General features: G+C 35.5%; 1 pseudogene; it reads left to right on the top strand.

Moving 5' to 3' along the window:
* Positions 1-20,966: 20,966 nt before the first annotated feature.
* LOC107868776 lies at positions 20,967-55,138 on the top strand (annotated as a pseudogene).
* The last annotated feature ends 16,951 nt before the right edge of the window (positions 55,139-72,089 follow it).

Here is a 72,089-nt window from a genome sequence, read left to right as displayed (position 1 = left end):
TTCTGGAATAAAGAAAGCTCACCAACTGGGCAACTGCAACTCTGTCTGATAAAATCTATTGCTTTTTTGGACCACTAGACTGAGCCTCAGAACCTGGAGGGAGGGGGGTCAATACAGATGTACTGGTACACAAATTAATCCAAAATAAAACTTTTATATAAGTGAAATAGTGGAGAGAAACTTGTTAAAACATCATGCATAAACAGTTGTCAAAACACATAGGCACTTTCTGAAAATCATAAGTCATTCTTTTCAATGCACTATCTATTCTTTGTATTACTTCTGAGTTAGATGGTATGCCCCTACAATTCTAAAATCCCATGGTCTGTATGGAATACGCCATTGACTCGGCGGGGAAGCCCCAAAATCGAGTGTGCCGCAAGGGTTGGAGTTTCTATTTCTGATACGCCACAGACACTAGGCCAGCATAATATAATATACCCGGATCGGCAATCACAATTTCAGACAATGAATTATCTGAACTCATGCCTCTTTCGTAGAACCACCTGACGTCTCATTATGCCCATTTTTAACCACTTCTAAACATACATCATTCTAAATCTTAAAATTTGAAAGTTTTATTTCAAGCATGCACTCTATTCTGTTCTGAATTATCATGGCATAATCTGAATTGGTGTCATCACACCAAGACTTGCAAGTCCTATTTCTGAGCCATAGTATAATAAGCATGGTCTTTCATTGAAACATAGTTCAGACCACCCAAACATGCAAATAGTACAAGAGTTTTCATGTTCTGAAGCATAAATCAAAACTATTCAAAAATCCTTTAAACATATGGTGGTCATGTGCTTTTGGTAAAATCATTCACTCTTTCCTTTTATGAATATTTTCAACATTTATCAACACAACTACCCTCTCTTTTGAAATCCAAATCTTAATCCAATCATAACACAATTCAAGACATTTTAAACCATGCTTTTTCAAGGATGCATTCAAAATATCTATTGCATATGATAAGTAAAGGAAAATCAAAACAAGAGAGGGATTTTATATAAGTCATGCTCTCAATTAAATCATCAACCCTAAAACACAAGCATACATATATATACAATTTTGAATCAATGTGGGGGAAGGTCAAAAGACCAAAACAATACCGTCAAGATTTCTAAAACATGAATGTATTTATAAATCTGAAAATCCCTTTCTTAAAATCATGATTTCTATGCCCATGAGATTTTACAAAAACCCCGCGTACCTCTATTTCAAAGAATAATGAATGATTCTTGAAGCTTATGGATTGAGGATTTCAAATCTCTAATTATCTTCAAAACTCACGATTGAATCTTAAGTTACGAGGATTTTTAGTTTGAAACCCAAATAGAGTTTCTTGAGAGATTTTGATGAAAAAATATTACTTTGGTGTTCTTGGGATTAAATCCCGTGTTAGAGATGATAAGGGGTTGGAGGAGTACCATTTTACCCTTAATGATATGGAGTAAAAATATAACTGGTGCCCGATTTTATGGGCCACTGCAACGCACCACTATCACGGTGGCTCACTGGAAATTGACGAATGTGAAATTAGGATCCTCCGTGATGCGCCACTATCGCGAGGTTCCACTGGAATTGGACAATTAATAATTAAACCATCTCTGTGACACACTAAACACCAAAATTACGATGTTTTACGACTAGCATATAAAATAGCCATAACTTTTTCAGCGAGTGTCCGTTTTGGACGAATCTTATATCGACGGAATGCTTATTCAGTCATCTACGTAGCAAAAATTTGAAATCTATAGAATTACATAGGAAAATAAATGTAAATTATTCTATCAGACAAAACTTGTGTAACGCCTCAGAAAATGGGTCCCGGAGCGTCACATGGTGCTTGAGGCTACGAGTAGCCCCAAGCTAACACTTTGAGCCATTTTCATTCTGTTCAACACAAATCAACGGGGTATTCATAAATAACCCTCAAATATCAACAGAGTAATAATCATCCAAGAATAAAAGAATTTCAGAAAGATAACAAAATACAACTTATTAGTCAACTTCCAACTTCTATACTAGTCTGACAACCCTCTAAGAAAATCAATAAAACCAGCGAGCCATTGAGACATGCCCCAACTGAATCATACTCAGTTATCAAATGTAAAAAATTTCGTGAAACCAATATCAGACATCACGTCCTTGGAACATGAGGACTCACCACAACAGAGGATGTAGAACAACGTGCCCGAAGAATCACTGTCGAACCTGGAACTGAGCACCTTAACCTATATTTTGAGAAAATGCAGCCCACATCCGAAGATGTGGGTCAGTACCATGGAAAGGAAATGAGTATATAGGGGTGTATGCAGTTGTATAAACATCATCATCATAAATATTTATAAGAAATATGCAGGATGTATGAAAGACTTACATAGCCCGAAGAAAATCATCATAATCATAAGAGGATGAAATAAGTACAATAACACCTGTGAGTCATCATATAATTTGTCAATCACTTTAAGTTCATCAAGAATATCAATTCTCATAATGTAAATATTATTTAAATTTTTTGAAAGAATAACTTTCATAATTTCACTTTCAAATCACTTTACCATTCACCATAAACACAAGGAAACTCACACACACTGGAAGATCCTATAACCGACATAAACCATGTGAGCTACATGGAGTCCAATGTACAACCCACGTTAGGGAGAGCCGTCCTATCCTTGCAATCGGAGTAGGACTATCGATATCAAATCCACAAAAACTAGTGATCACTTTATAAATCAGCCTCAGGCTCACTCCTACGGGGGCAAGTAGTTCTAGGAAAGTAAGGTCACTTTATACCTCCCACTCGGTGCTAAAGATTTCTCCCGAACTTAGCTCAGATCATTTCAAAGATAATCCACAACAAAACAATTTCAGAAATATATAAATATACATCAGGAGCCATTATGCTTCCCATCTATCAAAATCAACCACGTTGTGGATTTCTTCACACTCGAGTTCAAAACAACTCCATTAAGACCAAAATGTCAAATCATTCAAAATATCTCAAATATTCAACATCAACGTACTTATAATACACACTTTATCAAATAAATATAAATGTCAATGGGGATTCACAACCCAAATATCAAAATCATGATAAATATCATTCAAGATTTATGCTTTATATCTCCAAATATGTAAATTCATCTTTCAAAATCATAAACATCAAGATTTCATATTAATCATCATAAGATGGGTTCATGCTTCAAATTCATAAAAATCAATTAAAAGTCATGCCTTTGTAAAAAAAATTACTTTTGGGCACAAGAACGAAAGAGAGTTCTTGTTGAAAACCCCCATATACCTTGAATGATGAAATTTAGATCGATACTCATTTTTGAGATGTTAATCGTGCCTTTGAATGATAGTTCTTGGAGTTCTTGAATTAGGAACTTGGAATCTTGAATAAATTTGCAGAATTAATGGTGAACTTTGGAGGTTCTTGAAGTTGGATGTAGGAGCTTAGGGTTTTCTTTTTGAGGTAATTTGATGAAATATAACATATAATGCTTCTAATAGGCTTTTATATAGGGTTTGGACGGATTTTGGGTGAGGGGGAATGACCAAAACGCCCCTAAAAATCAAATAATTCTCGAATCTTTCCTTTGGTGGACTGTTTTAATAGTCTGAATTAGATCAACCATAATGTTTTACTCCGATATCCAAATTGGATGAAACCAATTTCATTAGAAAGAGGACTCTCATATATTTCCATTGATATATAGTATCTCACCCAGATCATTGTGTACGAGGAGTTATGATCGTTTGAAGTTGACCTAAAAATTCTCTTTTGATAGGCTAAAGTAGATCGACCATAACTTTTTACTCCGATAGAAAAATTGGATGAAACCAATTTCATTGAAAAGAGGACTCGCAAAGCTTTCCGTTGATATATAGTATATCACCTAGATCATTATGTACAAGGATTTATGATCATTTAAAGTTGAAGAAAAAATACGTCAGGCCTCAGTACTTTTTTCTGCACGTTTTACTGTTCACTACTATTCACAGTTCGATCGGAATGTTCATAACTCATCGCTCGAGTGTCCATTTTGGATGATCCACATATCATTTGAAATGTTATTCGATACTCTATGCAATGGTGGTTCATAATCCAAGACATTCCACACGAAAAATTTATAATTCATTCTAAAATATAGAACCCAACACGTTTATGCATAAAATTTCAACGAAAAATTTTTCGGGGTATTACGTCATCCCCCTTGGAAACATTCATCCTCGAATGACACTAGACATGCCAACATTAGATAGGGAATAGAGCATACAGCTGAAACCATTCGTTAGACTCATCACCACATCATTTCTCACTCCGAATGCAACATAGAATGCATAGATTCGCAAAAAATAGGTGTAGGTACTTGGATAGCATATCCGCCTCAGCTTCCCAAGTTGCACCGTCAACAGATTGGTTTTGCCACAACACCTTGACCAAGGGAAATTGTTTGTTCCTTAGTATTCGGAGACTGAAATCAAGAATATCAACAGGAATCTCATCAAAAGAAAGATTTTCTTGAATGTCAGCACTTACAGAGGAATCCACTACCACAACATCGCTAATATGCTTTCTAAGCATGGAGACATGGAATATTGGATGAACAGAGGACAACTCGGAAGGCAACTCGACCTCATAAGCTACCTTACCAACACGGCTAAGAATTTTGTAAGGACCAACATAACGGGGACTAAGCTTCCCCTTCTTTCCGAATCTCTTCACCCCCTTCATAGGTGAAATTTTCAGATACACTAGGTCACTAACTTCAAACTCAAGGCCTCTCCTTGTAACATCAGCATATGACTTCTGACGACTCTGGACAGTTTTCAACCTTTTTCTAATCAACTTAACTTTTTCCATAGCCTCAAATACCGAATCAGGACCACTCATAGCCGCTTCACCCACCTCGAACAAACCTATGGGTGATCTACACTTTCTACCATATCAGGCTTTAAATGGATCCATGCCAATACTAGAGTGGAAACTGTTATTGTAAGCAAACTCTATCAACGGTAATTGATCATCCCAACATTCCTTAAAGTCAAGTGTACAAGCTCTTAACATATCCTCTAAGGTCTGGATGGTCCGCTCAGCCTAACCATCGGTCTGCGGATAAAAAGCAGAACTCAAAAGCACTTGGGTATGAAGACCCTTCTGAAAAGCTTTCCAAAATTGCGAAGTGAACTGAGTACCCCTATCCGAAATGATAGACAAAGGAACTCCATGCAATCTCACTAGCTCTCGGATATACAATTTAGCATAATCCTCAGCAGTATATGAAGTATGAACAGGCAAGAAATGAGCAGACTTAGTCAACCAATCAACCACAACCCAAATGGAATCATGACGGCGTCGGGAAGGAGGTAAACCAATCGCGAAGTCCATATTTATCTCTTCCCACTTCCAGGTGGGAATACTAAACTCTTGTATCATACCACCAGGTCTTTCGTGTTAAACCTTAACCTGTTGGCATGTTGCACACTTAGCTACAAACGCTGCTATATCTTTCTTCATGCTACTCCACCAATAGATTTCCTGTAAGTCTCGGTACATCTTGGTGGCACCAGGATGAATAGAATATCGCGCCCCATGCGCTTTAGCCATAATTCTCTGTCTCAGATCATCAACTTTCAGGACACACAATCTACCCTAGAATCTCAACACACCATCTACCCCTTGGGAGAAAACCTCTACTTTTTGGTCCTTGATTGACTCCTTCAGCCTGATCAAACTAGTATCTAAGTATTGTTTTTCCTTCACTTCCGAAACCAAGGAGGATTCGGAACTACTCTGAACCCCTATACTACCTTTAATAGAGTCAAACATCCTAACCCCCAATCTAGCCAAATGATGTACATCACGAGCCAACTCTTTCTTACCTTCTACCATATGCAAAACACTACCCATGGACACTCTACTTAGGGCATCTGCCACAACATTGGCCTTGCTCGGATGGTACAACACATTCATATCATAGTCTTTTAACAATTCTAACCATTGTCTCTGCCTAAGATTCACTTCTCTCTGGGTAAACACATACTGCAGACTCTTATGATCAGTGAAAACATCAACATGGACACCATACAAATAGTGTCTATAGATTTTCAAAGCAAACACAACAACATCCAACTCAAGGTCATGGGTGGGGTAATTTTTCTCATGGGGTTTCAATTGTCTAAAAGCATAAGCTATCACCTTACCCTTTTACATCAATACGCAATGCAACCCAACTCTTGAAGCATCACAGTACGCCACAAAAACATCAACACCATCAGGAAAAGTCAAAACAGGGGCTGAAGTGAGTCGAGTCTTCAACTCCTGAAAACTCTTCTCAAAAGATTCAGACCACAAGAACTTCACTTTTTTTTGGGTCAACCGACCCATAGGAGACGCTATAGAGGAGAAACCCTTAACAAAAAGGCGGTAATAGCCAGCTAAACCCAAGAAACTTCGGATATCAGTCGGAGAAATAGGCCTAGGCTAATTTCTAATAGCTTCGGACTTTTTGTGGATCAACTCTAATACCCTCAAAAGAAATAACATGACCCAAAAAAGCAACTGACCTTAGCCAAAACTCACACTTACTAAACTTGGCAAACAACTTATGATCTCTAAGGGTTTGCAAGAAAGTTCGGAGATGATCAGAATGTTCATCCTCACTACGGGAGTACACCAGTATATCATCGATGAACACTATGATAAACATATCCAGATATGGTCTAAACACGCAATTCATGAGGTCCATGAAAGCTGCTGGGGAATTAGTTAACCCGAAAGACATAACAAGAAACTCAAAATGGCCATAACGAGTTCGAAAAGCGGTTTTTGGGATGTCACACTCCCTAACTTTGACTTGATGATTGCCGAAATGAAGGTCTATCTTTGAGAAATAACTTGCACCTTACAATTGGTCAAATAAATCATCTATTCTCGAAAAGGGGTACTTATTTTTTACTGTGACTTTATTCAGTTAGCGGTAATCAATGCACATATACAAAGAGCCATCTTTCTTTCTCACAAATGACACAGGAGCACCCCAAGGAGAAACAATAGACCTTATGAAACCCTTATATAGTAGATCTTTGAGTTGCTCTTTCAACTCCTTATGTTTTGCAGGGGCCATACGGTAAGGAGGAATAGAAATGGGCTGAGTATCAGGAAGAAGATCAATACCAAACTCTATCTCTTTATCAGGAGGTATCCCTGGGAGATCATCCGAAAAGACATCAGAAAACTCATTGATGATGTTAACTGACTGGAGAGTTGGAGTGTCAGACTTAGTGTCTTTGACTCTAACCAAATGGTAAATACATCCCTTAGAAATAAGCTTTCTAGCTTTGAGTTAAGAGATGAAATGACTCTTGGATGACACAGAATTCCTAGACCAATCAAACACGGATGCACCCAAAAATTGAAACTTGACCACTCGGGTCCGACAATCAATAGAGACAAAAGAAGAATACAGCCAGTCCATATCCAGAATCACATCAAAATCTACCATGTCTAACTCAATCAGATCAGCCAACAAGATTCTATGAAGAACAGTAACAGGACACTTTTTATACACTTTCTGGACAATAATCCAATCACCAACTGGGGTAGAAACTAGGATAGGCTCAGGAATAATCTCAGGACTCATTTCAAAATTCACAGCAATCAAAGGTGTAACATATGAGAAACTAGATCCAGGATCCAACAAAGCATACACATCAAACTAAAATATACGAAGCATACAAGTAACAACATCGGGAGAGTCCTCCTATTCCTAGCGGGACGGTAAAGAATAGAATCTATTCTAGCGCTACCTGCCAGCATTACTAGAAGAGGCGCCCTGAGTTGGGGCTGGGCGAGTCGCTTGAAATGGAGCACTAACAGTCTGAGTCTGGGTCTGAGGGCGATAGTCACGACGCCCTTGTCCATTCTGTGGACAATCTCTAACTCTATGACCCATGTTACCACACCGAAAACAACCCCTCTTCTCACCCCAACACTCACCCGAATGAGCCCTACTACACTTAGGACACAGGGGATAATTTGGCTTACTGCCAGCACTGTACTAGGACCTGGATGCATATGACCTGCTACCTTGCTCCTGCCTACCTCTAGGCACGGGAGCACTAGTAGATGACGGTGCTGGCATAGAAGAACGATCCTGATACTGAAGACGACTCCCTCCCTGCGATCTAGTATGACCCTGTCCGTGCTGCTCGGACCTAGCTCTCTTATTCCCTCTCATTCTATCTCTCTCCTTCATCTTATCTGCCTCAATTTGTTGGGCATGAGTCATCAGCCTAGAAAGATTCATCTCACTATTTAGCATAGCAGACCTACACTCCTTAACCACATAACTAGATACTCTAGTCCCAAACTTACTCATACTAGCCCGATTATCAGCCACTAAGTCAGGTGCATACTTTGCCAACTGATTGAACTTTAGACAGTACTCTCTAAAAGTCATAGAGCCCTGTCGCAGGTTTATAAACTCTTCCACCTTCACCTTCCTTCTCTCCAAATGGAAAAACTTATCCAGGAATGCATTCTGGAACTCTTACTAAATTATAGGGACATCTTCCTTACCTCTACCTTTCCTCCAAGAAACAACCCAGTCATAAGCAAGGTTTTTCAACCTATACACAGCCAACTCCATACTATGTTCCTCAGATACATGCATCACCTGAGTAATCTTCCTCACCTCCTCTAAAAACAATGATGAATTTTTATCAGACTTGGACCCATAGAATTTCGATGGATTCATTCGCATGAAGTCACGGATCCTGGAAACAGCTGAATCACCTCTCTGCTGCTATGGAGCCGGGGTCGAGTTGGCCTAAATATTTGCAGTAACAGCTTGGGCCAGTGCCTGAAAGGCTTCCCAAAATTCAGTATGAGACACGTTTTCATTCAATGGGTCAGCGGGTTGAGGTTGCTGACCATCATTATTTATTCTCTCTCGACATAGAGGCATATTTCTAAAAGAGGAGAGCAAGAATAAATAGCAGAGAGAGACACTTTAAGCACGATAGACTTCTGAAAGAAGGAATCACACTTTTTCCTAAAACATCTTATAGCCTCTTGCTCATAGATGTGGTGCGCTATACACTGCTGATCAAGACTCTACTTAACGCAGCTTGTCAGACTCCCTACGATATCTTAAAACCTTAAGCTCTGATACCAAGTTTGTAACGCCCCAGAAAATAGGTTTAAGAGCGTTACACGGTGCTTGAGGCTATGAGTAGCCCTAAGCTAACCCTTTGAGCCATTTTCATTCAGTTCAACATAAATCAATGGGGTTTCTATAAATAACCTTCAAATATCAACCGGGTAATCATCATTCAAGAATAAAAGAATTTCAAAAAAATAACAAAATACGACTTATTAGTCAACTCCCAACATCTATACTAGTCTGACAAGCCTCTAAGAAAATCAATAAAACTAGCGAGTCATTGTGACATGCCCCAACTGACTCATACTCAGTTATCAAATGTAAACAATTTCGTGAAACCAACATCAGACATCACATCCTCGGAACATGAGGATTCACCACAACATAGGATGTAGAACAGCGTGCCTGAAGAATCACTGTCAAACCTGGAACTGAGCACTTTAACCTACATTCTGAGAAAATATAGCTCACATCTGAAGATGTGGGTCAGTACCATGGAAAGGAACCGAGTATATGGGGGTGTATGCAGTTGTATAAACATCATCATCATAAATATTTATAAGAAATATGCAGGATGTATGAAAGACTCACATAGCCCGAAGAAAATCATAATTATCATGAGAGGATAAAATAAGTACAATAACACATCTGAGTCATCATATAATTTGTCAATCACTTTCAGTTCATCAAGAATATCAATTCTCATAATGTAAATATCATTTAAATATTTTGAAAGAATAACTTTCACAATTCCTCTTTCAAATCACTTCACCATTCACCATAGACACAAGGAAACACACACACTGGGAGATCCTATAACCGAAATAAACCATGTGAGGTACATGGAGTCCAACGTACAACCAATATTGGGGAGAGCCGTCCTATCCTTTCCATTGGTGTAGGACTATCGATATCAAATCCACACAAACTAGTGATCACTATATAAATCAGCATCAGGCTCACTCTTACAGGGGAACGTAGTTCTAGGGAAGTAAGGTCGCATTATACCTCCCACTCGGTGCTAAAGATTTCTCCCAAACTTAGCTTAGATCATTTCAAAGACAATCCACAACAAAACAGTTTTAGTAATATATAAATATACATCGGGAGCCATTATGCTTCCCATCTATCAAAATCAACCACGTTGTGATTTCTTTCACATTGGAGTTCAAAACAAATCCATTAAGACCAAAAGGTCAAATCATTCAAAATATTTCAAATATTCAACATCAACATGCTTATAACACACACTTTCTAAAAAAAAAACACAATTTCCAAAGGGAATTCACGACCCAAATATCAAAATTATGATAAATATTGTTCAAGATTCATACTTTATATCTCCACACATGTAAATTAATCTTTAAAAATCATAAACATCAATACTTCATAATAATCATCATAAGATATGGGTTCATGCTTCAAATTCGCAAAAATCAATTAAAAATCATGCCTTTGTAAAAAAAATTACTTTTGGGCACAAGAACGAAAGAGAGTTCTTGTTGAAAAACCCCATATACCTTGAATGATGAACTTTAGATCGATACTCATTTTTGAGATGTTAATCGTGCCTTTGAATGATAGTTCTTGGAGTTCTTGAACTAGGAACTTGGAATCTTGAATAAATTTGCAGAATTAATGGTGAACATTGGAGGTTCTTGAAGTTGGATGTAGGAGCTTAGCGTTTTCTTTTTGAGGAAATTTGATGAAATATAACATATAATGCTTCTAATAGGCTTTAATATAGGGTTTGGATGGATTTTGGGTGAGGGGAAATGACCAAAACGCCCCTATAAATCAAATAATTCTCGAATCTTTCCTTTCGTGGATTGTTTTAATAGTCTGAATTAGATCAACCATAACGTTTTACTCCGATATCCAAATTGGATGAAACCAATTTCATTAGAAAGAGGACTCTCATATATTTCCATTGATATATAGTATCTCACCCAGATTATTGTGTACGAGGAATTATGATCATTTGAAGTTGATCCAAAAATTTGCTTTTGATAGGCTGAAGTAGATCGACCATAACTTTTTGCTCCGATAGACAAATTGGATGAAACTAATTTCATTGGAAAGAGGACTCGCAAAGCTTTCCGTTGATATATAGTAGATTACCCAGGTCATTATGTACAAGGATTTATGATCATTTAAAGTTGGAGTAAAAATACGCCAGGCCTCAGTACTTTTTCCTACATGTTTTACTGTTTACTACTATTCACAGTTCGATCGGAATGTTCATAACTCGTTGCTCGGGTGTCTGTTTTCGATGATCCACATATTGTTGAAAAGATTATTCGATACTATACGTAATGGTGGGTCATAATCTAAGACATTCCGCATGAAAAATTTATAATTCATTCTAAAAGATAGAACCCAACACGTTTACGCACAAAATTTCAACAAAAACTTTCTTGGGGTATTACAGCTTGACACTTTAGGGACAAAATTTAGCTAGGAAAAGTTTGGGGGTATTACATTATCCCCCTTGGGAACATTTTTTCCCGAATATTGACGCGGGACACAGACAAGCCCAATTTCAAGCATATTAAGGCATAGAAAGAATAAGGCAAGTATTGTACCTTCCATTTCGTCATCCATTGGATCAAACAGGTTTGGGTATCTAGCTCTCATGTCAACTTCTGATTCCCAAGTTGCTTCTTCAATTTTCTTATTTCCCCACAACACTTTAACTAAGGCTATCTCTTTGTTTCTTAATCTTCTAACTTGGCAATCCAAAATTCCTACAGGCTCTTCTTCATAGGATAAGGAGTTTGTCACTTTGATTTCTTCGGTAGGCAATACTAAAGAATGGTCTCCAATACACTGCTTTAACAAAGATATATGAAATACCGGATGAACAAAATCAAAACTAGCTGGCAATTCTAACTCATATGCAACTCTACATATCCTTCTCACAATCTGATATGGTCCTATATAGTGAGGACTCAGCTTACCTTTCTTCCCAAATCACATGACTTCCTTCATAGGAGAAACCTTGAGAAACACCCAATCTCTAACCTCAAACTCTAGATCTCTTCTCCTAATATCGACATATGATTTTTGACGACTTTGAGCTTTCTTAAGTCATTCTCTAATGACTTTCACGTCCTCCATTGCCTAATGAACAAGATCAGGCCCAGATATCCGCATCTCAACTACTTCATACCATCCTATTAGAGACCTATATATTCTCCCATACAATGCCTCAAATGGTGCCATCTTAATTCTGAAATGGAAATTGTTATTGTATGCGAACTCTATTAATGGAAAGTACTCTACCCAACTATCTTTAAAATCAATCACGTAGGCCCTCAACATATCCTCAAGGGTTTAGATGGTGCGCTCAGCTTGCCTATCTGTATGAGGGTGGAAAGCAGTGCTCAAATTCACTTGGGTACCTAAACCCTTATGAAATGATCTCAAAAAATGTAAAGAAAACTGTGTACCTCAGTCAGATATGATAGATACACTATTTCTGCAATGAAAAGCTTGGCATAATCCTCTCCTGAATAATTAGTCCTTACAGGTAGAAAGTGAGCTAACTTGGTTAGCCTATCTACAATCACCCAAATGGAATCATACTAGTTTCGGGACCTCAAAAGTTCTGTAATGAATCCATATTAATCATCTCCCGCTTCCACAAAGGTAAGACTATCTCTTAGGAAGAACCACCTGGCCTCATATGTTCCACTTTAACTTGCTAACAATTCAAACACTTAGCAACATAGTTAGCCTCATCACGCTTTATATTATTCCACCAATACATAAATTTTATATCATGGTGCATCTTAGTAGAGCCTGGGTAAACAACATACCTCAAAGTGTGAGCTTCATCAAGGATTCTCTTCTGTAAACCATCAATATCTGGCATACATAACCTACCCTGGTATCTCGAAATACCATCATGACCAATTTCAAAGGACATCACCTTCTGTTGATCCACATCTTTCTTGATCTACATCAAGATGAGATCTTCAACCAGCTTCTCCTTAACTTCTGTACAAAGGGAAGATTTAGCTATCTTATGAACAACCATCCCCCCATCTTTGAAATCCAAAAGTCGCACTCCTAGATTTGCAAGTCGGTGAATATCCTTCACTATCTCCCTATTTTCTTTCCCCGCATGAGAAAGGCTACCATTGATAACCTGCTAAAGGCATCGGCTAATACATTTGCCTTGCCCGGATGATAATGCAGGATCATGTCATTGTCTTTTAGTAATTCTATCCAGCGCCTATGCCTGAGATTCAATTCTTTCTACTAGAAAACATACTGTAAACTCTTATGGTCGGTGAAAATATCAACTTGTACCCCATACAAAGAGTACCGCCAGATCTTAAGTGCAAAAACCACAACCGCTAACTCTAAGTCATGAGTAGGGTAGTTTTGCTCATGCACCTTCAAATGCTTAGATGCATAAGCCACTACCTTACTGTGTTATATAAGAACACACCCAAGTCCCACTCGGGACGCATCATAGTTTACAACAAAACCTTTTGTACCCTCCGAAAGAGTCAAATAGGAGCAGTAGTCAACTTGTCTTTTAACTTATTAAAACTATTCACACAAGATTCAAACCATAAAAACTTTACCTTTTTCTGAGTCAACTTAGTAACTGGTGCCTCTATGGAAGAAAAAATCTCTACGAACCTTCTATAATAACCCACCAAATACAAGAATCTCTGAATGTCGATTGGAGTCGTGGTTGTGGGCTATTTTCTCACTGCCTCAACCTTTTGGGGATCAACTTTTATCCCCTCATTAGACACAATATGCCCCAAGAAAGCAATAGCATTTAACCAGAATTCACACTTGGAGAACTTTGCATACAACCTACAATTTTGGAGAGTCTAGAGGATAATTCAGAGGTGATTGGAATGGTCCTCCTTACTTTTGGAATAAATCAAGATATCATCAATGAAAACTATGACAAACAAGTCTAAAAACTGATGAAAGACCCTATTCATTAGGTCCATGAAAGCTACAGGAGCATTAGTCGACCCGAAGGACAAGAATAAGAATTTATAATGACCATATCTTATTCGGAAAACTATTTTAGGAATGTATGACTCCCTCACTTTCAACTGATGATATCCTAACAAAGGTCTATTTTAGAAAAACACTTAGCACCCTGAAGTTGATCAAAGAGGTCATCAATCCTAGAAAGAGGACATTTATTCTTAACAGTGACTTTATTCAACTGACGGTAATCTATGCACATACGCAGGGAACCATCTTTCTTTTGCATGAAGAGTACAGGTACACCCAGGGCGAAATACTAGGTTTAATAAAACCTTTATCTAGGAGATCTACTAACTGTTCTTTCAACTTTTTTAGCTCTGCAGGAGCCATTCTATATGGCAGAATAGAAATAGATGGGTATCTGCCAATACATCAATGCCAAAATCTATCTCCCTATCAGGAAATATTCCTGGGAGATCATCTGGAAAGACTTTTAAGAATCTATTTACTATAGGGATATACTGAAGAGGAAGACTTTCGGCATTAGAATCTTTAACCCAAATAAGATGATACAAAAAACCTTTAAAAATAAGTTTACGGGCTCTGAGGTAAGATATAAAGTGCCCTCTAGGTGTTAAAGAGTACCCTTCCCACTCTATTGCTAGATTATTAAAAAAAAAAGTAACATTTTGGGTTCTACAATCTAGTGTGGCATAACACCAATGGAGCTATTCCATCCCTAGGATAGCATAAAAAACAACCATATCAAGTTCTATGAGGTCTGCAATAGTATCCCTACTAAGAATAGACACAACATAATTTTTATACACCCTCCTAGCCACAAATAAATCACCCACCAGAGTGGAAATAGAGAATGGTTCATCAATCACATCGGGCTTAAACCCAAAACCAACAGCCACATATGGGTCACATAAGATAAGTTAGACCTGGGATCAAACAATACATATACATTATGGGAAAAGATTCATAACATACCAATGACAATATCTGGTGAGGCTTCTGCCTCCTGGCAGTTGGTCAAAACCTATAACTGGTTGCGACCGCTCTCGGCGGCTGATGTGGCGCCCTTCTGAGGCGATGGTGGTGCGGAGGAATTTTCTTGAGATTTTGTCCCACCAACATTATTCCTAGAAGATGGACAATCCCTCTGAAAGTGACCCATCTAACCACAAGAATAACACACAAATGCGCCTAGCTGACACTTTCCTGGATAATGCCTACCACAAGTCTCTCACCGCGAATAAAGGCAGTACTGCTGAGCCACACTACCCTATAACTGGGTATCCAAAGCCCTGGGTCACTGACTAGTTTGAAAACTCTAAGATCGTCTATCAATAAAGGGTCTGGGCGCTGGGGCGCTGGCTACAGACTGTGCATTACTCTAAAACTTTTTCTTTTGCTATTTGCTGCCCTAGTTACCACTCTGTGGCTGACTGTGGTTCTGATCCATTGTTCTATCTCTCTTTGCCTGCCTGTCCTTCTCTCTAGATTTGGCAATTTTATTTTTCTTCTCTTCTACCTACTGTATATGGACTAACAGCCTAACAAAGTCCATATCCCTATTTAGCATCGCCCCCTGGCATTTAAGAGCTAGATCATCAAAAGGATAAATGCAAAATTCCTCATCTGGGCTCTCATATTACTTGTCATTTTTGGTGCATAACGATCCAGTTAGTTAAACTTTAGAGTGTACTCCTAGACACTCATTTTCCCATGCTTAAGATTCATAAATTCCTCTGCCTTGGCTTCACTCAACTCTAGAGGAAAGAACCGGTCAAGAAAAGCTTTCACAAATTTTCCCCAAACTATGGGCTCAACACTCTTACCTTTTGCCTCATCCCACTCATTATACCATTGGTTCGCTGCATCTTTAAGTTGGTACATTGCTAACTCAACCCCTTCTACCTAATGCACATGCATTACTCTAAAAATCTTCTCCATTTCATCCATGAACTCTTATGGGTCCTCTTCTACCTTAGTGCCCGAAAATTTAGGTGGGCTCATCCTCATAAACTGGCCTACCCTATTATCCTTTGAAGTAACAAATGCAGACCTAGTATCCTTCGACCTCTGAGTCTATATGGCTACCAGCTGTACAAGCATGTGATTGGATTTCATGAATTTTGCATTCAATATGTCCCACTGAGAAGAATGAGGATGGTTAACATTTATCCTTGGAGCTCGAGTAGGACTAGTCGGGACTGAAGGAACTCTCAGAGTAGAAATAGGTTTTGAGGTGTTTGCTCTATTTCGGGTCCGCATCCCATGGGTGGGGCGAACTTCATCATCCTGAGTATCCTAGTTAATAGAACGATGAGGAGGTATAACTGTTTTCTGAAATATGATAGATCACTGATTAGGGGACAATTCTATCTCAGGCTCTAAAGCACGAACTAAATCACACAGGAAGCATTCCTAAATGCCTAGTAGCCTCTTGCTTATAAGTGTGGCATGCTACACACCTATAAATAATAATCTACCCAAAGCAATTTCGCAGACACCCTGGGACCATGAACCGTGCTCTGATACCAAATTTGTCACAACCTAAGCTAGGGCCTGGCCATGACAGACATCCCAAACCATGAAGGCTCGAAATGCCCTTCTCCATCTAGTAATCATGTACAACATTCATATAATAAAAATAGATGTGGAAATATAATCTGTTATGGAAACATGGTCAATTTTGAATTCATCATAATTATGGAAACTGTAAATCAACTATATCTAAATAACATCTGACTCAATTTGGGAAATCTCTACTACATGAAAATCTAATAACTGTCGGAAATTGGGACAAGGCCCCCAGTTGACCAAAACCATATCTAATAATAGTTTTTTGAAAGTAAACAGGCCTTCTGAAATAAATGAGGCTCACTAACTGGGCACTGCAACTCTGTCTGATAAAATCTATTGCTTTTTTGGACCCCTAGACTAAGCCTCAGAACCTGGAGGGAGGAGGGGGGTTAATACAGATTTACTGATATACAAAGTAATCCAAAATGAAACTTTTATATAAGTGAAATAATGGAGAGTAATTTGTTAAACATCATGCAAAAACAGTTCTCAAAACACATGGGCACTTTTAAAAAATCATAAGTCATTCTTGTCAATGCACTGTCTGTTCTTTGTATTACTTTTGAGTTAGGTGGTACGCCCCTACAATTCTAAAATCCCACGGGTTGTATGAAATCCGCCATTGACTCGGCGGGGAAGCCCCAAACCCGAGTGTGCTGCAAGGGTTGGAGTTTTTATTTCTGATACACCATACGGCACTAGGCCAGCGTAATATAATATATCTAAATCGGCAAATCACGGTTTTGGGTAATGAGTTATCTAAACTCATGCCTCCTTCAGGGAACCACGTAATGCCTCTTTATGCCCAGTTTTAACCTCTTCTAAACATACATCATTCTAAATCTTAAAATCTGAAAGTTTGATTTCAAGCATGCATTATATTCTGTTCTGAATTATCATGGCATAATCTGAATTGGTGTCGTCACACCAAGACTTTCAACTCCTATTTCTGAGCCATAGTATAATAAGCATGGTCTTTCATTAAAACATAATTCAGAACACCCAAACATGGAAATAGTATAAGATTTTTCATGTTCTAAAGCATAAATCAAAACTATGCAAAAATCCTTTAAACATATGGTAGTCATGTACTTTTTATAAAATCATGCACTCTTTCCTTTTATGAATATTTTCAACATTTATCAACACAACTACCCTCTCTTTTGAAATCCAAATCTTAATCCAATCATAACAAATTCAAGACATTTTAAACCATGCTTTTCAAGGATACGTTCAAAATATCTATAGCATATGATAAGTAAAGGAAAATCAAAACAAGAGAGGGATTTTACATAAGTCATGCTCTCAATTATATCATCAACCTTAAAACACAAGCATACAAATATATACAATTTTGAATCAATGTGGGGGAAGGTCAAAAGACCAAAATAATACCGTCCAGATTTCTAAAACATGAATGTATTCATAAATCCCCTTTCTTAAAATCATGATTTCTATACCCATGAGATTTTAAGAAAACGCCGCGTACCTTTATTTCGAAGAATACTGAATGATTCTTGAAGGTTATGGATTGGGGATTCCAAATCTCTAATTATCTTCAAAAACTCACGGTTGAATCTTGAGTTACAAGGATTTATAGTTTGAAACCCTAATGGAGTTTCTTGAGAGATTTTGATGAAAAAATCTTACTTTGGTATTCCTGGGATTAAATCCCATGTTAGAGATGATAAGGGGTTGGAGAAGTACTATTTTACCCCTAATGAGACTGAGTAAAAAATAACTAGTGCCCGATTTTATGGGCCACCGCAACGTGCCACTATTGCGGTGGCTCACTAGAAATTGATGAATGCAAACTTGGGATCCTCCACCATACGCCACTATCGTGAGGTTTCACTAAAATTTTACAATTTCTAATTAAACCATCTCCGCGATGCGCTAAACACCAAAATGATGATGTTTTATTACTAGCACATAAAATAGCCATAACTTCTTCACCGACTATCCGTTTTTGACGAATATTATCTCGACAGAAAGTTTATTCAGTCATATACATAATGAAAAGTTGAAATACACATAATTCCATAGGGAAATAAGTGTAAATCATTCTACTTGACACTTTAGGGACAAAATTTAGCTAAGAAAAGTTTGGGGGCATTACAATTTGCATACCAGTATAATTATATTGACCCCCTACCTTCCAGAGTCTGAGGCTCAATCAAGAGGTCCGGCTAAGCAGTAGAATTTTCCAAGAGAAGGGAACTATACAGTGGTGAGCCTTCCTTATTCCAGAAGGCCTATTTATTCAGACTATGTTATTTATTTTGTTTTGGGTCCACTAGGGACCCGACCCAAATTTAGACAGTTGTTATTTTAACATGTAATAGAGATTTTATAGACTGGTTCAGAGGTTGTTGAGTTGCTATTGAATTTTATTCTTCATCATAGAAATGAATTCAGAGTATGACCATGATCCTGTATTAATATATTTCCACATCTTCTTTTATTGTATGAATATTGTGCATGACTACCAGATAGAGAAGGGCATCCAGGCCTTCATGGTTTGGAATGCTCTTTATGACCAGGGCCTCGGTTCAGGTCATGACAAACTTGGTATCAGAGCACGGTTCATGGTCTCAGGGTGTCTGCAAAATCGTGTCTAGTAGAGTCTTGCTTATGGGTGTGTGGTGCACCATACTTGTAATCAAAAGGCTACATGGCATTTAAGAGTTGTTTCTTATTCTTTCATACTCCAATTAGTGTTGTAGAGTTGTCTATAAGAAAGTTATCTAAATTCATTCCTTGTTCTAATTTCATGAGTCATGCCTCACTGTCGAGGCGATACAAGTCTAAGAGTATAGCTTCCCTAACAATGTGGTTCTCTTGGATTGAGTCATCCATAAAGTTATGAGACAACATGAGGACTTGAGAGGAGTTCATTAGTGCTTCAAGTTGTATTGATTTGAGTGTATGCCTTTATTTTGATGAAATCGTGCTTTTCAGCCTGAGGTACAGAGTCTATTCAGTCCCCTTTCAAAATACAGATGTCATGTATAAGAGTTGATGTGTAGCAGAATGTTGGAACTGTATTTCCGTCTGAGTAGTAGTATTTGTTAAAGTGTCATGACCTATTGGTAGTGAGATTGGCCAAGAAGTTGGTGATATGAAGTCACAAGGTAAGAAGACCTTTGTGTAAATAAACAGTTTTAGTTGTTTAACCGTTGATTTAGGGATGGTTCGCCGTTTTATAGTGATAGACTAATGTGGTAGCAACAAGTGTAGATTGTATGGTGGTTTGCGAAGGAAGTGACTAGATATGATTATTATTTGTTCAAAATAGAGAAGGAGCTCAAAGTGGATAGTTATGGTGGGCGTAGAAATCATTTATAAGTTGTGAATGGAAAGAGGTAGACTAGTCAGTAAGCTATGGGTAGAGACTCATTGGTGTTTCTGGAATTTGGTGATAGTGAGAATGTATACATGGGTAAGTAAGTATGATGTATGTCATTACCACAGGTGATGGAAGAACTGACTACTGAATTGTTTCTACATTACTCCCTTTCATTTTCTTATGGTGGAGACTTAATCAGACAATTAGCTCGTTGCTAGCTACCAATATATGTCTCAAAATAATTTGCTCAATCGGGAATATTCATGATGCTATGATGGTTCTAAAATGGTGGTTAGATGCGCGATTTATTCTGGTTGCATCTGCAACCCTTATCATTCCATCTGATCTTGCATTAAAATTGCTTTGCCATTAGGGGCACATGTTAAAGCTACATCTTATAGGAACTCATGATAACTTAGGAACCTCACTATTAAGCAATCCTTAGGGACACGTGGTTTTGAGTCGATTTATAGGATCGCTTGGCAAAGTCTCGGGTCTCATTTTGCAATAGTATGTTGAAACTATATGCAGCAGGAACAGTTGCTGTACTAATTAAAAACATTGGAGGAAAAAGCATCCGAGAGGTGATTTGAGTTTTCCATAAACAATTGAGTCTAAAGAAGTTGGCAAACAGTTACTCTAACATTCATGTATTTTAGACTTTTCAATTCAGAAACATAGTTCAAATGTCATCAGAAAGGGGGATCTCTGAAGAGTAATCTTGAAATCTGACTTGCTATGTTAGCATTTGGTCATTTGTCTCTCAGCTGGTGTGAAACTACTAAGGACCAAGTAGGCATGTCCAGTGAATCTATATTGATATATTTTCTGGTTAGTTGTCTTTGCTACTCAAGTGGACCAAATAATTAATGGAAATGGTTTGGGAGCTTACTGCAAACAACATTATCATGGTTTCCGCTATTGGAAATGATGGACCACTTTATGGTACTCTAGAAAAAAAAAAAAACAGCAGAGCAGATCAAAGTGATGCTATTGGTGTTGGTTCTATTGATTATAGCTATCATGTAGCCTTATTTTCTTCACGTGGAATGAGTACCTGGGAGATTCCTCACGGTTATGGTCGTGTGAAGCCAGACCTTGTTGCTTATGGACGTGACATTATGGGATCCAAAATCAGCACTGGTTGTAAAAGATTATCTGGCACTAGTGTGACCAGTCCTGTGGTTGCTGGCATTGTATGCCTCCTTGTTAGCATCGTACCTAAGAACAAGCGAATGGGCATTCTAAATCCAGCCAGCATCAAACAAGCGCTGGTTGAGGGAGCGACAAAGCTTTCCGGTCCCAACTTATATGAGCAGGGTGCTGGCAGGGTTAACTTGTTGGAGTCATATGAAATTTTGAAGAGCTATAAACCTCGAGCGAGCATCTTTCCCAGTGTTCTTGATTACACTGATTGCCCTTACTCTTGGCCATTTTGCCATCAACCACTTTATGCAGGTGCAATGCTAGTTATATTTAATGCTACTATTTTAGATGGAATGGGTGTAATTGGTTATGTTGAGAGCCCACCTACATGGCATCCTTCCAATCAGGAAGGTAACCTTCTTAGCATCCGTTTTACTTACTCAGACGTGATTTGGCCTTGTAGTGGTTATCTAGCATTCCGCATGCAAATCAACGAAGAAGGATCTCAGTTTTCAGGAGAAATTGAATGCAACATAACTGTCAAAATCTACAGCCCACCAGCTGTAGGCAAAAAGAGTCGGCAAAGTAATACCTGTGTCCTGCACCTGAAACTGCAAGTGATTCCTACACCACCAAGATCTTTACGGAAATTATGTGATCAGTTTCACAATATCAAGTATCCACCAGGTTATATTCCGATAGATTCCTTTGATGTTAGGAATAATTTACTTGACTGCATTCAAATTTTCACTCACTATTTGAACATGCTAAGAGATGCTGGCTACTATATTGAACCTCTTGGCTCCCCTCTCACATGCTTTGATGCTAATCAGTATGGGATGCTTCTCCTTGTCGATCTCGAGGATGAGTACTTTCCTGAAGAGATAAAGAAGCTAAGGGATGATGTCACTAATTTAGGTCTTGGTGTGGCTGTGTTTAATACTGACAAGTATAATGTGGATGCACCAGTTACGGGAGGTGCCAATATTCCTGCTTTGAATGATCTTTTGGCAACCTTTGGAATTGCATTTGGCGATAAAATTCTAAAGTGGTGATTTTGTCCTCTCCAGTAAACAGAATCTGTAGGCATCTGGGACTGACATTTTGAAGTTCCCGAGGGGTGGATACTTGCACAGCTTTCCATTCCTAGATAGATCGCAGAGAACAGCCTCTCAAAATGTCGTATTACTGGGCATGTCCAAGATCGGTTCACCTATTCTTGGACTTTTGGAGGTTGGTGGGGATCGAATTGCAGTATATGAGGACTCTTAACTGTTTGGATAGTAGCCAAATGGTTGCCAATTGTTATTGCCTTTTGAAGAAAATATTAGATTGTACTAGCAGAAATGAAAAAGATCCTGTACTTTTCTCACATTCAGTTAGACAAAATACACCATAATATGTTGACAATAACAAGCTGCCATCCCGCAGAACAGATGGGAATTTTTTCTATGTATTCTAGTGTTGTTGGAAAGGAGTTGATCTGCGAGCGTGACTCAAGATTTGAAGTATGGGGAACAAAGGGTTATAATTTACCGGCCAGGGAAAAGAACCGCAGATTACCCGCCTATCTTGTCAATGACTTAGGTAGGTTAATATTTATTTCAGCACAGAAGAATGGTGATCTTTTGAGAACAAATACTGGAGTTCATTTTACAATGATGATATTGACATGCCTCTTGCTAGTCACTGGTTTGCGCCGGATGAAGAAAGTGATTCTACATTTCTAAGTGAGCTCAGTTGGGAAGTGGTTCTGATAGGATATGGTTGTGGATTGATTATTGGATTTTCCATAGCATACGCCATGCTTTCTTCTCGAAAACCAAATTGGCTCTAGGATAGCTGAAGATTTAGAATATAGAATTAGTATGAGAAGTCGAAAGAAGCTGCGAGAATCTCATCTCATGTCTTGTACCAATCTTAATTAGGCCGAGGATTCTTATAAAAATTCATGTCTTATAGTGTTTTGATCATGTTCTATAAAACACATGCCAAGATCATGTCGACATCAAGTTTTGTTATCTCATGTTTCGTGCTTACACTATCCCTAGGGCTTATCATGAATCTTTTTGACTGCCTTTGCATATCTTATTGAGGAAAAATATTCAACGCGATGTTACGTTCTTTATTCTACACTTTTAGAGCTTCAAAAGTCCCTACCCATCATTCGGGGATGAATGATCCCAAGGGGAGGATAATGTAACACCCCGTACTTTCGAACTAGAATTTAGACCATCGTTCCTACACTTATAGACCCGAACTAAATTATTCCTTGTTAATGTATGTCTGGTGATCACTCCTATAGTATGGGGAAACCTTTGAATATGAATTGAGGTCACAAGAATCCCCTAACTCTAAGACGAGTTGAAAATAATTCTATCGATTAAGTTTTAGTGGACACTTCAACTTGGGTAAACTTTCGCCGACTATAACTTTTGTTAAATAACGAACTGGGTGGCCTGCTATATATCAAATGAAAGGTCTTTGAATCTTCTTTTCAACACAACTGATTTCTTCAATATCAAACATTGGAGTAAAAAGTTATGCCCAATTTACTTCAGCATGTTAGTCTGTCAACTGGGAGACTACTGTGCCTTTTTTTGTTTCCTTAAGGGCATTTTAATCATTTTTCCTCAGCCTAATCTGTCTATAACATGCTTTTTCCACCCCTAGAAGCAAAAATTGCTCCTTTACTCAATTACTCAATTTTTCTCTCAAGAACAAGATCAATCTAAGTTCTCTCAAGATCAAGAATTCCAAGAAACGAATGAAGATCTAGGTTCCATCTTTCAAAACTAAATAATCTAAGGTATGTGGGGTTTATCCTAAAACTACATGGGCTTGTTGACACACTCAAATATGATTTAAATTTTATCAAGCTTGAATTTATAAAGGGGTTTTGAAGTTCATGATTTTTATTATGCATCTGGAATGTTTAGTTATATTGTTGTTTTGGCCTTTAGGACTTTTTCCCCTTAAATTGATTTATACGTATATGTATGAAAAATTGAGATTGAAGATTGCTTGAGAGCACAAATTATGAAATCTCTCTCGTGTGATGAATTAAAGTTTATGATCTTGTTGGAAAAGAGTCGAAATTCATGTTTTATGATTTGAAAGTAGTTTTCTCAATATCATAGTATTTGAACATGATTTAGTGATGATGAGAGGATCTCTTTTCGATGTAATTATATTCTTGCTTTACAGAGAAAGAATTGCATGTGATTGAGAACTTTGATATGACCACCTTGTAATATTGAAATGTTGACAAAGAGAGTTTCTTGCATGTATTTACATGAGTTTTAAGAAAGAGTTTCTTTGAATTGATTTATTGATATGGTGGTTCCAAACCTTATGTTTTGAAAACAGAGATCTTAATATGTTATTAATGGCTCAGAGATGCGACTTGCAAGTCAATGGTATGACGATACCATATAAATGTATGCCATAACAAAGCTAGAGTTTCTGAGAGTTTGATTTCAGAGATTGAAAGGTTTTAAAGAGTCAAAAATAGGCTTAAAGAGGGTTAGGTGGTTAACCAAAGAAGGCTTGAGTTCAAGTGACTCTTAGCCTAAAATCATATTTTGCCGATACGGTATATTATTATTGTACGCTGGCGACAGCCTTGTGGCGTAGTAGAGATAGAGACTCCGACCCTTGCGGCAAACTTGGATTGGGGGCTTGGCTGCCGAGTTAATGACAGATTCCCATATAGCCCATGGAATTTCAAAGTTTTAGGGTATACCACCTAGCGTAGAAGTAAAAACAAAGAGTATGTCACAGAGTTCAAATGATTTTGCAGAGTCTTTTAAATATGCCCATGTGATTCTTACCATATGATATATTTATGACCTGTTTTAAATTGCTCTCTTTTATGTTGAATAAAAAATTATTATTTTGGATTTGCTTTACGTACCAGTACAACTGTATTGACCTTTACCTTCCAGGGTCTGAGGATCAATTTAGAGGTCCGGCTAAGTAGTAGAGTTTTTCGAGAGAAACGAACTGTGCAGTGGTGAGCCTTCCTTATTCCAGAGGGCCTGTTTATTCAGAATATGTTATTTATTTTGTTTTGGGTCCACTGGGGGCCTCGTCCTAGATTCAGACAGTTGTCATTTTAACATGTAATAGAGATTTCGTATACTGGTTCAGAGGTTGTCTAGTTGCTGTTGAATTTTATTCTTCATCGTTGAAATGAATTCAGAGTATGACCATGATCCCGTATTAAATTATATTTTCACATCTTCTTTTATTGTATGAATATTGTGCATGACTACCAGATAGAGAAGGGTGTCCAGGCCTTTATGGTTCGAAATGCTCGTTACGGCTAGGCCTCGGTTCGGGTCGTGACAATGATGGAGTCCAAGCCTAAAAGCTGCTGGAACATTTGCGCATATATTAATCACCAAAACTGTTGAGTGTAGCAGCTTCTTCCAGGACAGCTCCTTGTCTTCATTTTCTATCAAGTGAGTCAACTTATGAAACTCCGCATCTGCTCCAGATCTCCTTATCCTTCTTAGGACTAATTTTTCCTCCTCCATGCAATGGTGCTTAATGAGATAGCGTGGTGTCTCATTAAGCAAAAATGACAATAGAAACACTGGAGACGCAAACATGGCACATGCAACCAGACTCCACCGCCATCCATTTATGAAATTTTGGGATGCAGCTAGATTTATTTCTTTAGCCACAAAGGCACCGCATATGAGCATGAAGAAGAAGACAAACTACATACAGTCTTGGGCATATCCTATACTCATCTAATGGCATATGGTGGGAATTACCTGCACTGATATTTATTGAGTTGGTAGATTGAATAAACATACTTTAGTATATTAAATGAAAGTGTACGTACGAACCAACCTGATGCAGGAACCCACACCAAATCCACTGATTATTAACCCGATGAATTCGAGAATGACATCAGGAAACCACGCAGTCAGCAGGCTCCCAAAAATCACAAGGGCCGATCCATAAGTAAGGACCTGCCTGCGGCCCAAAGAGTCGTCCAATCTATATGAATGCCCTATTGATACAAGATCCGCGAGCGGGACTACAATTGTGAAGGCAAGAAGTGTGAAGTTGATGTAGGTATCGAACATGTCAAAAGGTTCTTTTTCGTCTCTTTCATGAAGTCTTTCTGAGAATTTTGCGAGCAATCTTTCTATGCCTATAAATCCACCGATACAATGATCATAGAGAATTTTTTAAAAGATTTTTTAGGCATTATTTTTGTGTATACCATAGATGCATGGTGGAATTAGATGTTTCATTGTATTGGAGTACTTAAACATTATATGAAGGATTTCTGTTACTAAGATAACACTGCTATGATAATTACAAATAACTATAATAAAGAATCTTCCCCATACTTATTAAGGAATGTCTGTTCACTGAGTCATGAATAGTACCTTCTAAAATCATAACAAAAAAGGAATAGAGCACACTCTTTTTCTTTAAGCACTGAATTACATGTAAGTATTTAGTATTATGATGATTGTTTAGTGCTACATTACCTTGCACTTAAATTTATTGAATTAGCTCTTTCATTCTTGTTACTTTAAACATGAATATTGATCTTTATTACCTTTTGACAGGACCTGATTACTGATCTTGTGACGAGTTTGATAATATAGAAGATTCTAAACAACTTAAGGCAATTTTCAAGCTTATTAAGTGCATTATCATTAACACTAGTGTATACTTCGTTGGGAAGCTCTAACTGAAGTACTGCATAGGCTATCTGCTAACTTATAGTTCTAATGGCTATTTGTTTTATATCAATAATATAACCAGTTCAAAGAAAAGGCTATAGTTTTATAGCAATATTTCTCTGTACCTTAATACATTATCGATTTAGGTAATTTACCAGTTTCTTGCTTCACATCCTCATTTTTAACTATATCTTTCCATTTTGGCCAATAATTAGGGGACCTGAATTTCATTTGCATAAGTATTTTAAAAATCCAATTGCTTTTAAGCAAATCAAAAGAGGACTACAACTGCTTCCGTAGGCGTGTGTTGGAAATCAAGAATTATCTTTTGATTTTCTTTTTTCCAAATAAGTATTTGTAGACAAGCAGAAAAGAGCACTAAAATTCTTTTGGTTCATTATCACTATTCTTATAATCTGGAAGGAGGCCAGGCAAGTTGATGGTGAAGGACAACAATGAATGGAACACTGGTTGGTCGAGCCAATTACAATTTGCACACAATTAATCCAGAATAGGATCAACTTCGTCTAAGAAATTTTCAACACTAAAATTTTTCTTTCGCTCACACTTCTGCAGAGACTCAGGAACCAAAAGGGCGACCTCTCTAAGAAAAAATGTCAAAACAGACACCTCTTCTTTGAGATATCCCAAATTGAACAATTCACTCATATTACAGTGATCGACAAACCAGTCCTTTAACGACTGGATATCAAATAGAAAGTTTTGGTATGTCAAAACGGATACTCTGTTTTGATATTTTTGCTTAAAAAGGTGGCGCTTTTGACTCCGGACTCATGTCTCTCTTATATTCTTGTGTTTTCCTTAAAAAGGTGGCCCTTTTGACTCCGGATTCATACCTCCCTCATATTCTTCAGTTTTGCACTCACACTTCTTTTTCAATCTCTCACTTCTTTCTTGCTTTCTGTTTTTACACACAACTCAAATGGAAGGACCTAGCTAGCTTAGGTATAATTCCACTTATTTTGTATAACTACTCTTTTCAGTATATTTTTAGACTTCTTCTAGTGGTTCTGTTTCAATTATTTCTTATAAGATTTTGAGTTGGTGATGACTTTTTAATATTAGTTGCTGATTATCTGCTTCAACACATTCAAAAGGTGATAATATTTGATAGGTCCGGGGGAAAACGTATTAACCTCTATTGATACAAGTATGATCATGATCATGACACTTTTGAGTATTTTTGAAGACTAGTCACTAAAGGGCCCTTTTGTTATTTTATCTATTATTGTAATGTAGTTTAAATAGAATATTGTAGGGTTTATTTATTTAGTTGATCATTATTATTGAAGAATACTTCTCTTAGAGTGAGAGAGAGTCCAATTGAAACTAGGGCATACATAAAGGTGGATTCTCTTGTGTGTTGCATTTTGCTTGATATGTTGGTGCTTGGGTGGTGGACGCCTCTCTTGTGTCAATTGTAAGAGTTAGGTGTTTGTTGTGTGAAGTTTTAAAGGTCCAAGAGTAGAATATGCTTTTGGGTTGTTAAGACTACATCAATACTTGTCAACTATCTATCTTGTATCTTGTTTTAGTTTCGGTTTCTTATGTTGTTAATGTAACCCGTTTGTTCTTATTGCTATTGTAATATTGTGGAGCTTCATCTTGTGTTGCTAAACTTGTTGTTGGCTGGCTGTTTTGGTATATTAACACCTTGTATCCTCTTCTTTCTAGTTCTAGATAGTGAATCCGAGAGAGGTCCCCATTTGGTCCACAATTTGTTGTGATTTATGGACTATTTTGGGGTGTGATTTCGTGTTTCCTTATTTGTTCCGTATCATTTGGTATCAGAGCAAGGTTTGATTTTGTTCCAACAAAATCAATCTTGGGATTGTTATCTTGAAAAAAAGTTATTGTTCACGTTTTTAGGGTCTTTCAAAAAATTTGATTTTTGTGTGTTTCTAGTGTTAGATCTTGTTCCCTAACACTATTAGAGTATAGAAATTGAAAATCCCCAAAAAAAAAGAAGTGTCAAAATGGAAAATCCCCCAAAAAATATACTAAACTCGTTTTTGACCCTAGGTCAAATTTTGAGTTTTTGATTTTGTGATTTTCTTGTTTTTTAGTGTTAGATTTGTGTTCTTTAACATTATAGGAATATAGAGTTCGAATTTGAGCTAAATTGGAGGTTATTTGAGCCATCCACCAATGTTGAGCTTGAGTTTGAAGAAACTTTAAGGTGGGATCTCATTGTGGGAGGCTGTTTTGAATAACGTGTATTTTGTGTTGTAGGTTTTGCATTGTATTGTTGTGTGTGACGTTGTAGACTGATTTGGTATCTTGATTGGACCATAACTTGAAGGGTTATTTTCGATACCACCACAATGGAGCCCAAGGCTTCAAATGCTCAAACAATGGATAATAATGCCATCAATCTCATTTTGGCTCGCCTTGAAACTATGTCCCGAGATGTGGCTTGGTTGAATGTGGGTCTTGAGAAATTAGATACAGATGTGGCATCAATAAGTGGGAGATTAGAACGTGTAGAAAGCCAAAGGAGTCTACCTTCTACCCCTCAAAATATTTCCTCAACTAATACTCCCGAGACCTTGCACCAAATGCAATATACACCAATTGCCATAAATCAAACCAATCTTTACTCCCGAAGCCAAGAACAAGAGAGACCAAACCATCCTTTACTCCACCAAGTCCAACAAGAAGGGCTTGGAATCTAAATACCATCACCAAACCTGAACCCTCCCATCCAAACTCCACTTGACCAAAGACCTCACTATCTAAATCCAATCCCGCCACTACAAGCTCCACTTAACCCAAATAGACCCATCTATATTGAGGGCTATGGTAGGGGAGGACAACACGATGGTTATGGGCCGTATAATTATTTTTACTTGAGGGAAGAAATAATGAGGCGTAGACATAGGGAGTTAGGCCGAGAGGTGAGAGATAGCCACCCAAACCGAGATATAGGTCTAAATTCCATCAAAGTGAGCCTTCCCGTTTTCAAAGGTGAGAGTGATCTCGAAGCCTACCTTGCATGGGAGTCATCTTGTGACAAGATCTTCCAACTTAATTATCTCACCGAAGAAAAAAAAGTTGTTATGCTATAGCTTACTTCGAAGGGTATGCTAATACATGGTGGGAGTATGTTAAACGGTTTGGGAATGAGATGATTGGGGGACAACCTCCTCTTTGGTTTCAATTGAAGAACCTTATGCAACAAAGGTACTTTCTCGAGACTTATAGGCATGAGCTCCTTGCTAAATTGTACAATTTGAGGTAAGGGAACAAGAGTGTCATGGCTTACTACGATGAATTTCAACAATTGATGTTGAAACTTGACCACCGAGGTGAGAAAGTAAGTCATGACATTGTCTGCTTCAAGGTTGGATTAAACAAGGACATCTCCACTTGCATCACAATTCACAAATTCGATACCATAGATGGCATCTTCTATGCGGCTTTAGAGGTTCAGAGGGAGCTCAAAGATAACTCATTCATGGCTACCCAACCCAAGGCCACCAAGGTTGTCCAAAAACATCCTCCAAGGTATGAAAGTAAATTGAATTCTACTTCCAATCCCAAGGGATTTCAATGCTTCAAATACCAAGGGTGGGGGCACAAGGCTAGTGAGTGCCCAAACCGGAGGAACGTGATCCTAAGGGAGGGAAAATTGTACTATCTTAGGAATAGTAATTGAATCATCTAAGGTTGATGGCAAGGCTCAAGATGGAGAGCAAAAAGAGGTTAAAATGCAAGGCAAGAAAGATGTAGAAGATTTGTGGCCATGTGAAGGAGATTGTGAAGTGCCTTTGTAAAAGAGGTGAGGTTATGAATTTGTGGCAAATTCCTCTCAAGATGGAGAGGATGATACAAGTATGATCATGATCATGACACTTTTGAGTATTTTTGAAGACTAGTCACTAAAGGGCCCTTTTGTCATTTTGTCTATTATTGTAATGTAGTATAAATAGAACATTGTAGGGTTTAGTTCTTTAGTTGATCATTATTATTGAAGAATACTTCTCTTAGAGTGAGAGAGAGTCCAATTGAAACTAGGGAATAACATAAGAGTGGATTCTCTTATGTGTTGCATTTTGCTTGATACGTTGGTGCTTGGGTGGTGGACGCCTCTCTTGTGTCAATTGTAAGAGTTAGGTGTTTGTTGTGTGAAGTTTTAAAGGTCCAAGAGTAGAATATATTTTTGGGTTGTTAAGACTACATAAACACTTGTCTAACTATCTATCTTGTATCTTGTTTTAGTTTCGACTTCTTGTGTTGTTAATGTACCCCATTTGTTCTTTTTGGTATTGTAATATTGTGGAGCTTCATGTTGTATTGCTAAACTTATTTTTGGCTGGCTGTTTTGGTGTATTAACACCTTGTATCCTCTTCTTTCTAGTTCTAGATAGTGAATCCGAGAGAGGTCCCCATTTGGTCCACGATTTGTTGTGATTTGTGCACTGTTTTGGGGTGTGATTTTGTGTCCCCTTGTTTGTTCCATATCATCTATGGACCCAATTAAATCATGGAGGCATTACTTGATCCACAGATCGGGAAGTTGTATTAGAGAGCTCAAGGATAATTATTCCCCTTGATTATACATTCTTTATATAAGGAATATCTACAGGTTCTCTTAGACACTCCTGGAATTTAGACTAGACCTGTTCGTTCCTAGATGGTGATTCATTAAGAGCTCAAAACATGTATAGGCCTTTCTTTCGGTGGTAAAACTGGGATGCCCCAAGGGGGTTGCTACGGCTAATCCTTTTTATGGAAAAGTCCTACAATTTACATCCATAGATATGCGACACATATATTGTAAATCAGAGTAGATACATGATTTTTCTTTCTTAATTTGGTTTTGATATCAGTTGTAGACACATGAATTACACAATTTTCCAATAAAAAGGAAAAGTACCTGCACCAGTTGTGCACAACCAATGCTTAGCCCCCCAAACATTGCCAGTAGCTTACATGCAAAAAAGGTGTTAAAGTGTGACTGGCTCTCAATGTTACTGAAATTCAAGGAAAAATATATATATATATACACAACAACAACAAACCCAGTGTGTTCCCTCACATATTTATATATATATATATGTATGTAAATGTTATAATGGCATATATAGTTAATAGTATTAACCTAATACAATGACAAGTACCTAGTACACTTAAGAATATATGTGGTGATTTATCAAGCATTACTTATTGAGTTGACTGAGAGCTCAAATATACCTGGGGCTGACCTGTGATGCTAGAGAACCGACATTTCCTACCTCTGGTTCCAATGGAATGGGCTCAGGCTATCGCTTGATTCAGTATGTATTTCCCCCTAAGAAATTAACCCGAAGATCATTTATGCGTTTGCTTTTTCCCATTATCATTGAGCTATAACTGTTTTCTTAATCAATGAATTAAGAGCACTTGGTACAGTTCATTAGAGTATATGAAGAGACCGAACTTAGAGAATATGAGGAGATAAAGGTACTGTCAGTATTTAATTGAGGGAAACTACGAAGGTAGAGGTTGTTGAGTGAAAAAGAAGATCATCATTGGAAACACATGGACTCGATTATATTGGCACATAATTACCTCCTTATTCATTTGAATGAAGCCTATCAAAGTACATATCTCTGCATTATTAGATGTCGATTTTCCTTTCAAGCTTGTATGCAACTTGTGTTCTTTACATACCAATTAAAATATCAAAATGCAGAGAGTACGTATATGCGATGAATGTAGTGGCAAATGGCCAAAGATAAATGTTAGAGATATTAATAGTAGGAACAAATTTAAATACACAACATATCCATAGTATTCCCACGAAGTGGGGGAACAAATTTAAATTCTACTAGAATATTATTTGATTTTGAACTTTGCTCACACATTAGCTTTGTTTGAAGGGATGAAATCAATATACAGAAGTGGTCTGAGTTTCCTTATGAAGTTCCAATTCGAAGTGCTAAAGGAAAATGGGGCACAATCTTTAGCTTTGTTTGTACGCATGAAAACCTGAATAATATATGGGAGGAGTAAACCAGAACAATAGCAGGCTTTCCTCTCCGTGGTAGAATTTATTGAAGGAGAAATTCAATGGTAGAGAAGATCACTGAACAGCTAGCTTGTTGCTCATCTAAACTGCCTTTCCTTGCAGGAAGGCTCTAACTTATCAAGTCAGTCATGTTTGGCCTTCAGACTTACTGGGCACAGATCTTCATGCTGCCAAGAAGATCTTAAAGATGATTGAGAGAGTATGCAAAATCTTCATATGGACATGGTCTCAAATTATGCCGAAAAGGGCACTTATATCTTGGGACAAAGTATGTATGCCCGAAGCAGCTGGTGGCCAAACGTATTGAAGGAGCAGTCCTAAAATTGTTAAGGGCCATCTCTAAGAAGGACTGTTTATGGATTAGGTGGGTACAACGCTATTACTCCCTCCGTCCCAAATTATGTGTCGTCATTTCCTTTTTGGCCAGTCCCAAAAAGAATGTCGCCTTTCTTTATTTGATAATTTTTTAAATACACAATTACAATTTTACCTTTAGTGGGCCCACTTGATCTTAAATACTATTACTCCTTTTTTTATTTATTTTTTCAATTAAAAGTGGTCCCACTTGATTCTAAATACTATTACTCCTTTTTTTAAGAAGGGTAATTTTGTAATTTTAACAAAGTCAATACTTATTTCTTAAATATCGTGTCCGATCAAATGACAACACATAATTTGGGACGGAGGAAGTATTAAAATAGGCTAATGTTGAAACCTGTGTTATTCATGGTAATGCAACATGATGGGTAACCTGGAAGGTGGCAGAATCCAAACAGTATGCTTTGTAAGCTGATACTCCCTCCATTTCGAAATAAGTGAATTGTTGGGGTATTTATTAGTGTTTCAAAATAAGTGAATCATTGAATTTTTTTCTAAATTTGCCCTTATGATTTGACAACCAATTAACTTTTGAAATGGTATTACAAGGTCAACTTTTTTTTTTGTGGTAAAAATGGAAAGTTATGTTAAATTTGTCTTTAATGCTTTTTCTTTAATATGTGTGCCAAAATCCAACAATTCATTTATTATGAAACGGAGGGAGTACTATTCAAGGTGACCTCGGGACAAGACTACAGTCAGTGGTAAAGAATGGACAATTTCTCCATAAAAACTATATACCTCCACCTAGTCCCATAATATCAAAGAGTCCCTTGGAAAGAATAGACTTGTAGCAGAATATGCAATGTATGTCCATGTAACACCTCATATTTTTGGGTTAGAGTTTGAACCGTCGTTCCTACATATGTAAACTTAAACTCAATGGTTTCTAATTAGAAATAAGTGTGAATAATTATTGTTTTTTGGTGGGAATATCTTTGGAGATGGTTTGAAGTCTTAAATATCACTTTGCTTAAAGTGAAGATTAGCACTTTCCTATCTATTGAATTTTGATATACGATTTTTCTTGGGACAAGTTCCAACGATTGGGTATAGTTCCAATGAATATTACTCTTAGAATATAACAAGTTATGTTTCCCATTATATATCAAAGAAAATCTCTTCGAGTCCTCTTTCAAACGCAATTAGCCGTTTGCCAATCTGAGCTCGGAGTCAAAAGTTATGAGTGTTTTAGTGAGACATTGTTCAGGATGAGTGATTGAGTCGTGCAACAATGTTGGTGCACCGTGTTTGGAGCCGCGAAGCAAAGCTTTTTCTCCACGTTTGGGCCCGAGGTGCGGTCTTTCTTTCCCAGATGTTAAAACACATTTTTTCAACTTTAAATCAAGGGCAAAAAGGTCCTTTAACCCCCTTTAACTCCCTCTATCCATCATATAACCCTAAAATTGTCCCAAGACCAATTGAAAGCCCCCAAACCCTCACCCTCTTCCTCCCAAGATCATCAAGGACGGATTTATCTATTCTTAAGCATGTAGATTCCAAACTCAAGTTTATTATTCAATTTTCTTTCGTCAAAAGGTATGTGGGACTATCCTAACTCTCATGGGCAAATGTTTAATGTCTTAAAAAGTTTTAAAATGAATATATATGTATAGGTAATGAGTTTTGGAAACCGTTTGAAGAACATGCATCATGAAACCATGTTTAATGAAATTATGTAATTACAAGAGTTTTTTTTTCCATGAACTTGAGTTATAGTCATGTGTACATATGTTAATGAGTTTTGAAAAGTGCTTTAAGAGCACAATTTACGAAATTCCCCTTACATGATGAAAGTATAGTCTTAACATGTTATGATTGCAGTTTGAGTTTTAATGCTTAATATCACTTATGAATTTTGATGTGGATTTGAGGGCATGAACTATAAGTCCCCATTTTTCAATCATGAGATTCATTTTTGACAAGTATTAGGGTTGTTTTATGAACGATGATCATTCTTGAGTTTTAAATTCCTCTTTATCTATTATGCATGGTTAATTTATATTTTTCCAAAGAGGTGATTATTATTCTAAATGCTCTTGTTTCCTAATGAAGAATTGCCTGTGTTTTATATAATAGTTGGCCAGCACATGTTAAAGTATTGAAAAGAGATTATTTTACATAAATTTCATATGCTATTTGAAATAATAACTCTCACATGATGTTTAAATCTTTTGGGTAGTCATTAACATGCTTTTGAATAAGAAGGGTTATAGATATAATATGATATGATATGTTATGATATGGTATGATATGATATGACTTACAAGTCTGGGTATGACGATATCTTGTTATGATATACCCTTAACAGAATAAGAAATGAACTTTTTATAAGCATGAAGCATGATTTTTAAGAGGCTAAAAATGGACTCTAAGAGAGCTAAATGTTTACCCAAAGAAGGCACGAGTTCAAATAATTCATTACCTAAAATTGTGTTTTGCCAACACAGAATTATGATGTCCTGAAATATGGATTGTATGCTGGCGACGACCCGGTGGCAAATTAGGTTAACAGTTGTAAGTTTAACTGCGTCGGGTTGTAAGTTCAACTATTTGGGATTAATGGAGAAGTTCAACTAATTTTTAGCCAAGCTAAATTATTAGCATAGTCAAAAATTAACTAGTTGGAGTTTGATTCTAAATAATTGAACCCTTAATTTAATTTAAGAGCTTCTATTTTCATCGACGCTAAACAATTCTCTTAGATAAAGCATTGTCATCTTATTTAAAATTGGAAACTAAGAAAACATAAAACATTTATCAATTTAAGCATGATTTTGACATAAATCAGTTTCTAAAATGTTTTCTTAAGTAGTACGATATAATTTTATATAACTAGATATGGAAATATATATTTCACTTAAAATCACAAAGTTAACCTGAAATTAATTTCAAAAAACATTTAGTTTTACTAAAACAATTATTTTGAAATTGTTTAAAATAGTAAAAGGTCATAGAATTGATTTGAACTAGGGAGGGTCAAAATTTCATTGTCAAGAAATAGGATTCTTTTCTGAGAGTATTGGGATAAATATGCAGGGAAAGAACCTAAATATACAACATTACATTGTTTAACGCAAGTTATAGCAAATTCTTTTAGTTTGCAGCTTATAACAATTTTTTTTTTAAATAGAATTTTTAGTTTTCAAAAATATGTTTTCTATTCGGTAAAAAAAAATATATTATACCCTTAAAATAGATGGTCGGTATTAAAGGATGTCAATCACCCAATTTCTCTCAAACTATTTTAAAGAAGATTTTTCTTCTCCAAAAATATTTTTCTTCTACAACGATAGTCTTCTTCAAAAAATCATCAAAATACACTAATTAAAACACAAAAACTCTTCATTAAGGATGGTATTTAAGGCGTTGAATTGGATTAACATACTAACTAAAGTATTTTAATTAAAATTGCAGTTATTCAATGAAAAAAATTGAAATCAATGGACTGATTGTGTGAAAACATGGAGGGTGATAATTTACATTCAATCATTCTACAACATGCAGGCAGATAGGATATCACGGGTATTCTTTTATATTTTTAATCATAATCTCTCAAATAATTTTGGTATTTATGATGAGAAATTTTATTATAATACTCTATTAAGCATTTTAATTGAAGTTGAAGTTATTCAAAATGAAAAAAATGAAAAAGACAGAGCAATTTTTTCATAATATGAATGATGACAATTTACATTCAATCATGATACAATATACAGGAAGCTGGAATGTCACATATAATTTCAATCTTTTTCAATATTTAAATTCTTCAAATTCCATACATAAAATTATGTTGATTTGATTATATTTTATTTGTTTTGTATTGATTTTAAAAAGTGCATATGCAAGTTTCAAATTCAAAAAAAATATTTATTATTCAAAAACACAATAAAATGACCTGATCAATGTGATTGCATATTGGTGTGTAGGTATATTTGAATCAAGAAAGCTAAATAGAAATTTCTTCATCAAGTATCCATTATGTATAACATTGAGGGATATGACTATGGATGTAATAGTGTGATATCGAATTCATTGTCGATGAAAATAATTTACATTCAACTAAAGAAATTTAGGATATAATAGATCTATATTCAAATAATTGCTTGGGGCCAAAGCAATAATCATTCAGATATAGATGAGCTACAAATTCAACCATTAAACATGATGTGATTAGTTATTTTTATTTTATCATTAAGATACGCATTGTATTGTATTGTATTGTATTGTGTTGTGTTGTATTGTGTTGTGTTGTGTTGTGTTGTGTTGTATTGTGTTATGCTGTATTCAAGAGGTATATAGATTACTATTGTAAGAAAAAGGTATATATATATATAGATGTCCCATATAATGTGATTAGTTTTTTCGTATTTTATGAAAAAGTATTTAAAAAGATACTTCATGACGTGATTAGTTGTTTCACATTGTGAAAATGATATCTAAATTGATATCAGAAGCAGTGAATTTATTTAATATGTAGTATGATATTTTAGGCATCAGGTAATGTATTGCTTCAAAGATTGGGTTTTTGCCAACATGTGTTATTGAGAACTTTGTAGATAATTTATCTACTTCATGTAGCAATGAAATGACTATGTATATTGATATCACCTAATTAGAATATCATAATTCAAAAAATATAAGTTTGTATATTTATTTCATACACTAAAATAAATAATAACATATACTATTCGGTGAAACTCGATTTCTAAACCAACTTCTACAATCATTATACTCATTCCATGTAAATATAACATGTAAGAAACTATTTTGTAAACCTTGAGCGAAATATTGATATTTCATATTGATTTTATACTAGTTTCATACATGAAAATTCTAAAAAAAATATTTTGTTCAATTTATATACTCACTCAAATTGAAGTAACTTTGAATTCCAAAGAAGAAATATATGATGGGAAACCCAGCTTCACACGCAAGACATATATCGTTTAGTGAAAACTAAGAGAAGAAAAATTAATTTTTGGTAAAGAGAGTAAATTAATGATTACAAAATTTTTTATCAGTAAAGTTACAATGAAAAATCATGTATGTTTTGAAATAGTAACTTAATTAATAAAGTTAAAAAAAATCAAGTATCGTGTATCAATATAAAATAATATCTTTACCATATTTTGCTCCTTAATTTAAGAACAGATTTTTTAAACTTAATCAATAAAATTAAAAGCAGAGATGGTTATTGATACCAATATTAACACTTTCCATAATTATCAAAAGATTTAATAAAGAGAAATAAATATAAAAGGCTATAAATAAAGAGATAATGTGAATATTACTTAAAAAAATGATTTGCTATTATTTAGAAAATATTAATTTTTTAACATTGCTATAACTTGCAGTAATTTCTTTAATTCAATAATTACTGGAAAATGCTGCTATAATTTGCAATAAACAACCTAATAAGTATATTTAAGATAATTTTTACCTTCGAGTAATCATTTATTTTCGACACTAACGTATAGAGCAGGCGTAATGGCATTGGGCCAACTATACAAGCTTAACTTATAATAGGCTCAAATTATAGTGGTCCAAATCGGTCATCCATTGATGAAAGGTTGTATATTATTTTATGGGCAAATCGTATAAATATAATGTAACACCCCGCATCTTCGGGCTAGAATTTAAAACGTAGTTCCTACTCGTATAGACCCGAACTAAATGATTCCTTATTAATATATGTGTGGTGATCAATTTTATAGTGTGGGAATACCTTTGAATAGGAATTGAGGTAACAAAAAATTCCCTAACTCAAAGACGTGAAAACTTTTCTATCGATTAATTTTAGTGGATGTTTCAACTCTGGTCAAATTCCATCACCTATTACTCCTAGAATATGAAGAGTTAGAGGGCCTACTATATGAAATGAAAGGTCTTCAAGTCTTCTTTTCAACATATCTGACGGTTCATTAATTAGAGTCTAGAGTCAAAAGTTATAAGTGTTTGAATGAGACACTGTCCAGGCTTAGTGATGGCTTAGGTACTGCAAACTTTAATTTTTGCCATAGGTTTACGACGCAAAACTTAAGGATTTCCATGGGGTTTGGGCCTCAAACCCTATGGTCTGCGGTGTATCAACTCCGTTTTGAGTTATTTCAAGGGAAATCAAGTCTTTTTAAATTCCAAAACTATCCCTAAACATCAATAGAAGAAATTAGAGTCATTAGTAATGTTTTAACTCTCTTAAATCACCAGTTAATCTTCAAAAAATACAATATGAGAAAACCAACTTAGGGTTAAATATTCAAGCTTAAGGGATCAACCTTTTTCTCGAATTCTTCATCGATTAAGGTTCGTAGGGCTTTCCTAAACAACATGAGCATGGATAAATCATTATATTAATATTTTGAATGTTGACAAATCATGTTTTCATGAAGATCTTAAATTATATTAAAATGTAAGCATTGTAAATCCTTCTAATGATATATGATTTTGGTCTTAAGGCCTTACGTTGAATTCAAACTTTACTCGTATCTATGTATAAATCTATTTTCAGTTTTGAAGTATGAATCGAGAGCATGAAGAATGAACTTCCCTCCCCCATTATGTACCTTTTTGATTTCACAGTTAAGGGTTATTCAATTTCATGATTTAAAGCATGAGCCAACGGTTTTACTATCAAATATGAACTTTATGTTGGTTGGGAATTGAAGAGAGGGATGTTTTCTTGTGTTTAAATACAAAACATAATAATTGAAGGAATTACGTGATCATTTTGAGAAATTGACCACCATTGGTTGAAATGTTAAAAAGAGAGAGTCATTGCATAGTTTGGCATATGTTTCGAAATATAAGTCCTCTTGTATTATTTGAATGTTTTGTGGTATGAACATTATTTTTAATGAAAGAACTATGATACGATTATGATATGGCTTAAACTTATGACTTGCACATCTTGGTATGACAATTTCAGATAATGCAATAATAGGCTTAGAACAAAATAGAAGCCAAATTTTGATTAGATTTTTAGAATTTGAGTTTTGAAAGATGCATATTCAGAAAAGGTTAAAAATGGGCTTAAAAGATGTTAGGTGTTTACCCGAAGAAGGAACGAGTTCAGAAAACTCTTTGCCCAAAATCATATTTTTCCAATACGGGTTATTATGTCCCCAAGGGGGATTATACGCTGGCCTAGTGCCCTGTGGCGTATCAGAATGAGAAGCTCCATCCCTTGCGGCAAACATAGGTTGGGGTCTTGGTGGCCGAGTCAAGAGCGAATTTCATATAGCCCGTGGAATATCAAACTTATACGGTGTACCCCCTAGCTTAGAACTAAGACAAAGATGTTGAGTTGAGATTTACAGAAATATTTTAAAAGCCTATTTATTATGCCCATGGATTTTCAAATATTTTATGATGGCATACTTTTCATGAAATGCTCTCACTTACTTTAAATACCAGTATTTTATTTTTGGATTATTCTGCATACCAGTATATTTGTATTGACCTTCTATATTTTAGGATTTGAGGCACAGTCCCGAGGTCCCACTGAGCTGTAGATTGATCTATCATAATTTTGCTATTGGCGAGCCTCCATTATTTTTGAAAGTAGTGTCTACGTAAAAAATATTAATTGATTTCAGTTTACGGTCCAACTAGAGGCCTTATCATAATTTTCAGACAGATGTTGACTTTTAGTTGCGTAGACAGGTGTCATGTGTTCTTGAAGGCTTATGAATTAAATTTTTTATTGTTCAATTGAAATAAGAAAATGACCATGTTTCCTTTTTATTATCTTTTCAGCATTTCTTCAGAGTATATGAATGGTGTACACAATTCCCAGATAGAAAATGGCACTAGGACCTTCATGGCTCAAGATGCCCGTCGTGGCTAGGGCCTCGGTTCGATTTATGAAAAACTTGGTATCAGATCACGGTTCTTTTTCCCAGGGGTCTGCGAAATCATGTATAGTAGAATCTTGCTTATGGGTATGTTGTGCACCACACTTATAATTAGGAGGCTACTGGGTATTTAGGAGTTGTTTCTTATTCTTTCATACTCTAGTTCGTGCTATAGCGTCGTCCATAAGAAAGTTATCCAAATTCCTTCCTTATTCTAATTTCATAGGCCATGCCTCATTGTCAACACGATACAAGTCTAAGAGTCTAGCTCCCCCAGCGATATGGTTCTCTCTTATTGAGTTATCCATTAAGTTATGAGATAACACAAGGACTTGAGAGGAGTCCATTAGTTCTTTCAGGTGTATCAATTTGAGTGTATACCTTTATTCAGACTAAATCGAGCTTTTCAGCCTGAGGTACAAAATGTATTCAATCCCCCTATTAAAATTCTATTGTAGATATCATGCATAAGAGTAATGATGTGTAGCACAATGTTGGAACTATATTTCTATTCAAGTAATAGTATATTTTATGGTGTCATGACTTATTGGTAGTGAGATGGTCTACAAGTTGATAATATAAAGTCACAAGGTTAGTATTCAGAGTGAGGGGGACTTTTGCATAAATAAGTGGTTTTAGTTGTATAACCTAATTGAGGGGTGATTTTTCCTTATTTTCGTGGTTGGATATTATTGTAGCAAGATTTATAGATTATATGGTAGTCTATGAAGGAACTGTTTGGCTATGATAATTATTTATTAAAATTAGGAAAGGAGCCTAGAGTGGATATTTATGTTGGTTATAGAAATCAGTTATAGGTAGTGAATAGAAAGAGATAGATTAGTCAAAAAGTAATGGGTAGAGACTCATTGGTGTATATGGAATTTGAAAGAAGTAGGTATGTATGTATGGGTAAGTAAATATGAAGTGGGGTAGTGGAATGTGTTGATAAGATCATAATGGGTTATGTTATATGATTAAGATCGACTATCCCTGTTATGACTTTACTCGTCCCTTTGATTGTTTTTACTCTAGGAGTTGTAAACTTGTACTATATGTGAGAAGGTATGTAGTAAATTTTGAGGTCTAGTAGTAATGTCGCAGAGGGGGTGTGATTGTAGGTAGTGGTTAAATGAAATGAAGTATTTTGAGTTGATTTACCGATTTGATGGACTAGTATAGTATGTGGCATGCTTCATGGGTGGTACATGATTGATTGTAGACTATAGGCTTGAAGTTTAGATATGGGTTGTGGTAAAAAGGATAGTAGCTTAAGATTAATGATGTATATTTTGTGGGAGTAAGTAGTAGGCTTAACTTGATGTGTGCAATAACCTAGATTGACAAATTGTGGAATAATGAGTGGACAATTGTGATGTATATGTATACATGAGAACAAGAGTAAAATGATGAATTGCGGTTGAATCATTAAATAGATAAGAGCGTGAGTATATAAGAATAAGTTGAACCCCGAGGTAGCATGTTGTTAGATAAGGTTTGATGTGTGTGAGTATCACGTGTACCTAGATCACATTTTTGAATTTTGTAGTATGAAGAAGTCTATAGAATGGTTGTATAGTATTAGGGATGGCCATGGGGCGGTGTGGGTGCGGAGAAATGCTGGTTTTAAGCTATACGGGGCGGTGTGGGTTTTAAGCTATGTGGGGTGGTAAGGGTTAAAGTAAGTTTTTTTTTAAATGGTGCGGGTTGCGGGTATATGTGGGCTTAAATTTAAAAAGCTAAAAATTAGTATTATATTCGTGAATATACCTAAAATTATATGCATTCTTTACTTAAAATTTTATGATACTCAAAATGACATGTATAACACTACAAATAAATAATTTTATAGCTTTTTAATATCTCTATTCATTTTAAAAATATATGATATTTGATTATTACTTGTACACTTGATACTTTTTGACAATTTCTTAGTGAAAAATATAATAGAAATTATTTGTTATTATTTTCTAGTTGTCGATTTAGAAATATTATGATTTTCAATGGAGTTATGAATTTTTTAAAAATACAAAAAAACAAAAATAACAAAAAATGGGGCGGGGCGGGGCGGGTATGTGCGGGTATGATTGTGGGGCGGTTTTATGCAGGTTTAAAGGTGATGCAATGAGGTGCAGTGAGGTTTTAAAATTTGCAGGTTTAAAAAAAATCCGCACTGCACCATTGCCATCCCTATATGTTATACTTTAGAGTTGAATTGAGGAAATATAGGTAGGAAGTATGTGCCTTTGTATGGTTTTAAAAATTTTGTTAAGTTATATGTTATGCGATTAGAGTTTTAATGAGACTATGTTAAGTGATGGAGAATAAATTGTTATGTGATAAGGTGTGTCGATATGTATGCTCACGTGAGTGTGAGTTTTAGGGTGATGGCTATAGATGCTAGCGAAAGTTATAAGTAGCATTTCAGGAAAGCAAGGCCTTCATAGTATAGTTCACCTGGGAGAGTTTAGAGTTTAAGTATATGGTGATGTTTCTTTTGTGTTGAGAATTGTGGCTATAGGTTTTGATGTGAGGTTATGTCTGTAAGTTTAGGAGCGTGACTTTGATCTAAGGGAAGATGATGGAATAAAGTAATTCTCGAATTTTCTTGTGGTGTCATGTTTAAAGTAAGAATCCTGATAAATCAATCCCTATTCAAGCAAGCTCCTCCTACTTTGATTTGAATGGACACCTACCAATGTCTTATGTATTACAGTCCTACCAATGTCTAAGTTTTTAGCACTCTATGTAACTCATGTCATGTCCCGACCTCCAAACTACAAGTAATAATGTCCCTCAGTGATCCAATATTCCAAGTATCCAAGATCTATGTTATGTGTCTCATGATCAAAAAAATAATTCATGTCTTACATAATGTATGGTTCTAAGAAACTATACCTTCTATATGTTACCGAATCATTTTACGTCAAGTTTAGCCCAAAGTGATAAAGTTTATGCAAAATCATGACTATCTCAGCTCTGAAAATGATTAGCAATAGCTCCAAGTAGAAATCCTTGTCTATGCCATGGCTATATGAATTTCGGCCAAATATTGTACGACTCAAGTTATGTTGTGTTTATGCTAGCGCGTCTCTCAACTAATGATCCAGACATTTGAAATCTGAAGCACTTCATGTCTATTCTATCGTATCTTCACGTCATGTCCCTCCTTGAGTAGTGCAATAAGTATCTGTTACAACCAAATAGTATTACTCCCTTTCATGATGCTTATGCTCTGGTCCTTTACTGACCCTCCATATGTAAGTATGATTGTGGTTATGAAAGTGTAGTAATATGTTAGGTAGGGGAGTAGATGTTCTTAAAGTTGAAAAGTTTTAAGTGATTTTGTTGATCTAAGGTTATAGGAGAAGGGGGGAAAATGAGATAAACTTTCATTACATGAAATAGTTAGGAAGGAGATATGTGGCGAAAATCTTTGTGAGAGTGATAGAATTTGCTCGTCTTAGTGGGGAGATCCATGAAGTGAGAGTAGTAATGATAGGCTTTAATGTTGTGATTGATAAAAACACAAACCAATGTGCCATATGGTTAGTACTCCTTGAATTAAGACTTGAGGTTATTGGATCATAGTGATGAGGAGAGGTGATTTCTTAATTTGATGTAGTGCATAGGGTCCCGTAATTTGAGTTAGCACATTTTTACTCCAGGCTAGGCTTCAACATAGAAGTATTTTGCTGTGGGGCTCAAACTCTTGTGGTTAGATGGCTCAGGGGAGAATTATAGGTTGGAGATAATGTAGTATGTTATTTAATTATTATTTGGGGCATAGGTTATTAGCGTCCCTATGTTTAAGGTCCATTCTTTGTATCGTGTAAGGTGGAGAATGCTTCGATTTCTTGTTTTCTACATAATCTTATTTCATGATTAGTACCGATGTAAATCAGGCCTATGATCTATCACAATCCAAGCCAAGACCTTAGCCGCGACAAATATCCCGAACCATAAAGTCTCGGCGCCACTTTCTATCTGGTACTCCTGAACACCATTCACAAACAATAAAGAAAAGATGTCGAAATTAAGAAAATACAATCATAGTTATGTCCTGATTTCAATTAACAATACAAAATGAAATCCATAAATATCTAGACAACATCTATTTCAGTTTGCGAAATCTCGAATACATCAGAAATTAACAACTTGTCTGAAACTGTGACAAGGACCCAGTCGGACCTAAAACCAAAATGAAATAACAATGTTCTAAAAATAAGTCTTTCGAAATAAAGAAGGCTTACCAACTGCACACTTCTGTCTGATAAATCTACGACTTAGCGGGACCTCTGGACTAAGCCTTAGACCCTGAAATATAGGGGCCAATACAAATGTATTGGTTCGTAGAACAGTCAAAAAAATATACATTTATACAAAACATAGGTAAGAATAATTCATAAATCACATGTCATCATAAAATACTTGAAAAACACATGAGCATAATTTAAAACTTTCAAACATATTTTGCAATTCATGACTCAACTCTTTATCTTACTTCTGAGCAAGATGGCACACCCTATAACTCTGCTATTCCATGGGCTGTATGGAATCAGTCCTTGACTTGGTGGCCAACCCCCAACCCAAGCTTGCTGCAAGTGTTGGAGTATCTACTTATCTACTATGCCACAGGGCCTTCACCAACATACAATCTCCCTTTTTGGACAACATAAACTTGTGTCATAAAGTCATGTTCTAGGGGAATGAACTGTATGGATCATGCCTTCTTGGGGTAACCATCTAATTCTCTTAAGCCCAATTTTAGATCCTTTAAACCAACTCTTCTTTGAATCATTCTTTCTTTCTTAATATCATTCGAGCACATAAAAAATTTGGTATTTTCATACCCCGACCTGCAAGTCATGTCACAATATATCTACTGCCCTTATCTTATTTTAGAAGAGCTTTATTAACAACCCAAAAGCTCTATAATTTGAACAAATATTCATATTTCAAATTAGTTGAAACAAATCAACCATTTTCAATACTTATTATATGGGGGTCACCCTTTTCAATCACTTTCAAGACATTTTAAAATATAATCATGATCATCATAAAACAAGTAAAGTACTCTTCCATTATCTCATGAAAATGGTGAAATCTATACATAATAGGCTCAACATTTAACAATTTTGCGTAATCCTTTCCCAAAATGTAAATTCGATATAATTTCATAGTAAAAGAGGGAATCACATATACCATGCTCTCATTTAAGTTCAAAATTTAATCACCATCATGTCACACTAAAAACAATTCAAGATTAGGGGTTTCATACCATAATTTTCATAACACTTCGTCAAGATGTAATAATTTCAATGCAAGTTTATCAATGATCTTGAAACAATTTTGTATATACAAATATATATTCTTTAAAACTAATTTGATAACCCAAAATCAATGCGCATGGGGTTTGGGATAATCCCACGTACATTAGATTACTTAGTTCAAAGAATAACAACCCGAATCTAGATTAGTTTCTTGGAATTCTTGACTTAAGAGTTTGATTCTTGATCTTTGGGGCTCTAGGGTTTTCTTGAAGTGAATAGAAGAGAATAATGATGCAAAATTCTCTTAGGGGCTCAAATCTTGTGTTTTGAATGGTTTTTGGGTGAGATAAATGTACTAATTGCCCCCAATTAAGTAGATTCAGAAACTGGAAAATAAGAGGAGAAATGGAGCATACGTCGCATGCTCTGAAGCGCTGAAATAGAGAGTGCATCATATTCTCTATCACACGCCCCTATAGGGGTGAAATGGAGCATGTGTATCATGCTTATAACACGCAACTACTGGTTCTAACGAAAATAATCATAACTTTTTGCTCGGGTATCGGATTTAGGCAAAATTGGTATCGTTGGAAATCTGGTTCAATTATCTTCAATTATGTGGGTATTTAGCTTCAACTACGTTTATCAAAAGTTATACATGTTCAAAGTATACTCTTATAAAATCGAGTACAAGGATTTAGCCAAATCAAAGGTTCTTAGCTCAACTTTTCTCTAAGTGATTCCTATGAGCACTCTTCACCTCAAAAGCACTTCAAACACGAGGATAATAATCATGACACTTATAATCACTTGGAAATCATTTCTTTAGAGTTTACGCACACAAGAACAACAGGTAAATTTTTAGTTTGAAAGATGTAGGGTGTTACATGATCACCAAATATACTCATGCCTTGTGTGGTGATGATTATGATTAACATAACTCGGGTGCAAAGCCATCCCTATGTAAAGTTTTACTACCTCATGCGTCATGCTTATGCATTTTACTGGGGGTTATCATGAAGCTGTTTTGATTCCTTTGTATATCTTGTTGAGAAAAAATGTTCAATGCAAAGTTACATTCCTTATTAAATACTTGTAGAACTTTAACAAATCCGTACCCATTATTCGGGGATGAATTATCCCTAGGGGGAGATAATGAAACACCCCTCACATTTGGTCTAGAAGTTAAAATGTTGTTCCTACGTGTACAGACCCAAACCAAATGATTCCCAGTAATATATGTGTGTTGATCAATTCTATAGTGTGGTAATACCTTTGAATAGGAATTGAGGTCACAAAAAATTCTCTAACTCAAAGACGAGTTGAAAACTTTCCTATCAATTAAGTTTTAGTTAATGTTTCAACTTATGTCAAATTCCATCGACTATTACATATATAATATGATGAGTTAGAGGGCGTACTATATATCAAATGAAAGATCTTCGAGTCTTCTTTCCAACGCCTCTGACCGTTCGTTAATTTGAGTCCGAAGTCAAAAGTTATGAGTATTTGAATGAGACACTGTCTAGGATCGGTGATGGCTTAGGTGCTGCAAACTTTAATGTTTGCCATAGGTTGTGCAACACAAACCTTAAGTTTTATCATGGGGTTTGCACCGCAAACCCTATGTTCTATGGTGTATGAACTCCCTTTTAAGTTATTTCAAGGGAAACCAAGTATTTTTACGTTCCAAAACCATCCCTAAACATCTATAGATGAAATTAGGGCCATTAGTAACGTTTTAACTCTCTTAAATCACGAGTTCATCTTTCAAAAAAACTTAGGATTAAACATTCAAGCTCTAGGGATCAACTTTTTCATGAATTCTTCATCAATTAATGTATGTAGGGCTTTCCTAAACTACATAGACATGGCTAAATCATTATATTAATGTTTTGAATGTTGAGAAATCATGTTTTCATGAACAACTTGAATTACATTAAAAAGTAAGCATTGTAAATCCTTCCGATGATACATGATTTTGGTCTTGAGGCCTTATGTTGAATTCAAACTTTACTCGTGTATATGTATAAATGTGTATAAATGTGTTTTCAGTTTTGAAGTATGAACTGAGAGCATGAAGAACAAATTTCCCTCTCTTATTCTGTACCTTTTTGATTTTCAAGTTAAGGGTTATTCAATTGCACGATTTAAAGAATGGGCCAAGGGTTTTACTATCAATTATAAACTTTATGTTGTTTATGAATTGAAGAGAGGGATATTTTCTTTTCTTTTTTTCAAATGCAAAACATAATAATCGAAGAAATTGCATATTGTTTTGAGAAATTGACCACCATTGGTTTAAATATTGAAAAGAGAGTCTTTGCGTAGTTTAATATATATTTTGAAATATGAGTCCTCTTATTTTGTTTGAATGTTTTGGTGGTCTGAACATTGTTTTAAATGTAAGAACTGTGATAATATTATGATATGGCTTAGACTTATGACTTACAAGTCTTGGTATGACAATACCAAAATCAGATAATGCCATAACAGACTTGGAATAGAATAAAAGCCAGATTTCAATTATATTTTCAAAATTTGAGTTTTGAAAGATACATGTTCAGAAAAGGTTAAAAATGAACTTAAGAGATATTAGGTGGTTACTCGAATAAGGCACGAGTTCTGAAAACTCATTGCCCGAAACTGTGTTTTGTCGATATAGATTATTATGTCACTACGAGGGATTGTACGCTGGCCTAGTGCCCTGTAGCGTATCAGAATTTAAAACTCCAAGCTTTGTGGCAAATTTGGGTTGAGGGCTTGGCCACCAAGTCAAGGGCGAATTCCATATAGCCCGTAGAATATTAGACTTTTAGAGAGTACCACCTAGCTCAGAACTAAGACAAAGATGTTGAGTTGTGATTTACAGAAATGATTTAAAAGCCTATTTATTATGCCCATTGATTTTCAAATGTTTTATGATGGCATACTTTTCATGAAATGCTCTCACTTACTTTATATACCAGTAATTTGTTATTGGATTTTTCTGCATACCAGTATATTTGTATTGACCTCCTATATTTGATTTGAGGTACAGTCCCTGGGTCCTGCTAAGCCGTAGATTGATTTGTTAGAAGTTTACAGTTGGTGAGCCTCCTTTATTTTGGAAGGACATGTCTATGGAGATAATATTATTTGATTATAATTCATGGTTCGACTGTAGGCCTTGTCCCCATTTTTAGGCAGATATTGACTTTCAGTTAGTAGAGATTTTGCAGAAATGTGTCATGTGTTTTCGAAGGTTTATGAATTAAAATTTGTATTATTCAGTTGAAGTAATAAAACGACCATGTTTCTGTTTTATTATCTTTTCCGCATTTCTTTATAGTATATGAATAGTGTGCATAATTGCCAGATAGAAAAGGGCGCTGGGAACTTTATGGTTCAGGATGCCCATCGTGGCCAGGATCTCGGTTCGGGTCGTGACATATACTATTTACGAGTCAATATTACAAAAATTATCAATAGTTTTCATTTTACTAAATCTACCAATAAAAATTTAATAAAATATATAGAATAAATTAAAAAAAGAGAGAGTAAAACAGCTAACCAAATAAGGGTAAGTATTTCTTTCCTATAATTTCTCCAAATTTATTGTACCAATCCTCAATTATTTTCTCTTTCCCTTAATTTCTCCTAATTCAACCAATCCATAATTCTTTTTCTCTCTCTTTGTTTTTTTTTAATAAACAGTTCTCTCTTTTTTGTATCTAGTAAGATGCCATTGATTTTTTTAGAATAATTTCATAGTTTTTCTCCAAAGGAATATTTGTTCTACCCTTCCTTTATTAGTAAAAACAACTATTCATATAGTAATATCAATATGATTCAGACACTGTTCAAAAAAGGGGAATTTGTTAGGGAAAGTGATGTTTTGATGATGGACGTATTGAATGAAACATGTTGTGCAAGTTGTTCCACACAAGTGACACTACTACTGTCAACTAAGCTGTATGTTGAAATTATTACAAGGTGGACAGTGCATTAGGATAAGAGTGGATAAGCAAGGAAACTCAGATTTGTTTCAAATGCTACTATTAAGGAAAAGATAATTTCATCATTCAGAAGTTGAGTTGATCAAGGAGTTCTACGAGATAAAGGAGAAGAGTTCTACTTAATCTAAAAAAGAGAGAGGCGGCATCAACAAAAAGAGTGAAACTACCTGGAGGTCCTATTGAATATAGAAGAGTACATCAACTAAAGGACTCCATCAGGTGTTGACTTAAATACAAAAAATGAGATTGAAAGTTTTCACTCATGCACTGATAAGATAACCAACAATCAGTAAAACAGTTTACTTACTTGAAGAACAACCTGGTCCTTTACTTTGTAAGTCTTAGACTGATTGTAGTAGGTAGGTTCTTTGAGTTGTAATGAGTCATTGTTCTAGTCTCAGTGATCTATAAACTGAGTTAGGAGTTGTGTCTTCAAGTTATGAAACTCGAAGACTTGGGAACACTTATCTAGGAAAGATTTGTGTTTTTGTAGCATAGGAGTTAGAAGTTTTAATTCCTAGTTTTACAAGAAGTCATGTAATATTGTTGATTGTTGAGGATCAAGAGTTATATTGAAGTTTGGGTTAAACCCTATAGAGGTACAAGTCATGGTTTTTTACACCTTTCTTTAGCGGGGCGTTTTCTATGCATAAACATTGTGTTCAGCTTTTACTTCTGTGAACCACGTTTACTTACTTGTTCCACAGATAGACAACCAATAGAGTAAAATATTAAAATTAGTAGGGCACACACTCTTACAAGTGGTATCAAAGCGAGGTTGTCTTAAATAAGGCTAGCAACTAAGAAAAAATCAATGATAAATTTTGCACCTCCTACTAGTCACAGTGAAGGTCAATCAACTACTAGACCTCCACTCTTTAATAACTTTCACTTTATCTGGTGCAAAACATGGTTGGAGATGTTAATCAAAGGTGAAGACTATGAATTATGAGATAGGATTACTGATGGTCCCACTATTCCAATGAAGTTGGTTGATAGTGAACCAGTCAAGAATGTAAGGAGTGAATTTATTCCTGATGACTTATTGGCCTTGAAGAAAAATGCTATGACCAAGAACATCTTGGTCTATGGATTAGGACCTGCTGAATACAATAGGGTATCAACCTACACTACTACTAAGCAAATTTGGGATGCACTGGTGAATGCTCATGAAGGTACCTCTCAAGTAAGAAAATTTAGGATTTCTCTTTTTTTCACTAAGTAGGAGGCATTTAAAATAAAGAAAAATGAAACCCTACATGAAATCATGACAAGGCTTACCACCTTAACAAATGAGTTGACTTCCTTAAGAAAGGTCACCTCTGAGGAGGAACAAGTCGAAAAGGTACTAATGGTATTGCCTAAATCAAAATGGAATGTTAAGGTGACTACAATTAGGGAGGCAAATAAGGATCTTGTAAGTATGACCCTGGATGAACTAGTAGGGAACTTAAGGACTTAGAAATGAAAGTTGATGGAACCAAAGAACAAGTACCTCCAGAGAAAATCTTGGCATCGAAAGCTTCTAATAGTGATGAGGGATTTGAACTTGATAAGGAACAAGCTGCTTTCATAACTAAGAACTTCAACAAATTATTTAAGAAGAAAAAAGGAACAAGTAGTAAAAAATGTTCCAATGACAATCCAAATAGTTGCTTCAAGTGTGGCAAAACTGATCATAATATCAGAGAGGGAAATAAAATTAAAGAAGGAAAGGCTGAAAACTAACTGAAAGAAAAGGGAAAAAGAAATGAGGAACATGCAATGATAGCAACCTGGGGATCTGATTCAGATGAAGATGAAGTTGATGAAACTGCATTCATGGCTCTTGGAGACTCAGACTTAAAGAAGATGATGCTTTTGAGGTAAGTAAACTTGAACTCAAAGAAAACCTGCAATTGTTTTTCAAAACCAAAACTTATTTTCTTGATGAGTGCATTGATTGATGACTTCCAAGAATTAACTTCTGATAGGGATGAATTGTTCAGCAGTCTTGCAAGTCTCAAATTTGATCTCATTGATTTAAAGGCTTGCACAAGTATAGTTGACAGGGAAAATTGCACTCTTAAGAAATAGGTTGCAAGACTTGAAAATTCAAACAATGATCTTACGTCTGAAGTTCTCAAATTCTCACTAAAAATGGAAAAAAGTTTGTGAGTAAAGAACAAGAAAATGTTGAACTTGAGCTACTTAAATACAAATAGGAATGCCATGATTTAACTAAAAAAATGAATAAGTTGAGTCAAGAAGTTTCTAAACTAAAACTTGATCTTAAAAGAGAAAATAGGTGGACAAACTCCTCAAGAATTATTCACAAGTGAGTGAAGGAAATTACAATGAAAATATAATGTTGGGATTCCACAAAAGTTATGATGATCCTAAAGATTTATGTTATATCTGTGGCAACCTTGGACATCCCACCACTGAATGTCTAGTGGGTGCTAAAAGCAGATCAAATAGTCAAAACCTAGCTAACAGATTTTCTAAGATCAAAAAGAACAAAACTAGTTCTAGTCAGAGAAATAGGTTGCACTACATATTGCCTGAATGGACTAAAAGAAATTTAATTCATCCTTTCACTCATAAAATAGGACCTAAGCATTTCTGGGTTCATAAGTCTAACCGTTGATTTCTTTTGCAGGAGAAGTTGAAAGGAAGCAAAAGGCACTGGTACTTAGACAGTGCTTGCTCAAGACACATAATTGGAGATAAGAAAAAGTTCCTTTCACTCTCCAAATTTGATGGAGGAGGAGTTTCTTTTGGTGATGGAAAAAAGGGAATCATTATTGGAGTTTGAAAAATTGGCTCATCTGAGTCAAAAGTATTGGAGGATGTATATCTTGTAGAAGGATTAAGGCATAACCTGCTGAGCATCTCACAACTATGTAACAAAGGTAATAAAGTTATTTTTAATGCTGCAGGAGTTAAAGTCAAAAGGATGGACACCAAAGAGATTGTGCTTAATGCAAGGAGATACAAAAATGTATACAAAGATGACATCATGGCACTACTAGGACCTGAGTTGACTTGTTAAAGTGTGATAGAAAATGATCCCCTCCTTTGGCACAGGAGACTTGGTCATGCAAGTATGAAACAACTAAACATACTTTTCTCCAAAGATATGGTATTGGGATTACCCAAGACCAAGTTCAAGGAAAAAAAGCTATGTAGTGACTGTGTAAGAGGGAAGTAGATATGATCTTCTTTTAAGTCAAAGAACCATGTTATCGCTACCAAGTACCTTGAACTGGTTCATATGGACTTCTGTGGACCCATAAGACTTTAAAGCATAGGTGAAAAAATGTATGTTTTTGTAATTGTTGATGATTATTCTAGGTTCATCTAGACATTGTTTCTAGCCTCTAAATTAGATGACTTCGATGTCTTAAAAATTTTCATTAAGAAAATTGAAAAGAAACTGAGCACTTCATTAGTTTCCATAAGATCTGACCATGGTATAGAATATGAGAATGTAAAGTTCATAGAATTTTGTTTAGTAAATGGTATATATCATAACTTCTCAGCTCCTAGAACACCATAACAAAATAGAGTGGTGGTAAGGAAAAATAGACCCTTGGAAGATATGGCTAAAACAATTATGCTTGCAGCAAATATTTCTAAAAACTTTTGGGCTGAGGCAATAAGTACTATAGAATATATCATAAATAGATGCATGATCAGACCTTTGTTAGAAAAAAACCCCTATGAATTACTAAAAGGAAGAAAACCTAACATTTCTCACTTTTGAACCTTTGGTTGTAAATGTTTCACACAATAATGGAAAGGATAATCCGGGAAAATTTGATGCTAAAAGTGATGAGGGAATTTTCTTAGGCTATTCACTTCATAGTAAGGCTTATAGGGTTTTAAACAATAGAACTAACTGTGTTGAAGAAAGCATGCATGTGATCTTTGATGAATCCTATGTTAAGACTAACCTGTAGGAAAGAAGTGATAATGAGAACAGGTTACACAACCTGGTTCATCGACTGGAGCTACCAAACATGGAGGTACCTCAACAGGGGTAACTGATGCTGAAGGCACAATGACAAGTGAAACTAAGCCACCAACTACCCAAGATAAGAACATCAGTAGTGATCCTAGTAGCTTACTAAGTTTGATCCCAAAAGGATACAAGTATCAAGGATCACACCTTATTGAGACTGTTCTCACTTGCCTCACCTCTGGGATCACTACAATGTCTGGATTAAGAAGTATGTGTTCCCTTGAGGCATTCCTAGCAGAGCTTGAACTAAAAAAGGTAATTGAAGCATTGCTTGATGCTTATTGGATCATAGCCATGCAGGAAGAATTAAATCAGTTTGAGAGAAGAAAAGTATAACACTTAGTTCCTTTCTCAAAATATAGATCAGTAATTGGGACTAAGTGGGTGTACAAAAATAAATTTTATGAGTATGGAATAATCAGAAGAAACAAAGCAAGAGTAGTGGTCCAATGATATAACAAAGAAGAAGGAATTGACTTTCATGAGACTTTTACTCCGGTAGCTAGACTTGAAGCTATAAGATTACTTGTTTCCTTTGCTGCTTATCTGGATTGTATTGTCTATCAGATGGATGTGAAGAGTGCATTCTTGAATGGCATTCTCAAAGAGGAGGTGTATGTTAAGCAACCTCCTTGATTTGAAAGCAAAGAGTTTCCTGATCATGTATATAAATTGGATAAGGCCTTGTATGGGTTGAAACAAGCTCCAAGGGCTTGGTATGAGAGACTGTGAAAGTTTCTACTAGGGCATGGTCATACCAAAGGTAAAATTGACAGTACCCTTTTCTTGAAAACTAATAGAAAGGATTTGTTAGTTGTGTAGGTATATGTGGATTACATTATTTTTGGTTCAACCAATATGAACATGACTCATGAGTTTGCCAAACTTATGAGTTGTGAATTTGAGATGAGCATTATGGAGGAACTGACTTACTTCTTGGGATTGCAAATAAAGCAGTCAACATCAGTGATAATTATCCATCAATAGAAGTATGCCAAAAAACTTCTCAAAAGATTCTCCATGGAAGAGGCAAAAGAGATCAGTACTCCTATTGCCACTGCCACAAAGCTTGATTTGGACGAAACAGGTCCTGTTGTGGAGCAAAAGATGTATAGAGAAATGATAGGGTCATTATTGTACCTCACAGCAAGTAGGCCTAACATTGTGTTCAGTGTAGGGCAGTGTGCTAGGTTTCAAGCAAAGCCCAAAGAATCACATCTAAAATCATTGAAAAGAATCTTCAAATACTTGAAGGGAACAAGTGATCTTGGTTTATGGTATCCCAAAGGTAGTAACTTTAATTTGATAGGATAATCTGATACTGATTATGGTGGATATTTGGTGGACAGGAAAAGCACTAAAGGTTTGGCACACTTCTTAGGATCATATCTGATTACCTAGTCCACAAAGAAGTAAAACTCAGTAGCTTTGTCTACTGCTGAGGCTGAATATATTGCTGCTTGATCATGATATGCTCAGTTATTGTGGATCAAAAAACAACTTCTGGATTTTGGGGTAGATGTTGGGTATGTTCCTATTTTTTGTGATAACACAAGAGCTATAAATATTGCCAAAAATCCTGTCCAACATAAGAGAACTAAGCATATTGATATTCGTCATCACTTCCTTAGAGACAATGTTGAAAAGGACATATATCAATTATGTTTTGTTCTACAGAGGAGCAAATTGTTGATATATTCACTAAGGCTTTGAGTAGAGAACACTTTGAAAGAAATAGGTTAGCCTTGGGGATGATTAGAATTGTATAAATCTCCCTCAATGATTGATTATAATAAGTTTTTCCTAAGTGATTATTGATTAATTCAGTCTTACACATTTACTTATGTATCTTAATTCCAAGATTTTAGGGTAAATTAACTCAGCTATGTTTTGATTTTGCAGAAAGACTAGAACATCAAGGTAATATTGTCCATTTTCTCCTCAGATTTCAGGTATGATTATTGATTACCCATAGTAGCATAAAAGGAAACAAGTTATCTACATGGTCCTTTTTGTTACACTCAAACCGTCGAAAACCCAAAAGTTTCCTTCTTTTAAAAGGCTGACTGATCTTTCCCATTAGAGATGAACATTTAATCATCACGTTTCCTTCATCCAATACAATTCACCAATGCCTCATATTCTCTCTTTCTTCACTTTAAATACATTTTCTTCTCTTCTCATTATTTATCATTCGCAAACAAAATCAAAATCACTGCTCTCCTCTTTTATCACTATGGCATCCTCTTCTTCATCATTCACTGACTCTACTTCTGCTCCTTCAAAAGCCATTATTCTTCAACCTAATATTACCTTACCCCCTCTAATTCATCCCCAAATTTCTATCAAGCTATCAATTTTGCAATGTTTAAGAATTTGCAAACCTTTTTGCTTATTTTTCTTCAAAACCCTCATCTTCTTCTGAATCTGCACTGCCACCTCCAATCCATCTTCAGATTCTTGATCGCGATGATCTTCCTATTGTAGATATAATTTCTCGATGCTCTAGATCTAAACTAAAACAAAAACCCTCTTCCATTTCTATTATTGTTAATGTTGATGTTGATGAGACTGCTCTAGTAAAGCCTTTCCCTGTTGCTCCTTCTCCTCGAACTGCTCATACACGAGGTAAAAAGAAACAAGAATATTCTTTCTTGGAAAAAGCACTTCAGGCTAACAAACGGAAATGTGTACCTACTTCTGGTTCTCCTTCTCCTCCTGCTTCTTCGCCTGATATTCTTCTTTGGTCAAAGCGTAAGAGAAAAACAATCATAGAAAAACATCCCCAACTATTCTCTCACATAAAATCAACCTTTACTCCAAAAACATCTTCATCTTTGAAACCCTCCTCTCACTCCAAGGCTCCATTTTCATCCAAAGCTTCCCCTGCAAAAAGAGTTTCTCACAGTTAAAGAAACGGTAAGAAACTTGTTTCTTCTAGCTCCTCTGACTCTGACTTTCTGCCTGATACTTCTGCTGAACTCTCTCCGGAGGCTAACCCTACTTTTGTTGTTGATTTTGATTTTGATGTGGAAACTGCTACTGATAAAACTTCTCAGTCAACTCATGTCCTTCACTTTTAAAAAATAAAAGTTGGCTAGGGTAGAGTTTTCACTAGTTTTGAGGGACCTAATATGGATATTTTGGTCATAAAGTTGAGAGCTCAGGGGTGGTCACACTTGTTTCTACAAGGTGATCATCAAAGAAAGTTGGAAAAAATGAAGTTTATGTGTTTTACACTAATGTGGTTGCAATTGGTGAGATGTTCTCTACCAATGGGAAAACCATTAACCTTTATCCTGCTGATCTGAGTTGAATTTTAAATGTTCCTATTGGGGGTTGGGGTCATTATGTGAAGGGTGCTTGGCCTCCTCTTGAAAATCTCCCATTAGCTCTTGATATCTCAAAAAAATTCTCTGGAAATCCTCTTCTCCTTACTCATCGTAGAGTCCTCAAGAATGAGATGTCCCCTCTCTATCAATTTTATTTTTATATGGTTCACAAAATGATTCTTTCTAGACAGGAAAAAAGAATAGTTGCCAATTTCCTTGATCTCACCTTGAAGGAACTGTTAAAATCTCAGATTCTAATAGGCCTTCCCAGACTCATCATCAAGCACATGAAAAGGGTTTTAATCCAAGATGTAAATAGTCATGCTTTGCCATATGAGTTCTGGCTTGCACCTGCTTTTGAGGATTTCTATGTCCCCGTGAAAGTGTAGTTACTGCAGACAATAAAGGATGTTATTGGATCTGTGAACCATTCTATGTTACTTGTTGCTACGAGGAGTGCTCACAATTCTATTCAAAGGTTGAAGAATGCTCTTGCTGCCAAGTAAGGTGAAGTAGAAGTAGCACAAGCTGCATTGCAGGCTACCCAGGCTACTCATGAGGAAGAGAAACAGGTCCTTCGAGCCCAAATTGCTTCCCTCACAGCTACTTTAGAAAAGAAAAGAGTTGACAATGCTGATATTATTAGGAAGGTAACCTCCTTTATTCCCTCACCCTCATCTACTTAATCCTCCTCTTAGTGCCTTTAGCCTATTTTCCTTGCTGGTTCCTGGTCCTTAATGGTTCACTATTTGTTGCTACTAGGTTAATATAATTGTATCTGGTTTTATAAATGAAATGGACCTTGTTGCTTAATATGTTCTAATTCTGTTTAAATTAATGCATAGCTATTCTTTTGCTCTAACTCTTGTTTGTTTTAGTGATAGCTCAATGGCCTTGAATTATTAAACTATTTTTCATTGCTTGGACCAGCTTTTTGATGATGTCAAAAAGGGAAAAAATAGATTATACAATGCTTATAACTCAATTGACTAACCTGTGTCCTATTTCATTTTGTGATCTTCTATTTATAGTCCTTTACTGAGTATGTCAGGATTAAGTGAAAGATATTGTGCTGCTAAGTTTTTCATCATTAAAAAGGGGGAATTTGTTCGAAAAAGGGGAATTTGTTAGGGAATGTGAAGTTTTGATGATGGACGTATTGAATGAAACATTTTTTGCAAGCTGTTCCACACAAGTGAAACAACTACTATCACCTAAGCTATATGTTGAAATTATTACAAGGTGGACAGTAATTAGGACAAGAGTGGATAAATAAGGAAACTCAGATTTGTTTCAAATGCTATGATTAAGGAAAAGATAATTGCATTATTCAGAAGTTGAGTTGATCAAAGAGTTCTACAAGATAAAGGAGAAGAGTTCTACTCTGGTAGCAACAAAAAGATTGAAACTACCTAGGAGTCCTATTGAAGATAGAATAGTACATCAACTAAAAGACTCCATCAGGTGTTGATTTAAATACAAGAAATGAGATTAAAAGTTTTCACTCCCGCACTGATAAGATAATCAACAATCAGCAAAATAGTTCACTTACTTAAAGAAGAACCTGGTCCTTTACTTAGCAAGTCTTAAACTATTTGGAGTAAGTAGGTTATTTGAGTTGTAATGAGTCATTTTTCTAGTCTCAGTGATCTATAAACTCAGTTAGGAGTTGTGTCTTCAAGTTAAGGAACTCGAAGACTTGGGAACACTTATATTGGAAATATTTGTGTTTTTGATGTATAGGAGTTAGAAGTTTTAATTCCTAGTTTTACAAGAAGTCTTGTAATATTATTGATTGTTGAGTCTTAAGAGTTATAGTGAAGTTGGGGTTAAAACCTGTAGAGGTACAGGTCGTAGTTTTTATATAGACAACCAGTAGAGTAAAATATTAAAATTAGTAGGACACTCACTCTAATAGATACCATAAAATGATTGATATATTAGTTTCTATAAAGTCTTAATATCATAAGATTATTGATACCAATTACTATCCAATTCAAACATCCTAAAATTATTCATATATTAGTTTCTATAAGTTTAAACTCCCTAAAATTATTGATACCAATTTCTATTCAGTTTAGACACCATTAAATTATTGATGTACCAGTTTTTATATAGTTTAAACACCATAAAATTATTAATACCAATTTATATACAATTTAGATACCACGGGGTTTTATATAGTTTAAATACTATAAAATCATTGATATCGGTTTCCATACATTTTAGGCACCATAAAATTATTAACAAATTAATTGTTATATGGTTATATAAATTTATTGATAAATCGACTTCTTAGGAAATTCCTATCGCTATCTCTCTTGTGAAAATGAAAATCTTTTATATAGCTTTGAGTGAAGAATATGGTAAGGACTGTCCCTCTACTTATGCAAATAGAAGGAATAGATACAGTAAAGAAAGAGGAGGCTAGAAGAAAATAAAAAAAGATATGAAGTACCATAAAAGGATAAACACATAAACCACAAAGTCAATCAATTTATCTAAATTAATTGTTGACTAATTCTTTCATAATGTACAGAGTCTTGTTATGGTCCTGTTTTTTAGTATTAAGTGGAATTAAGTTTTACTAAGTCAATTTCTGTATTTTTTCTATTTACAATATTAGCAAATTAATGAGCAAGTTGTTAGCAGTGTTTTACCCCTGCTTTGCCACTATCTTTAGTTCCTATTTTTTAGGTTTAGTTGTTAAGTTGTAAGCCTATAAAATGGCACTAGGTCGTCTTGTTTTATGTAGTTGAATTGAGAAGTAAAAAAATAGTATGAGTCTTTTCTTTCACATCAGTTTGTCTTCTTCTTTTACTTTCTTTTATTCCAACAATATTGGTATCCATAGAAGCTAGGTTTCTTCACCTGGGAGTCAGAGAGATGGTGAGAAAGAGAGATTGTAAAATGTAAGAGAGAAATCCATCATCTTCGAATGAGAATAAAATGGTAGTGAACACTAATTCAAATTCTCAGCCTCTTCCAATCTTTAAAGGGGTGAATTATAAGTTTTGGAGTCTTAAGATGAAGACTCTTTTTAAGTCTCAAGAGCTTTGGAACTTGGTGGAGAATGGATTTTCGGACCTGGAGGAAGGTCATGCACAACAACTACAGGAAAACCATATGAAGGATTTGAAGGCGTTATTCTTCATTCATCAATCCCTTCATGATGATATCTTTCCCAAAATTTCAGCAACGGAGACTTCCAATGAAGCTTGGGAAATTTTGCAGCAGAAGTATATGGGATATAAGAAGGTAGTTGTAGTTAAATTACAAACTTTATGCCATGATTTTAAAACTTTAAACATGAAAGAGGGTGAATTCATGAAAGACTATAGCTGTCAGTCTCTGTAATTGTTAATCTTATGAAGTCTTATCAAGAAAAAATTACTGATGAAACTGTTGTAGCAAAGGTTTTGAGGTCTTTAACCAGTAAGTTTGAGCATATGGTTGCTGCTATCGAAGAATTCAAGGACTTATCTGACTATACATTTGATGAATTAATTGGTTCTTTGTTAGGTCATGATGATAGTATAAACATGTCTTATGAGAAGTTTGAATAAAAATCATTCCAGGTGAAAGAGGAGTCTTCTTTCTCCAAAGAAAAATCCTCAAATTTTCCTGGTAAAGGTAGAGGAAGAGGTGGATTTCGTGGCATAGGTCGAGGCCGCAATAAAGGTAGAGGACAATTTAGTGAGTCATGTCAGCCCAAGAGTGACTTGCAATATTGTTATTACAAGAAGTCCGGCCACACTGAAGCATATTGTTGTGCCAAACAAAGAGATGAACATAACCATGCCAATCTGTCTGAGAAAGTTGAGGATGAAAGTAAGTTGTTCATGGATCATTCTCCAATTACTGACAATTCTTATAGTATTTGGATTATTGATAGTGGATGCTCGAATTATATGTCTGGTACAAACTTTCTATTTAGAGATCTTGATCAGTCAAGAAAAAATGAAGTTTGACATGGATTTTCAAAGTGAAGTACAATGCTGATGGAAGTGTGAAAAGGCATAAAGCCTGACTTGTTTCAAAAGGATATTTCCAAAAATAAGGCAGCGACTTTGAAGATACATTCTCACCGGTATCTCGGTTTGAAATAGTTAGAACTACTCTAGCCTTGGCTGCTTAACTTGGTTGGCCCGTGTGCCAATTTGTTGTTAAGTCTGCCTTCCTAAATAGTGACTTACATAAAGAAGTATATGTCTCTCAACTTGATGGGTTCATCTTTAGTTAAGGGAATAGCAAAGTATACAGACTGAAAAAGGAATTGTATGGTCTAAAGCAAGTTCCACGAGCATGGTATAGCTAAATTGATACCTTCTTTCAAGAGAAGAAGTTCAGAAGAAGTGAGAATGAATCCACACTTTATGTGAAGAAGAGAGGTAATAGTGATTTTCTAGTTGTTTGTTTTTATGTCGATGATATTATATATATGGTCTCTTGTGAACCTATTTTTTCAGAATATAAGAGTTTCATGATGGGTAAATTTGAAATGTCCGACTTGGGTATGCTACGTTATTTTCTTGGGCTTGAGGTGAGACAATGTTCGGATGGAATCTTTAATTTGCAATGAAAATATGCTACTTTTACAAAAGTTCAACATGCTGAATTGTAATCCATCTCCCACTCTAATGAATATGAATGAGAAAATGGTACTTCATGATGGTACAAGCGCAACAAATGCTTCTTATTTTAGAAGCTTGGTTGGTGATCTAAATTACTTATCACACACAAGGTCCGATATAGCATTCTCTATTGATTTCATTTCAAGGTTTATGCGTAGTCCTTCTATGCAACACCTGGGTGCAGCCAAAAGGATCTTACGATATGTTGCTGGCATAATAAGCTACGGAATTTGCTACTCAAAAGTTTCAGATTTCATATTAATATGTTTTACCGATAGCGATTGGGCAGGTAGCTTAGAAAATCATAGAAGCACTTCTGGGAATGTCTTTAGTCTTGGTTCTTGAGAAATCTCATGGAGTTCAAGGAAACAAGATACAATCTCCTTGTCATCTTCAGAAGGAGAATACACAAAAGCAACTTTCACCAGTTGTCAAGCTATCTGGTTAAGCAAATAGTTAGTGGATCTTCAACAAGAGTAGATTGTTCTAACTGAAATATGGTGTTACAACAAGGCGGCGATTTCTATGAAAAAATATCCTGCATTTCACAGTAAAACGAAGCACATCAACATCTGCTATTAATTCATTCATGATCTAGTTGCTAGTGGAATAATCTTATTGAAATTTTTTGGCACAAATGATCAGGTTGCTGATGTTCTTACGAAATCGCTTCACACAACAAGCATAACTTGTTCAGGCTACAAATGGGCGTATGTGATTTTGAAGAAAAGGGGTGTGTTGGCTAATTCTTCAATAATGTGCAGAGTTTTGTTATGGTCCTGTTTTTTAGTATTAACTGAAATTAAGTTTTACTAAGTCAATTTCTATATTTTTTTTATTTACTATTTTAGCAAATTAGTGGGTCGTTGTTAGCAGTGTTTTACTCCTGCTTCACCACTATCTTTAGTTCCTATTTTTTAGGTTTAGTTGTTAAGTTGTATGCCTATAAAATGGCACTAGGTGGTCTTGTTTTATGTAGTTTAATAGAGAAGTAAAAAAATAGTACGAGTCTTTTCTTTCTCATCAGTTTGTCTGCTTCTTTTACTTTCTTTCTTCCAACATTATTAATTGCCAAACGATATTTCCTTCTAAGTAATTTCGAAAAACAAGAAATTATTAATTCCCAAAATATATTTCCTTTTCATTATTTCCGAAAACAAGCAATTTTAGAATTAAAAACAATTTTTAATAGATAATAGATTTTGTAAATAAAAAAATAATATCGATATGTTTTGTAATATTGACTCTTAAATGGCATAGTTATGTATTTTTTCCTTGTTTTATTTCATACGTATACTACATTATGCCCCTAACTGTCTTATTTTTCACATGCATATACCTACGCTTTGTTTCTTATATATGCGCTATAGACTATATAGGCTATATATAATTTTGACGCTATGAATAAATACTTACTTCATGTATGACATACTATTTTCAGGCTATGGTAGAATTTGACACTTTCTTTTTTCCTGTTTTTTCTCAGAATACATATGGGCATATCTAATTTAATAAGTATATCACTTAAAATATTTTTTTCCACCACCTTGATGATGAAATTAATTATTTTCATAATTCTATGATGATGAGTGGGTGTTTGACATTAAAAATAAGAAAGTATTTATTTTGTTTGAAATTTTCAAAGTTGGAGTTATAGTGTTTGACATAAGTAAATATTGCTAAATTAAGACTATGAGAGGGTACTATCTTTCTTTTATAATGGTGAAATTGCCCGAGTTTCGTGAGAAGACAACAAACTCATACATTAACTACGTGTTATACACGAAAAGTAAAATATATAAAAGTCGCATATCTCTAAAACCTCCAATTGTTGATTTCGAGAATATAACTAACAAAGATTTTTATTAGTACCATTAGATTATTGAAAAATAGAAGTATCTAGCTTCATATTTCTATTGAAAAATAGAATTAGCTAGCTTCATAATTCTTTTAACATTCTATATAAGTGAAATTGTTTGACAGATATAATAAAGAATTAGTAGTTCAGTTTAAATATGAAGCTACTCATTTAAATTTGAAAATGTAAAGTAGAAAATGGGGAAATTGATGAATTATACAAGTTGAAAACCATAATAACATATATTTAATGTTGATATACAGAACCGTGCATATAGCAAACACGAACATAAATATATGACAATGGTTACATTGTCTAGTTACTATTACAATGGAAAAAACAGGTAGTCAGGTACAACAATGAAGCGGGATACTTAAGAAAAAGCATATACGTGCGGTAAATATTCAACAGTTTCAATGGAAAATGAGTATGGGTTACGTTGAATAAAACAAACAAACAAACCACAAAAAACTTTACATCTCTTAATTAAAAAAAAATGAAGACGAATATGAGAAGGTGGAATTCTGGCATGAAATGCCATTGCCATTGCTATAGCAGCATGACTTTCGTGAAATTGTTTCAGTAAATGTGATATATTTGTAAGTCCAATTACTTGTAAAGAATAGAGAGATTCTCTATCATCATTAAAATGAATTAGGCTAGGAGTAAGAAGGAACAACCTTCATTTATCAGAAACCAATTGTTCCAAAGAATTCACAAATTAAACTGGTGTTTTACGAGAGTTCACGATTACTTTAGACGTTAGCAAAGTTCTCAAGTGAGTATTGGCACATAGTAACACAAATGTCATGATTTGATTCTAGACTAACTAATTGATGTAAGTAACCAGCCATTAATCTTAATCAGTGGCTAACTCAGCTAGCTTGGCATTCTGAACATCAATGAGACATGCCAATAAACTTAACTGCAAATCTATCAGGATGGCACTTGGAAAATATTGGAAAAGGGTATTTTCTTGCTAACATTAGTGTTCTTTTGGTTTCTCTTTTGTCCCCTTGGGTTTCCTCACATAATGTAAGGAATACACCTAAAATAGATGCCCCCTAGGTCCTAACAACAATGATTAAGTAGAATCCTAAGCTTTTATCGACAGATGCTTCTTAGTTATCAATGAAAGTAACGAACTCACCATGCACTGTACTATTCAAGACATGGGAAGAGAAATTGTTCGTCAAGAATCAGCAAATGAGGCTAGCAAGCATAGCAGGTTGTTCTTTGAGGCAGATGTTTCTGATATACTTATGGGAGACAAGGTTAACCGTACCCTTTAATTTCATCTTGTTGTCTTTTGTGTTTTCAGGTAGTTAGTATTCATTATCAAACTAAATTTGTATTCATGTTGAGAAATCAATTATCCTCTCCGTTGTAAAAGCTCTGTTTCCGTAAGCTTTCTATAGCATGTTTCCTGTTCACATATTATGTCTGGCCAGCTAGTGAATACATTATTTATTAGTTTTAGCTGAAATGCAGGCTGCTGAAGCTGTTGAGGTAACGATGGTAAATTCCACAGTGTTCAAGGACATACAGTTAAGTACAAAATCTTTTGCCAAGATGGTTAACCTGAGACTCCTCCAAATTGATAATGTTCATCTGAAAGGAAAATTTGAGCATCTTGATTCTCTTTTATCTAGTTCACTTATATACCAAACAAGATGAAGTGGTTTTGCTGGAAGTGTTGTCCGTTGAAATATTTACCACGTGAATTTCATCAGAGACTGGTTGCTCTTGACATGTCAGAAAGTAAATTTGAAAAATTTAAAGCCAGTTTAAAGGTATATTTCACTAATTTCCTCTTCGTAAGTGAACTCTTGGTTGGTCCCAGCGCATAATTCCCAAACCAGTCAGGGGTTGCTACTTTTACCTGTCTCACACCCCTCAACTAGAAATATTTTGTGCACTGGCATCAACAAATAATGAAAAGTTACAAAGACTAATAAATACAAAGTCTCACTTGGCTTTTTGATCTTCCCTTGTTTCTTTTTTTAAAAAAATATTTGGGTTTTAGTTCTTGAGGAGTTTGAAGTCCTTGATCCGAATTCCTGTAAAAATCTCACAAGAACAACGACTTCACCGGTGCACAGAGTCTCGAGGGATTATCATTTGAGAACTTTACAAGTTTGACTGAGGTGAAGTCATCCATTGGAGATTTGAATAAACTGCTGAGCTAAATCTATTATGGCAAATAAAACTAAAGAAACTACGAAGCAGTGACAGCAATCTCAAATCACTTGAGACTCTGATTCTGAACTGGTGTGTAAAAATGCAAAAATTGCCTGATGACTTGGGAAATTTACAGTCTCTGGAAACTTTTTCTGCGCCAAAAACAACTGTGACATAGATTTTGCTTTCTTTGGGCACTTGAAGAAACCTGAATGCATGCATATGGGTGGGTTTGGCAGATCAATTCCTAGTATGACATGTCAGGAGCCAACTGATTTCTGCCTCCGTCAATTAAAAATTTATGTTCCTTGAACAAATTGTGTCTTGCTTCATGATATTTGTCTGAAAAATATATCCCCAACACAATTGATCATTTAACCTCTTTAGAGTTCCTGATTTTAAGAAAAAACAACTTTAGTAGTTGATACCAAACGGTATCTACAACACTAAAACAGTCCGCAAACATCCCAGAATCACAAGCCTTTACCCGCAACAACAAGACAACAACACGATACGAGAAGCAAACATAAACTTAAAAAGAGTAAAAGATAGCTAACTTGATACAAAGAAAACCCATTAGGTAGCAACTGAAGAGTTTATCAAAACTCTAAAACCTCTAAAAAACAAGTTAACAAGTACCAAGTTCTTACGGTGACCGCTAAGGGGATCAACTCCACCTTACAACCATCGTTTCTAAGCAAAGATCAATAAAGGCTATTCCAAGCCCTACACTAATGGCTTATCCAAGTCCTACACTAAGGATGTTACACTCTCAAAGAGAGAAGAAGTATTTTACATATTCATCATTGAAAAACTAGTAAGAAAAGACCTAAAAGAGACTATATATAGCCTAGCTTATTACATGGAAATATGACTAAGATACCCTTAATGACCAAGGGGTGGCCTTGGTGTGTTGGAAAATACTATGAATTGTCCAAAATGCCTTTAAGGCTAAGTGACCAAAATGCCCTTAATGAAGGGAGCCAAAACCGTGAACCAACAAAGTGTGGTCCAACCCAAGAGTCCTCAAGTCTTCAAGGGTCCAAGCAATCTTCCACTCTCGGGTTTGTCCAATGGCATGCTTATAACGACCCCTCCAAGCATGATCCCGTGCCCTCCATATGACCAAAGCTTGATTCTTCACATAGAGACTTTGAAGGATATCATCGAAAGCTAAGGCGGCCATTTGACTTGTATCATCCCCCTTCTTGAAAAGGATTCGACCTCGAATTCGTACCTTGCAAAAATAGAGAAAGGAAAAACAAATACAAAATCCTCATGGCATGAGGGTTAGGATTAGCAAAATAATAAACATCTTCATGCCAAGGCGGCAAATACTTAGAGTATAACCAAGGATCCTTTGAAGGGAATATTAAAAACTAAATGAAAGATGTACAAACGATTTGGTTATGGGATTCATCAAGAGCTACGCTTTGATTTTCATGTAGACCAAGCAACAAGTTGGGTGCACCAACATTACCATTTCTACATTTGGCACCGGGGTCAAACGGGAAGTGGCCATAGTCACGGGTCTAGACAATACTTCCCTTTCCGGTGGTATCCACCTAATCTAAATGGCAATCTCTCTAAAATAGCATACATATAATCCAAAGCAAGTAGAGAGTAGATAAAGGTATCACTCAAATCGACTTCTACTAGGGTGCCCTCATGTGTGTACTCACTACTAGTTTCCCAACCATCACCATGAGTACTCTCAACAATAAAGTCACACAAAGTAGAAGAAGTATTAGCTTCCAAGACTACAGATTCCTTGCCCTTTAGAGTACTCTCATCTTCCAAGAAGAGATTTCCATCTTTAGGAGGAAGGTTGTCACACCATAGTGGATTAGTATATAGGCTATAGCCTCCGAGGCAAGCTATACCATCAGCTTCGCTACTAAGCTCCGTAGGAGTGTTTATATCATCTTCAAACAAGACATTATACCTAAAGAGTGCATTATCCAACCCACGGGAAGATTTGAAACAAGCAAGTTCCTCACTCTCTAAAAGATCAATATCGAGTTTCAAGGAGGTTTCAAGTACAAGATTACCCCAAGAAGAGCTCTCGGGTTCACTCCTATTTCCTTGACCAACATTTTCAAATTCTTCACTCACTTGAGATTCATTAATCACATCACACATAACCTCAAATAGTGGGCAAGTTTTACATACAAGTTGTTCAACACAATTTTCACATGACGATGTACTTCCATTCCACACAATAGCTTCAACACTAGGTGGACACAAATCAACCTTACAAGAAGAGTCAATTTGGTCATCTATAGGATCAACTAGTGTATCCACTCGTACAACATGTTCATCATCCACAAATGCCAAAGAATCAATATACTTACATGTTGGTAAGCTTCTACTCATACTCAACGGCTTATTACCCACACGATCATCATTAACATGTACAAAAGTGTAAGAGTTAGATATTTCACCTTGAAGTTAATTAGTATGTTCATCTTTACCTTGGTGTAAAGGTCCTTCAAGAACATGGGCAGCAACTTTCTTCGGAAAGCTCTTATCGCAAGTTGTTTGGATAAGAGGAATTGGATTTTGAGGGAAAATCTTAGATAATAATTGGCGTATAATTTCAATGTTCCGTTGCATATCTTCAAGATCATCATTGATGCGATCACACGTGGCCTTGAAATTATAGGAAGCCATGGTACCTAACCAAAAAAAAAAGACAACAACAAACAAAAGAAAACAAACAAGATTAATAGTAAAAGCTCCTCATCAACACTCGTAGACACTCTCTTTTGTGATCCTCACAATTGGAGTAGCGAATATTGAAATTTGCTTATACTCCGGTAGTCAATAAGATGTCAATTCTACTTAGTGGCCGGAATAGATTCTTGTTTGATCGACTCAACACACAAAACAGAAAATTCTACTTACGAACTTGAAACAAAAAGTTACAACGAATTAAAAATGAGAAAAGCAGACAAATATCGAAGACACAGCAAAAACGGATGAAAAAACTAATTCACAATCTAGTAGGTGATTACTAGTTGCTAGTTAGTACTAGAATCAAGAAATGAAACTAACGAAACAAAGAAAAGAAACTTTATATCTGAAATTTGAGCTTCACGGTTTTTTGGAACCTTGATGACGTGGCACTTAGATTACATGGCAGTTGGGTGATGTGGAAATTTGGTGACATGGCAGTTTGCAATTTAGATTGGTCAAATTTTTAATTTGGGAGGGTAAAAAATCGGCTAAAGAAGGGAAAGCACAAGACTTAGAGCCTTTTTCAAAATTCAAAAGACTTTGACTTTCCTTGCACCTTTTTGGCATGACACCTTTTTGAAAATCTTTGTCTCCTTTCCTTTTTTTGTTTGTCTTGGTATGTGCCCTTACTCCTTTTTGATAATGAGTCTTCTTGAAAGTCCTATTGTCCCCTTTCTTCTTTTGTATGTTCTTTGGGATATGTCAAGACTAACAAAAGACTACATACTTTTCTCTACTCTTTAAGAACAAACTACACCTATTCAATGTTTTGTTCAACAATAAATGATGAATATGAAGAACAACAAGAACAATGAAAAGATAAAAACTAAACCAAATGAACTCCAAATTGAATGATTTTGGATTCTTTTTGCTCACATTAAACTCCACAACACAACCACACATTTTTTAAGCCACAATATAAACAAAAACCCTTCCAATTTAGAGCTTCACCTTACTAGTTTCTTCAACCTTAAACTCAACAATGGTGAACAACTCAAAACCACCCGAATTAAGCTCAAATCCAAGATCTAGACTCACTTAGTGTTAGGGAACAAGAACCTAACACTATAAACAAACAAAACAAACTAAAATATCCTAAATCTAAGTCTCAAATTTCAGCTCAAACACAAAAACGGGACAGATTTCTATTTTTTTGAGATTTTTGGGTTTTCAACACTTTTTTTTAATTTTACAACTAACAAACCCAAGATTGATTTTGTTGGAACAAAATCAATCCTTGTTCTGATACCAAATGATACCAAACGGTATCTACAACACTAAAATAGTCCGCAAACAACACACAATCACAAGCCTTTACCCGCAACAACAAGACAACAACACGATACGAGAAGCAAACATAAACTTAAAAAGAGTAAAAGATAGCTAACTTGACACAAAGATAACCCATTAGGTAGAAACTAAATAGTGTATCAAAACTCTAAAACCTCTATAAAATAATTTAACAAGTACCAAGTTCTTACGGTGACCGCTAAGGGAATCAACTCCACCTTACAACAATTGTATCTAAGCAAAGATCAATAAAGTCTTTTCCAAGCCCTAACCTAATGGCTTATCCAAGCCCTACACTAAGTATGTTATGCTCTCAAAGAGAGAAAAAGTCTTTTACATATTCATCTTTCAAAATCTAGTAAGAAAAGACCTAAAAGAGACTTTATATAGCCTAGCTTATTACATGGCAAAATCATTAAGACACCCTTAATGACCAAGGGGTGGCCTTGGTGTGTTGGAAAATACTATGAATTGTCCAAAATGCTTTCAAGGCTAAGTGACCAAAATGCCCTTAATGAAGGGAGCCAAAACCGTAAACCAACAAAGTGTGGTCCATCCCAAGAGTCCTCAAGTCTTCAAAGGTCCAAGCAATCTTCCACTCTTAGGTTTTTCCAATGGCATGCTTATAACGACCCCTCCAAGCATGATCCCGTGCCCTCCATACGATGAAAGCTTAATGCTTCACGTAGAGACTTTGAAGGATATCATCGAAAGCTAAGGCGGCTATTTGACTTGTATCAATAGTCTACCTTTTAGCCTCTCCCAACTATCTAAGCTATCGTAACTGAGTCTGATATATTGCAAGAATCTTCAACAGCTCCCAGAACTTCTTTCTAATTTAGAAAGATTCTTTCTTGAGGGTTGTACATCAATGCAGAAATTGCCAGCTTTGTCTCAGCTGTCTAAGTTAATTGAAGTCAAGCAGTTGGAGAAGTTTTAAAATACTTCCAGAACTTCCTTCTAATATAGAAAGGCTCCCAGTTTCACTTTTATGTAGCTGTTCAGTACATGTAAACATCTGCTATATTTTTTTAAATATTTGGCTGATAGTTTGCAAAAATAAGTGTGAAAATAAAGAAATATCTCCCCATGGAAGAAGAAATCTGAAGAATGATAACACATAAAAGCTGCAGAATCATATACTATTTGCCTCCAATTCATTACTTACATTTGGTTGATACATGGATTTGGATGATGATGAAATGCTAAACCAGCAAGGAACACAACTTCAGACATTAGCAAAGTTCTCAAGAGAGCATCGGCACATAATAACACAAATGTCATGAAGGCATATCATGATTTGATTCTAGAATAAATAACTTGATGTAAGTAACATAATATTAATGCATAATCAGTGCCTAACTCAGTTAGCCTGGCATTCTGAACATCAATGAGAAAAAGCTTGTATTGTTTGTCTTTATATGTAGTAACCCGCATTTCGAGCTAGAATGTAAACTGTTATTCCTACGCGTAATAGTTCTAAAATCAAATAAATCGTATGAAAATTTTGTCTGTTAATCAATTATTTAGTGCAGGAATCAAGTAGAGCATTA

Source organism: Capsicum annuum, chromosome 4 (genome assembly GCF_002878395.1).
Source record: "Capsicum annuum cultivar UCD-10X-F1 chromosome 4, UCD10Xv1.1, whole genome shotgun sequence".
NCBI lineage: Eukaryota > Viridiplantae > Streptophyta > Magnoliopsida > Solanales > Solanaceae > Capsicum > Capsicum annuum.
This window is presented reverse-complemented; position numbering and strand designations above follow the sequence as displayed.